We start from the raw sequence: 72,089 nt of genomic DNA, 5'->3' as shown, positions 1-72,089 counted from the left end.
CACCTCAAGAAAACCAGACTCTCCTCTACGCACAGTAGCGTTGCGACCCTCCATGATTATCTTGAACCATTGCACGTCGAACAAGTCGACAAAAAATCCTCTGTAATCGATCCTCAAAATCTCTTGCAGCGTGCCGAAGTAAGTGAGTTCCGCCACCACAGGATCTGCATCAGAGGAACGTCGTCGACTAGACTGTTCAAATTTTGCCATGATTCCACAATCTTGAGTAAAACGCTTTTTGTCGATTCGTTCCACCCTAAAATGTCGACCTTTACACCATGCTGATGTGTATGACTTATACTACAACGAACAAAGATTATGAGTGGCCGTTCAAACGTTTATAAATAAAGTCACTTGCTAGTCGTACATTGCAAACTTACCTTGGTCGCGCAACCCCGAGAGTACTCCCACTCTTCTTCAGTCACTTCGTCACCGCATTGTTGTGCGCTTTTCAATTGGTTGTGCAACCCTCTTAAGCTCATGAAGGTTGGTAGGCTCTCCAGAACCGCTGGATAGTGCATCGGTGGTCGTCTTCCCCGTCTCCACTCGATTCGTGCCCTTTGTCGCTCTTGCTTTGCATCCTCATATTGTGAAATCCACTTTTGCATCACTGGATTGTGAAGCATGCAAAATCGGTTGATTTTAGCCTCTAGATCTTCCGTCATCTTCTTCTCAACACGGAGATTGCACATGACAATCCCAGATATGCGCTCATCATCTATGGTTCGCCATAGCGTGTCCCGGGATTTATCAAATCCGTCTAGCCACTCTCCAATGTACACAAGGGACTGTGATACCAACCAACCTTCTGCCATGCTACCCTCCGGACGTGCCTTTTGACGCACATATCCCTTAAGCGTTTTCATGAAACGTTCTAAGAAGAACATCCATCTGGAATGAACTGTGCCAGCTATTTCCACCTCATCAACTATGTGAACAAGAAGATGCACCTGAATGGTTAGCATTGTAGTAGGAAAATGTTTCTCAAACATGCACACAAGCTCCGCAGCATTTAGTTTGGCGAATGGTATGGAGTCTACGTTGATCTCCTTTTGTGAGATCCATTGCACCAGCTTTGCAAGTTTGTAGATTGTGTTACGGATGTCGAGAGACAAACATCCCTCAATGGCAACCGGTAAAATAAACTGTAAAGTATGTGCAGCAATGATATTAAAGTCCACATTTTATGCAATGATATTAAAGTCCACTATGAACGTACCTGACACATTTTATGCCAATCGTGTGACTTCAAACCGGTAAGCTTTCCTTCTTTAGTAAAACACGTTTGGAGCGAGTGCATTACGCCAGTGGGGGTCCGCAAAGATCGAATGGTCTCTTTTACTTTGCGTTCTTGGGCTCCTGTGAAAATCCATGGTGCTTTAGGGAGTTTTATCGATCCATCAGACGCTGTTTGCGGCCAATATTGCTCCATACGATCCACATTTCTAAGGTCAACTCTGGCTCCCAAAGTATCTTTCTTGCCGGTCAGATGGTCCCATAGTAGATTACCCACATTCTTGAATATGTGCATTGGATCGAGCAAGTGATTGATCATGAGTCGGGGCCAGTATGGTAACTCGTACCATAGAGATAGTCTCTTCATCCCTGGAGGCAATCCGTCATCGCACATCTCCTTCTGCTCTAACCATGCTTGTGCAGACATCCTTGGTGGCTCTCTTCCCAAAAAGCCGTCGCGTAACACATGATTCTCTGGAACACCTGAGCATTCTGTTAGCCCGGGATAGTCATGCATGGTCCACATTAGAATGCCTCTGATCAAAGCATTCCGTCGTCCTGTGTGTCGGCTCATATCCACCACCTCTATGCCAATCCACAATTGTTGTAGCTCTTCCAATAGTGGACGAAGATACACATCCATATTCCCCACTTTATATCGCCCTGGCACAATCAAGCTTAGCCATAGGTGCCCCTTCTTCGTAGTCAACCACGGGGGAATGTTGTAGTTGACGATGACAACGGGCCATACACTGTAAGATGTTGATCTTTCACCAAATGGATTTACGCCATCCATAGCCAGGCCTAAGCGCAAATTTCGAGCTTCCCTGGCAAAATCCGACCATGTTCCATCTATATGTTTCCACGCTACGCAATCTGCAGGAATTCGTAGCACACCATCCGAAGATTTATTCTCCTCATGCCATGATGCTAGGGCGGCCATGGACTTACATTCGAAGAAATGCTTGATGCGAGGAAGCAGAGGGAAATGTCGCAAAACCTTTTGTGGAATTTTTGTCCCGTGGAGATCTACTCGATATCTTTCGGAATCACATTTCGGACACTTCTCCATGTCTATGTATTCCCCTCTGAAAAGAATGCAGTCATTAGGACAAGCGTGGATAGAATTGTAATCCATCCCCAAGTTTCGTAAAATCTTTCTTGCTTCATCTCAGGAATCTGGCATCACATTGTCAGCTGGTAGTATGTGCTCTTTCAGCAATCTACACAACATAAAAATATGATACAGTCGTGTAAAAATCTATCAGATCATTATACATTTAGAGTTTTATTAAAGTAAACTAATTGTAATAGATCACCTGAAAAGCGCTGTGACGCTAGTGTCACTCCATCCAAACTTTGCCTGCATGTTGAGAAGAACCAGGAGTGCTTTCAATCTAGACATACGTGCTCCATTATACAATGGCGTATCGGCTTCACTTTTCATATCATCATAGATAAGCCTTTCTGAATCCATGATCGTCTCGATCATTTCATCAATCTCGGGCTCAAACATTGCCTCGTTGGGAATGTGCTCTGCATGATCATCCCCCGAGCTGTCAGAGGCTACATCTTGTGGCCTCACATATGCTGCTTGACCAAAGCGCCTGCGAACACGTCTATTGGGTTGCAAGATTGCTGCTTGTTGGCCAACGTCAGAGTCCAACGAGTTATAATTGGCAACAACTCGATCTATAATAGATGGATCGAACTCGCCAAATTCGCGAACGTGCTGCAAAGAAACACGTCTTGTCCGTCGCACAGCATGCTTGCATTGATTACAAGGACATAAGACCCTCGTTGAGAGATAGGTGTTTCGGTTGGACGGTCCCACATCCTCGTCGCTACTCATAATGAGGATAAAAAACTTATAACCGGGACAACAAATTTAATATTCTATTGGCATTCTTCGTCTTATCTCTCTCTCTCTCTCTCTCTCTCTCTCTCTCTCTCTCTCTCTCTCTCTTTACCTCACATTCTCTAGTCATGTCCAATCCCCGCACACCTCGATCTAGAGGTGCACGGAGATCAGAACCACCGGGTTATAATCTCGTCTTTATTGGTCAATACCTATATTTGTGGGTACAAGAAATCTACACACCCACGTCTACATGATACTGCATGTAGTGGACAAAACCCCTTTGCCTCTTCTCTAGCTGTAGCACTTCACAGCATCTTAACATCTTTTCACAGTAGATCTTTTCACTGTTCGTCTAAGTCTAAACCCTAAATCGTAAGTAATTCTTGCGTGGACTCGATCTAACGTAAATAAGCGTAAATCTAACTAAAAATAAACCTAAATCTAATTTAACGTACGTCTACATCTAACCTAATCTTTAACGTCTTTTGGGATAGTTTCCTACGACGTTAAAACTCTCTTCTTCTTGTGTGTGTGTGTGTGTGTGTGTGTGTGTGTGTGTGTGTGTGGGTAAACCTAAATAAACCTAAGTCTAATCTAATATAACATAAATCTAAATCTAACGTAAATTATGTTATATTAAAAACAAAGAACTAAACTAACAGGGATTATAAGAACCTTAAAATTGATTTAACACATAATTTTTCACATAACTCGGCAAGAGTTGGCATTCTCATCACTAAAGATGTGAGAGTTAACTTCCGGCAGTGACGCTGCCTCATCTCCATCCACATCTGACGACAGCAATTGGCCCTTTAGACCGTTCTTGCTCTTGTTACTAACTTTGAAGTTGCTGTTGAATGACTAGAGGTTGTCTAGATGGTCATTGTGTTGGGGATGTAGTGACTCTTGCCGCCCTGAAGATCCACCTTCTTCCCTATCTTCTGAAGACATTTCACCAGTACTTTTGGATCGACGGAGCCCACCATGAGTGAAGGCAACAATACCCTATATTCCATTGAGGGCTTTCTTCACCCGCTTCATGCAGGCATCGCAGTCTATGGAGACCTAAATCTAATCTAATATAACGTAAATCTAAATCTAGCGTAAATAAACGTAAATCTAGTTAAAAATAAACCTAAATCTAATTTAATGTAAGTCTACATATAACCTAATGTTTAACGTCTTTTAAGATAGTTTCCTACGACGTTATAACTCTCTTCTTCTTGTGTGTGTGCGCGTGTGTGGATGTGTGTGCCAATAAAAAGAGATAAATGGTATAACCTTTCTATCACCCATGCCAAGTATGATAGATTGATTACGCCATTTCCCTCTTGAATAATAGGTCTTGAGTTCAACTCCTCGTCGGCTAGATCTTTAGGTCTTTTAATTTTAATTAGTTTCCTATGACGTTAAATTAGTTTCTCTCTCTTTCTCTCTCAATGTGTGTGCGTTTTTTTGGATCGTATGCATGTTTTCTCTCTCTTTTCCTCTCTCAATGTGTGCGTTTTTTGTTTATGCATGTTCTCTCTCTCTTTTCCTCTCTCAATGCGTGCGTTTTTTATTTATGCATGCTCTCTCTCTCTTTTTCTCTCTCAATGTGTGTGTGCATTCTTTGTTTATGTATGTGTGTGTGCGTTTTTGTTTTTGTTTGTACTCTCTCTCTCTCTCTCTCTCTCTCTCTCTCTCTCTCTCTCTCTCTCTCTCTCTCAAAAACACTATGTGTGTGTGTGTATGTGTGTGTGTGTGAGAGAGAGAGAGAGGGAGAGAGAAAGAGGGGAAGGGAACATGAGAATGAGGAGAGGGAAGGAGCATACCTGGCTCTCCTTCCTCTCCTCGTGTGTGTGTGTGTGTGTGTGTGTGTGGAGAAGAAAAAGAGAGAGAGAGAGAGAGAGAGAGAGAGAGAGAGAGAGAGAGAGTGAGGGAGAGCGTTACCTGCTCCTTGCTTGAGGGCGCCGAAAAACTCAGATCTGAGATCTGAGTTTTTGGGCGCGCTCGGTTATTTTTTTAGCGCAGCCGGCGTCGCTATGAGCGTCGCAAATTTACAAAGAAATTTGCGACGCTCATAGCGACGCTTATAGCGACGCCGGGATTATTTTTTTTGAGCGTCGCTAATATGAATAGCCTCTTGTAGTGTAATTTTGTAACTTTGGGGGGTCATATAACACTGATACACCTCCCATGCTCATCACACCAGTAAACTCCCTTTATAATACTTAAGCTAAAGGTCAATAGGGTCAAGCCCACTAGAAAGCCCTAGTACATTTCACACAATGCTGCCTAAATCGGATTAAGAACCTAAGTAACCATTAATTATTAGGAAGGCATTCCCCATGGTATTAAGAGAAGATTTCTAACACCTAACTTGGTTAAAGTAGTTTGTCGGACTGCTTGGTTTTTAAACCTAGACAAGTGATTATGACAAACATTACATTGAATTAAATGTTTGATACTAAGCAAATGCGGTGAATATTAGGCTACCAATCACAATTAAAGCTGACAATCATAGATGCAAAAAAGATAAGGGGCAATGCTAATGGACAAGAAACACCTGTTTGTGTCGATGGTCGCGCTTGATTTGAAGAGTGAGTCGAGATAAAGATTCCATGAAGGTCCAAATCCTACCAATAGCAACACGCTCCTGTACACACTAGGAAACAAAAGGAATACCTCTAGGAGGCACATTAGTGGAAAAAGGTACCAACACTTATTGAACACAACAAAAAACATAAGGAACCCTAACCTAATTATTTGCACTCCCCCTAGAGAGTTAAGGGAATAGGATATTGTAGAGGTTGGGGGGAAACCCTAAGGCTAAACCCCTATCCTCGTCGTCGAGATAAACAAAGTCATCATCCATGAGACCATATGTGCCATCCGTGTAGTCGTGTAAATTTTCTTCTTCAACATAAGTGCCCGTGTTTACTAAGAAGGTCACTAGACGCCTATAGTCATCTTGATCAAAAGGGTAGGCTTGTGCAATGGGAGAAACGCTCTCTTCTAAGTATGGATCAGACGTGGTCAAGAGATGTATCAGCCATTCTAACTCCTCAAAATTCCTCTCACATGCTAGCGTACCTATCAAATCCCATTCACATGCAAGCACTGGAAAGACCATGTGAAATATTTGTGAAAAGTAACGAGGGTACCTCTCACCCAAGGCAGGAGTGGATGACTCTAGCGTACTAGCCATATCTGTACACGCAAATAGATGATGGTTAGAGTGCAAATATTACAAGGGTCGTGTTCTTGTGCATAATTTGTTTTTATGATTTGTGTTATGGCTCTTGCTCTTTTTCTTTTTTATCTTGTTTTTGTAAGTATAAGGCTTTATATATACATTCCCTAAGATCGGAGATTAAGAGGTCAGGGAGAAAGGTTGAGAGGGAAGCAAGTGAATGATGGATGTCCACAAACACTCCCCCCTTCCTTGGGTAGATCAGACCGTTTGAAATGAGCTTGTCACCCTTTGAAACCAATTGTTCCAGTTGGTAATAGGTGAGGATTTTTGCCAGTAGTTTTCTATTACCCTAGGTGCCTCGTCAAGTTGCAAGGGTGGTAAGGTACTCTCCCAGGATCGAACTTGAAGTGGTTCATCAGGTGATTCTTGAACACTGGGAGGTGTGGATTCCTTTGTAGCTTTATGGAGGTCCACTATTGTAGGTGGAGACTGTGTAGAAGCTTTTACCTCTACAGATGCATTACATGAGGAGCTAGAAGCTTCATGGAACTCCCCCCTTCCTGAGCTAGGTGGAACAAATCGAATTTTCTTTGGTACCCAAACTAGCTCGGGAGCGGGTGTGTAGCATTCTGTGATTTTTTTCTTTCCACGATCATTGATTCGTTTTGGAGCTACGGGATTGGGCTCACATGGGTCAGGTGATAGGTAAGAGCACAATCTACGTTTTGGCACCCAGATTTGATCATTTCCTTGATAGTAGCCTTGGGCTTCCAATAGTCGTTTAGGGATCCATCGCAACATTTTCTTACTTTTCTTGGAGCGAGTGGTGCATTTCTTACAAGGCTTCTGTTTTTTAGCACTAGCTATGGTCACTAAAGAAGCTTTAGGAACCCACTTGTATGTTTTCTTCGTTACATTAGGATGAGTCTTGTCAGAAGCGATATGCATTGCTTGTAGCATATTTAAGGGTACAGGCATTTCATCCCCCTCAGGTGTTACCCAGGTCGTCCCCCTATTTCCCCAAGTGTCTATGGTTGCTGCTAGGTGGACCCAATCCACATTATCCGACTCAGTCATCCCAGGTAGGATATCCATATAAGGAGAGTTCTCCCCAATATCCGTGTCTTCGTTACACGTGTAACGATACTGTAATGGAGCTGAGTGAATTGTTGTGTCTGATCGATTATCAATAATGAATTTATTTCCTAGAGGATGCGTTCGACCACTTAAAAGATCAACTCGAATGACAGAGTCTTGGAACTGTAAGTAGACGTGGTTTTTGGACCAGTCATGCACCATTTTTGCTTCCCTCATGAATGGACGCCCTAAGATCATCTCAAATGACATAGGATGCTTGGAATAATCCATAACAATGAAAGTCTGCCTTACCTTGTGTCCCAAGACCTTGATCCTGAGATCCTTAAGCATTCCAATAGGCGTAACAATAGATCCATTAGCCATTTTTATCACTACGCTTGTGGCTTCAAGGTGAGGTCGCCCCATAGACTCCCAACAACTCTTTGTCACCATGCTGACTCCCGCACCACCGTCAAGGACTCCCTTTACAGTTAATCCTTTAGTAGTGATTGGTAGAGTAGCATTAGATTCATCACCTTCAAAGTATTGCCCCAACTTGTTAACGGGTACTTCAATTACAGATTCATGTCCCGCTAGGTCAGATGGTGGTGCTAAATGTTCCTCATCATTCATTACCGAGTCAGGTTTGTTCATATGTGCAAACTGTGGTAATCCGGCCTGTAATTCTCCATTGAGGAAGGCTCGAAGAGCTGAGACTAGCTCGGGGTCTTTATATAGTTTGGACATGATGGTGGTTCTAACTTCTGAAGACATAAAATCCATCAATTTGGCAACATTTAATGGCATCTTGTGGGACGTAGGACCCTGATAAGAGAATGGTGAAGATGGAATCTCCACTTCCTCAAGGGGGTCGGGCATTCCCTCACCAAACATTCTCTCTAGTAGGAAAGGTGTGTGTCCACTTTCAGATGTAATACCCTCACTCTCTTCCCGAATGATGCTGGGTATAGTTAACGGCCTGTAGTTCTTGTGAGGTTGAACTTGTGTGGGAAACACTGTGTCCGACATCTGGATGTGTTTGGGTTCAGGCTCTAATGTTCGTTGAGTTTCTTCCACCAAACCCCTCAGTTGTTGGACTCGTTCAATTTTCACTGTTGGGTTTGGATAGGTTCCGATCTTTCTCTTGCAATCCTCATTTTTTGTCTCTCGTGGCTTATCTTGGGGGTTCGCAACTGGGTAGTTTAACTTTGAATACTCTTTTGGTGTTCGTCGTAATTCCCTCTCGTGATCCTCTTCACTGGCTTTTTCCTTTGTAGTAACAGTTTTGGTCTCCGTGGTCTCTATCGAATCTGAGTCATCCTCAGGGTCATTCATATACACGGGATCCTCTCCTGTCCCTATGTTAGTCTTTGAACTAGGTTTTGAGCTAGAAGCATTAAGGGATTTCTTTCTTCGTGTTTTCTTCTTTCTCGCTCGGCCAATGGACGCAGCATCTCTCTCTTCGAGGATGTAATTTTGCTTTTGGAGCATCGACCGTGTGAGTGCATTCACTTGTGCTATGTTTATAGTTGGTGGTGTCCCATCAACAATCTCTATTATGTTCAATGGTGTGATTTTCGGTGCGTTTGGATTGTTAGGACACTGTGCGATCAAATGATCTATGCCACAACGATTACAAGTGAGTATTGGCATTGCCAATGCACTCCCTTGACTGGTTTGCATTAGTGCGGCATTCTTTTGTATTCTAATGGGGCACTCAGCTACTCGATGTGGTCCACCACATTCGTAGCACTGAAGAGGTGGTCTCCTGGCAAAACTATTAATGTTTTGGCCTCTTGCTGCTAGCGCAGTAGCTTGATATACCGGTTTGATTTGTCCCCAATGGTCTTCCATATAGTGCATGGGACACTCCTCAAGCATGTCGACTCCATAGGTGATACTAGAGTCTATGTCCTCTTCGCAATCTACATCAGTACTAGATGACTCGCAACCTATTTGGTTCATAGGTGTAACTCTTGGATGAGGGGGTTGCTGCCCTAGCATTGGAGGTGGCAACGGTGTGGTTTGGACCACATTTTGGGTTCTAGGGATTATGTGCTGTAATGGCAATTGTTGCTCCATGGGTGGGGTAGGCATCAATGTAGGAACTCGAGGTGAGTATGCCCAAGCTATAGGCGGTCTATTTTCCATGATGCGTTTAAGCATTAGGCAATCCTTCGCTTGATGGCCATACCTACCACACGCGTTACAAGTCCCATTAAACTTTACTCTGAAAGTAGGGCATTCACTCGTAGTATGTGGGCCCAAGCAAATTGAGCACCATTGTTGCTCCCTTCTTGGATACATATGAGTGTTTTGTGGAGCACGATTACCCCTAAGGATTTCTTGGATGGCCTTTGTGAGATCTGCCAAAGTCATCTCAAATATCGTTTGCTCTTTCACGATTGGCTTTATCTTCATTGGCTCATGCCCTGATGCTTGGGAGCTACTTGACTTTGGCTCGGCAGACACTCTTTCTCCTGCAATCATTAAATTATCCTCCAATTGGATTGCATTCATGGTGACTGCTTCCCAAGTAGTGATACCTCTAATGACTAGGCCATTATAGATACTTTCATGTCGTAGTCCCCTAATGAATCTATCGAGCAATTGGTTGTTGTTGAATCGCTCGTTTGGATTGCATCGAGAATTCAAATTCTTTAGGCGACTAATGAAGTCTCTCACGGATTCACCTTCTTCTCGTTGGGCTTTCTGGAGCTGAGAGGCTACACCCCAAAGTACTCCCTCTGGTATGTATTCTTTTAAGAACAGTCTCCTAAGAGTAGAGTAGATCGTTTTTTCTTCTACTCTTAAGGTTCTATACCAATCTCTAGCCTTTCCGCTTAGGGTCAAACTCAAAGCCTTACACTTATGTAGCTCATTGTGCTCTTCCAAGGAATCGCACACATGTTCAAAGACTTCCATATGCTTTCTAGCATCTCCGTTTCCATTGAATTTCTGTGTGAGCTTAGCTACTTGAACTGCCTTGCTCCTAGGCTCTCTATCAGGTGCACCACGCATGTTTTCCGCAATAGAGCGACCGATAGTTTGAGCAAATGCTGCCAAATCTCCTATTTGAGCAGGTATAATGGGTGTATGTGCTCCTGGAACCACATGTGAGATGGGAGTTGGCCTTGGCCTTGGCATACGCGTGGCTCTTGGGTCCCATATTTCATATGGTGGTGTACCAGACGGTGGTCCAAAGTTTACAGGCGTGGCCCTAGGCATAGGGGGTGCTTGATATGGCATGTTATTATTAAATGGCATGGCTCCACTTGTATAAGAGCTTGGATAATTCCATTGTGGATTGTAAGCTCTTGGAATAATCGGAGGTGTAGGAGCTACATGAGGCTGAGGTACGACAGGTGCACATGATTGATACATACATGTAGGTATAGTTGGGGGCACTGTGCTACTAGGCATCGGCGCAGTGTTAACAAATGAACTCCATGGTGTACTTCTTGTCATGCTCACCATTGGGATATGCATGGTAGACGTAGTGTCATTAAGAGAAAGATGAGCTAGATCTGGGAAGGTAAAGCTGCCACTTGTGGGCTCAGATTGTACTGAGGCTCCTGGCGAAACAACATATGGAGGATCAATGGGGCTCACTGAGGGGGTCTCCATTTGTGACAGGGTTGGTTGGTTGGCCTTTCCCGTATCCAAGAATCTCATTAGGCCTTTTGAAGGCATGTTGATCCCTGTGTTCTGTCTTTCTAACTCGACAATCCTATGGAGGACATCACAGACTTTCTGTTGTTGCTCATCTATGCTAGTAGCACCCGATGTGGATTGTAGAACATCTAACCAACCCACATGATCGGTGTGTCCTGTGTACCGATCAGTTAAAGCTTCTGTTTGTAGGTCATACTCCCAATTTTCGTTTAGGAATATCCCATCTAGGCCTGGCGTGCTGGAGGTTTCCCTTGAAGTGGAAGCATTATTGCTCCCCATTGCTTGCCCCTCCGTGACTGCTACCTTGGGAGCACTGGGTTGCTCGGCTGGTATGATTGTTGTCATAGGAGCCTTTGCTTTCAGGGCTCGACTTTGTTCTAGCCCTCGTAGGTTCTCAATTTCCCTCTCCCTTGTTGCTTGCATATAGCGTTCGATCTCTTGTACTTCGGCAAGACTCCTACCATCGGGTAGTAAAACCTCAGAGGGAGATAGTCCTAAAGGATCAGGAGGTGCAGTGGATGGAACATTCACATGCACACTCTCAAGAAGCATAGAGTCTATTTTAGGCATGAATGACGAATTTACTTCCCCACTCCCTTCATTTATTTCATTAACCGCATGTTCGGAGCGAGTAGCTCTACTTAGGGTCTCTTTTAAGCGGCTAAACACGTTGAACCCGGGCCGTGGGCCCATGGCATGCATGTCTTGACTTGAACTATCAGGGTTTGGTGTAGGATACCCCTTCATGACTTCGTAGTCAGAGGAAGAATCACTAGACGCGATATGAGGATCTTGGGTCGCGCTACCTTGAGTCCCGGCCGAAGGTCCAGAACCTAGGGTGGAGGAATAATGGGTGCCCGCGTAAATGGAGGCACTACCAATATGCTCGTGCTCTAACACTCGTCCAGAGCGTAGGTTCATGTGACTTCCACACTCTAAGAGCGTTGGTGAGTGCCCGTGAAAGCCGCTCACTTAGTTTTTTTTTTTTAGTTGTTTATAACCCAAGTTTTTCGTTATTTTTGGTTATTTTTTGTAACCGAGCCACAAAATATGGCGTGTAATATCTCAAGACGAGCGTTTTAGCTAAAGGAACGTGCCGTGCTCTACAGCTCTCTATTTGGCTACGTGAAGCCCTCGAAATCCTAAAAGTAGTTTTTATAGTCCTCGAAATCCTAAAAATAGTTTTTAAATATAAAAAGGTGTATAAACTATTTTTTAAAATTGAGGACTAAGGTCTGGGTTTGGGCTTGAGCTTGGGGAATGATCCCCAGCCCGAAAATAAAATTTTGAAATTTTTTAAATTTTTTAAATAAATTTTTTAAGTCGCCGCGACCGTGGCCGCGCTGCGCGCGCGCACATTCACACTTAACCTACACCTAACTTATCTACTTACAGCTAATGGAGATACTGCAACACACACTCTAACACTGTTTACACAGTACTACAGTAGCTAACAGATCTACAAAACTAACCTTACAGAACTAACATTCCATAGCTAATACCTTAATTCTAACAGTACATTGCAAAAAAATGTAACTCCTTCTTTAACAGAAAACAAAAAAGACAGTACAGTGTAACAAAAAACCTTCTCCACACAACCACACACCTTCCTTCTTCACAAATCCTTCTCCACACAACTACACACACTCATTCCCTACCTTTCCTATGATAGAAATTGCACCACAAGAAAGCGTAAAGTGCTTAACCGAGCTTAGTGTAGGGCATTTCCCCGACAACGGCGCCAAAAATGTGCGCTCCTTGCCGCATTGTCGAAGCAAAGGACTTGCCGATACACCGTGTGCGAGCCACAAATGGCTCCAAGCACACAACAAGCCTAAACTAGCAAACTCAAGAGAGCAAAGGGTGTGTCACTCACCGCTCTACGCTCGCCTTCGTGGTGGATTCCTCGCCGCGATGAAGAAGAACCTGCAGTCGTGCCACGCTCAACCGCTTCGCCGCCGTCGTGCCTTCGTAATGCTCGATCGCACACACACTCTCCCTCTCTCTCTCTCTCTCACATACACACACACACACAAGGAGGTGAAGAAGAAGAAGATGGAGATGGAGATGGAGCAAGAGCACTCTTCTATTGCACAAATGAGAGAATGAGTGAATTTTAGGTTTAGTTGGCTTTTATATGAGCTCACCCCATTCACACTTGGGCGCCCATGCTTAGCCAACTAATCCCTTGAATGTCCCAGTTAGAGTGCGCCTCTCATCGGCGATCACTCTTACCCTTTTCCTATTGGTCCGACAAGCCCGGTACCTGACTCTACCAAATACATAATACGCGTCCGTCGTAGGTGATGGGGTGTCCGTGAGCCGTGAGGGTTAACACCTATATAGAGGCACAATATGATGAATAAAAGTAAGTCTATCATTTTGCAACTATACTCTATTGTACTATGTGCCCAATATCAAGCCCTAAGCTAAATTCATCTAATCATGTGTATGCCATGAATGGCACACTAACCTATCCACCATAACCTATCAAGTGGTATCAGAGCCGACTGTTTGTGCTTAGGCTTAATTAACCTCCCTTCTCTCTCCCTAATCACTAGCATCACTAATTAAGTTTGGGTATGTTCTTGGCAATACCAATAAGCCACTACCCTTCTTGATTGGTGAGTATTTGATTAATGACGTCCTACTAATTGCGTGTATGTGTTTGCAATTTCAAATTTTTGTGCTCCTTTATGTTCAACTTCAGCCCATTTTGCATTAGCATTACTCTCAGTGTATTGTTTATTTGCTTGTGCAATTTATGTGTGTGTAAAGATCTCCTCACGTGCTTCACAACGCACTAATCCACATTCAATTTGGATAAATAGTAAGATACTTATGCCTTGATTAAAATCATCAATTTTTCAAGAGTTCTATTTCAACAACGCCAACTCAAAGGCAAATAAAGTGGCCAACAAAAGCACTGCATTTCAAAGAAGGTTTCAATAGGACTTTATCAAGCATTCTACCAAGGCTTCCTATCCTTCGTGCTCACCAAAGTCCTCAATTTTTTTTTGTAATCATCAATTTCAAATCTTTTGAGCCGCGAAATATACCAAAAGGGATGCTCCATATTATTGGAGAGTGACTTCACAAATACCTTTGTAACACCTTTTAAGGTTAGACACTGCCCAAATCACTCGGGTAAGACCTTCCTCTCACCGCACACGAGAGTCACCATCATAGGAGAAAAGGGAATCGATAAATTCAACAGCAATGGTTTTCACACGTGGTAGGAAAAACCGAAGGCTACTTGATGCGAAAACAATTATGGTTCGTCAAGCCGGTAAGTGACAATGACAGAGTAGAAATGCAACAAAGCTTAGCACAATTTGCAGCAAAAGATGAGCAAGCTCTCGGCATTCTTCTCACCTCACTTGACGACAACTTTGTGCATTATTTGGATGATTGCACCAGTGCACACAAAGCATGGTTAATCTCAGAACATCATTTTGGCGCAATTGCTAAGCATTCTAAAATTGCATTAAAGATGCAACTTTACGGCTAACTTATGGAGCTTGGAGAAGATGTGTCATCTCTCGTCAATAGGCTCAAAAGTATATGCACACAACTGACATATATAAAATGCCCTTTAGATAATGAAGACTAAATTGTTGTGCTTCTCAAAGCTTTTCTCGATGCAAATTGTGGCCAAATTGTAATAGTGCTTCAAAAGAAAGACCCAATTCCTAAAATTGAAGATGTAATAAACTCTCTTCAAGAGCGCGAAAAGAAACTCAAAGGCAATCAACAACCGACAATGGCGCTTTTGTGGTCTCATCAACCGCTACAATCGAAATCACAAAAGGAACTTAAGGTGCACACACTGTGGCAGAACACATCATATTTCAAAATATTGCTATGAAGTCAACCCTTGCCGCATTTGTGGCAAATATAACCGTGCTACAAAGTATTGCAGGTTCAAAGATAAATCTTCACACATTACCAATCACAAAGAGCATTTCAAAGATAAAGCAATAGCAAAAATCAACCTTACCATCACTGAAGATTGTGACGACGAGAACGGCAACAATGATGGCTTGGTATACGATGATATAATGTGAGCATTCTCTCTTATGGACCTTACCCTCTATTTGTGCCAAGGGAGGCTTGTGTGTGTGCCTACACCCTTTGTGTCTAGGGGAGCCAGATTTGTGTTCAAGAGGAGGCTTGTGTTTTGTGTGTCTCACCCTTGTGTGTTTTGAGGGGAGGATTGTGTGAGTGATATGCAACCAAAATCCACATAGGGGAGGATTGTTGGGATGCGGGCTTTTGTTGCATCTCTTGTGTGAACAACCTCTTCCACCTAGAAAAGTCATGTGTCAATAACTCATGTGAAGAACCTCTTACAATCCTTGTGTAAAACACAACCACTTGTATTTTTGCATAGGCAACCACATCTTGTGTTTGTTCATAGGTAGCCACATTTTATGCCCATCTGTCAAAAGGTTGTCATTTTGTATATGCCTATATAGAGGCACATTATGCTGAAGAAAAGTAAGCCTATCCTTTTGCAACTATACTCTATTGTACTATGTGCCCAATATCAAACCCTAAGCTAGCTATATCTAATCATGTGTATGCCATGAATGGCACACTAACCTATCCACCATAACCTATCATGATGATAGCACACAATAAGGGACTAGTGGGAGAGAGTGACATGCTTCATCAAGGGAGGTAATGGAGGGATGTTGGGTCATAATCAGGCTTAAAGAGCATTAGGCAAACTCGAGCAATTACCCAAGGCCCTAGGATTTACATTGGGTGAATATGCAGAGGCTAAAGAAACCAAGCCACCTTAATTTGAGTGAATATTTATTGGGTGAGTATGTGCCCACAATTTTAAAAAAATATTTATTAGGGGGGATCTCTTTGGCTTAAGAGTGAAAAGAAAGAGGAGTGTCAGAAGGCCAGCCATGGCAACAAAATGAGCACGTGCAACGTGGGGCGTAACGAACACTGAACGAGGAGCACAAGGGACGCTTGTGCAGGCAATGATCGAATGCATGGGGTAGGTCACCAATGGACATATTTGCAGATAGTCACTCATAGGTCATGGTGACGGTGTAGGGGTTAGGTCGGAGAGGGTAGGAAATACCACTTTTATGTAGGTGAGGTGCAATCCCAAGAGCAATAATTGCTATTGTGCGAGCTGGTTATCGCAAACGTATAAGGATATTGACCTAAAGGTGTTGGGTTCAAAACTTGACCCTGCCTAGCGATTTTGCTAGCCATTTCAATGAAGCAAGATGGTGTGGAGGAATCTGTATAGATTCCCAATAGTCACATGAGAGTAGAGCCAGACGTGAATATATATGCACCCTAACGACATAGGAAACCAAGGATCGCTCCCTTAATTTGAGATTTTACAATAAGAGTCGCATGAGTGTAGTTGCCAAGCTCGACCCAGTATTTGGGACCTCAAAAGAATCAGAACTCAGAGCAGAAGCGTCACTTCTATTGCGCGCGCGCACTATCCTGCGCGCATCTACCCGCTTCCTTGTGGCACAGGTATTGTTGAAGTAGACACAGGGCAACTCAAGACGATGGGGCCTGCCTTGCCATTGCTGCGTGAGGAATTCCCCTGTCTACTAGATTCTCTTGATAGCCTCACATTGCAGGAGAAGCATCCAAAAACGCACTCTCTCATCAACGATGCAGCTATCCCCACCAGAAGGTCAAGTGCCCAACAGGCCATATCAGGAGCGGTTCCATTTCCGCCCCCGCCTGGGTACAGCTTGGCCCCTTGCAACCAGGGCAATTTCCAACCCCCTCTTCACCTTCAGCTTCCCCATGGAAATGCCAATATAATGAAAAGTACACATTTGAACCCAACATATGCCCATTCAGGTACAGGAATAAGTACATATATCGTGAATGGACATGCGAGCGCAGTTTCAGGTACTGACAATGCTCAATTTGGCATGAATGAAATCCGTGCAAGCACTGTGTGTTCCGAGAGTGCATCCGGCAGAGGGGTCAACCATCTAGGCACGTATAGTGCTCCTATAGCAGCACATATGAATATTGATGCCCGGGTGATCAGTAGCCATAGCAACAATGACCTTTGTTGGAACTCAAGGAACACAAGCAACATTCGCATCAATGATGTTGGCATTAAGGCAAACAATGAGCTTGTGCAAACCGATAACATCAGCGCACATAACGTAGGTTTTAACACTCTGCATGCAGGCATGCACAGTAAGAAACCCTCTTTGGGTCTTCCACCCTCCCTGGAATTGTCAGCGGACTTCATGAAGATTGCAACTGGCGTACTCCACCTCCTTAGCTGCTGCCATGCACCCATTCCTCTTGAAGCGTTGCCTGACCAATTCCACAAGGCCTTTCACATACCTAGTGAAAGTCATCAGCCGAATTATGCATTTGCGAATGTCCTTCACTGGCTACAAGAGTTGTTCAACATTTTTAGGTATTTACCTTAAACCAATTCAAACAGTTCTTTATTTGCAAGGTAAGAAAGGCTTGATTGCCAAGACCTTATGTAGTCTTGCTCACGTCAGTTATGCTATATGTGTGAATGATGTTTATTCAAGTGCTGTTTGAATGTGTAGTTACAACAGCATAGTGTACATTATGTTGAGCCACTATGGTTATGGGTGTGCCGCTAATCACTTGAAAGGGATGAACGTGAGTCTGCAAGAAAATTTAGCATCTGCGCGAGGTGACCCACAAAGCACCATACAGATGGGTTTTAGCAAAGGCAGCCTTTCACATGCTGTTGAGGAGAAACCATATCTGCAAGGGATGTCTGCAAGCTTTGCTAGGTGAGGACTCCTTCAGTTGTCATGTAACACATCTGGCAAGTACAATTTAAATGCAGGTGTATAAAAGGCCAATGCAGGCTTGCCTGGTAATGCGGTGAATCACGATACCTTCCCGAATTGCACGGCCTTGGCTCTGAAATTTTGTTTTTATGGTTTTACTAATTCTATTCGACATGCTTACATGCAGCCGTCATGACGAGGTTAGCTTGAGCCGTCCCAATGGCACTGATTCCTCTTGCATTCCAGTAGCAAAGTTTGATGAATCCAAAGATAAATTTCCTAGCTGCCATCTTGGGAGCACCACCAGTACTTTATGCAATGCAAACCATTGTGCCGAAGAGGACATTGAAGCTCATGAGCGGGAAAGCTCCAGATTCAAAATTTATATGACTTTTCGGAGACGCAGCTCCTTTACTAGAGATGATGCTGACAAATACTTCAGGTTAGTTGATCACTCTTGAGTCTTATTTTTGCGCAATATAGACATATTCAGTGCATGGGGCCTCTTCTGTTCAGACTATTAAATGCTTACTTAAAGGTTGAAATTTGTTTTCTTGGGCTTATCGAGGATAACAGTAAAAGTCCCTTATTTGGAGCTACACAGTAATCAAATGGCATGGAGAGCTAGTTGAGGGAACATTTATTTTGACATGTGGGATGCAGTTTACGGAACACGGGGACATATGTGCGGTTGTACTAGATTCAGTATTGCATACTAATAGTCACATGTGGATGTAGGATAGCAATCCATAATATGTGCAATACCTTAGTTGATGCAACAGCATGCATTGAATATGTGTTAGCTCATTCGTAGTGCTATCAATCTGTTGTGGACCTTAAGCAAAGTACTGAACTAGGATGGACTTCTAGAAGGCATGCCGGGTTGCATATTCTCGATAGTTCAATTCTGCACTTTTGCTATTAATATACCGACCTTCAAAGCGGAGTGCACTTTATCAAAGACCTTCCCCTTACATTAACAATTTTCTCACTGCTAGTTATAGTTAATTACATCCAACTTTGTAGACTAAGACCATATATTGTTGTGTACGCTAGTGGATGGCAAGAAGGGTAGGGAATTGAGTCTGTCCTTTCGCTTAAGGAACACCCGCCTTATATTAGTGTGAATTTACAAAGACCATTTACATCAAGGTTGTCCGACCAAACACCACAGCTTACCCCTTGGGGAGAAAAGAAAATGGACATCATTTCACATTTTGGTAATGAGAAGACATCAACTCCAAATTCCAATGCCTCATGTGGGGGGAGTGATCTTACAAGGACTTGGACTCAATTTGGTGGGCTGATAACGGACACGGAGAATGTCTCGTTTGATTCCTCTAAGCTAAAACTATATGCACGTTAGTCATCCGAGATGCGCACCGTAGGGTAACAACATCTGTCAAAACATGTGTACAAACCATTTATGCAAGAGGGTTGCAAAACTTGAAAACCTAATCTAATGGACTCGTTCGGACATGTAGGTCCTGCTAACAGGCTCACAAAATTGCCGGTACTAATCCTTATAGGATTCTACACACTCCTATCTAGGAAGGAGGGGAAAACTGGCTCTCGCAGTTGATGAAGCATGTCCACTTGGCACATTGTAATGGAAGCATTAGAAAACACTTGGGACTTGGTGACAATGATCTCCGGTGGTTCTTTTGGATTGCTCCGTGGGAGTCCACCCTTGTGGCGGCAAACTGGTCAGGCCCACTTTGGAAACTCATTGTGCCTCTTGTAGATGCTCTAAAGGAACAGCCATCGGAGGTCTTGGCTTCTGGAATTTGACTATCCTTGTCCTAAGTGCCCTGAAATCCACACAAAACTGAAATGAGTTTGGTTTCGTACGAACAAGGAGAATTGGTAACCCCAAAGACCATACCTTGGGAGGGCGAAGCCTCCTAAACGAGAATTCACCTGGTTTTGGCTTCTCTTTATCCGGTTCAAAATAAATTTTACCTACGAGTTCCGTGTCCTGCAATTGGTCGGAGACAATGTCCATAGGTTGATGGGGATGGTGTGTAGGGGAATGATGATCCTGGGAAAGTATGGACTGACCTTGACAAAACCTTCACTATACTTGTCAGGAATACCCAAGTTCTTTGATGTGGGGTTGACATAGATGACAGCGGCTTGGGCTCCTCGACGTAGCTCGCTTTTTTCCTGGATGTGAGAGATGAGAGGGAGAGAGAGAATACCGCTCTCGCCTCGAATGAGGATGGGTTGCGACACATTATCATTGATGCGAAACATGAGCTTCAGCCTTCTCCCAATCGATATTGGGCTTGAACATGCGAAACCACTTAATGTCCAAAATGATATCACATCCCATAAGCTTAGAGACTACAAAACGACGAGTGAATTGGATTTGTTGAATGATTAATTTGACATCATCACATTCTTGAAAGATTTAAGCGTCCATGCCTTCAGAGAACCCCTGCATTGGGAGGGTGGGGATAGGAGAAGTCTGAAGACGTGCACGTTTCACAAGAGATTCATTGATGACATCTTGAGAACTTCCATAATGAAACAATACAATGACCCTTTGACCATTAACATGTCCGTAATATTTTATGAGTTCATCCTCTTCAAAAGTACCCTCTTGCTTAGCATCTTGCTGTACCACACTCGTAGCATTCACTTGAGGGATAGAGTCAGAAGTTGATGCAATAGTGGGTTCAATTATAGATTCTTTCTAAGGACACTCCCTTTTCATGTGACCTACTATGTGACAATAAAAAGTTAAAACACCTATGTTCCCTTGCATACAATGCTTGTTCCTCCTCACTTAATTGACCACCTAAAACTCCTTGAGCAATCTTTTCATCAAGTGCGAGTTGAGACTTAGTAGATTTTCTTTTACCCTTATCCTTACAGTTATCGCTCTTTGCTTGAGATTGACATGGAGAATTAGATCGAGAAGAAGAACTAGAAGAGCTCTTTTTATTGTTACCATTCCCGTTAGAATTCTTGTCCTCGTCTTGAGATGAGTCGTGAGAAGAAGAGTTACCATTACTTGAGGCTGTCTTGAGCTTATCTTGTTGTGCTTCATCTCTTGGAGTTGAGCCAAGCGTATAGCTTTTTGCAATGTCTTTGGATCAACGACTTCCACATCAAACTTGATGGAGTGGTCCAATCCAAAGAAAAAAACCTCCAACCTTTCCTCATCCGATTTTTGCAATTGTCCACCATACGATATCACAGGTTTACCTTGTTGAGACAAAGCACGTGTCACCGAGACGGATACCACGTGCCAACTGAAAAGAACAGACTGAACAACTTTAAGTGCTGCAAATAACAACTGAACTGAAAGAGATGCACGACACGAGACGGGGAGTGGCAAAATTCCATCCCGAGAGAGCACTGGCCCCAAACCTTGGCTTCCCTTTCGGTATTTCTTTATATTGCTTGATCTTAGTACAACGCCAGTACTCTAGACTCTGCACCTCCGTGCGGGAGCATGCCAAAGAATGAGCCCATGGCACATATTTAAAGGCCCTTGGCCTATGAAAAGCAGTTACATGAAAAGCTTCAAACTCAAAAGCATCTTCCCCAAAAGCTGTCAGAGCAAATTTCATACAACTGCCACGTCAGCACTTGCCAGTGCAATTCGCGGAAGTTTGTACAGCCTGCCACGTCATCAACATAAATCATGAGCGTCCGTGCAGCTACCACAGCAACACCTTTTTCGCAAGAGATTTTGTGTACGCGTGCGTGCGTGCGTGCGTGAGAGAGAGAGAGAGAGAGAGAGAGAGAGAGAGAGAGAGAGAGAGAGAGAGAGAGAGGTCCGGCTTTATTTTAAGGGCTTTAGGTCCCTCGGGCTTCATCGGCGGATAGGGTCCCGTAAGTTGGTGGGAACTCTTCTTTAAAAAAAATAGGCCACTTGGCAAGACTTTGCAAGTTGGTGAAACTTCTTGTGTTGCCGCTGCTTCTTAGGGTTTAGGCCCCTTGGCCAGGATCTGTAGGTTGGCTCCCGTCTTCAATGGCTTGACACGTCAGCAATTTGTGACATCCCCCCTTCTTGAAAGGAAGTAATTGTCCACGATTACCGTATATCTGCAAAACAACTCAAGTTAGCTCAAAAATTTCCGAGGGTCATTCCGAGGGACAATCTGAGGGACAATCAGTTTTCTCATTCCAAATTGGAGCTCATGATTTCTTGGGTCGTTGGCTTGTCAGAAAAATCTCATCCAATAAGGAGTCTCATTCCACATCGGAGCTCTTGATATCCTTGGTCGTTGGCTTTCCATACAAATCTCATTCAATAAGGAATATTTTTAATGGTTGGCACATTACAATGCAACACAATTGCTCACATATGCATGTTACAAGACATAGAAACATAAAGCCGCCGATGAACACTCCCTCCGCAAATAACCATCTAGGTTCGGGCCATGAGCTGTTCAACGACTCCCTCATCACTCCTCCCGCAGAACCTAAACAGGTTTGGGTTGTGAGATATAGAGGCCGTTTACAACCAAACGCCCCCCAGACCGTAGCCTGCGTTGTTTGGAGGTGCTGAGAGTAACCACTACTCAGACTTCTTAATACTCCCCTAGTAAATAACCACAAGGGTTCGGGCAATGAAAATAAGAAAGCATTCTCAAACACCATTTCTCACTATGTCACAAACTGCTGACGTGTCAAAGCCCTGAAGAATGGAGCCAACTTACAAATACCGGCTGAGGGGCCTCTAAGAAGACAAGTAACAGAAGAAGAAGTCCTACCAACTTATGGGGACTCCGTCCGATGGGGCCCCTAGTGACATAAAGGATTAAAATAAAGCAGGACTTACACACAGAATTGCGTAGCAGCTGATGACGTGGCAACTATACGGAAAATCCGGAAATTGCGCTGACATGATGACGTGGCAGACTGTACGGATTTTCGCGTTTTGCGTTGACTGTTGTATGGAATTTCGTGATTTGTGGTGACAGCTTTTTGACATTGGTTTTGGGCCTGAAGCTTACTCAGGCGGAGATTGAAGAGATGAAGCGTCGACAATTGGTTGATGATTGTTAGGTGCAGCGGAATGAATGTTTGAACTTTGCTCAAGATGAGTGCTCCGAACTCTGCTCAAGGTTCCTTTTCGTTCTTATGGAAGGTAGGGTAGAGCCTTCCGTTCTTAATGAGAGAGTGCTATGATCACAAACAAAGTGAATGGACATTGTGCATGCAAGTGTATGAGACTAAGAGATAGAGAAGAGAATACGACACCAGAGACATTGTAAAACCCTCCTCCGAAGGCCCCACTCTCGTCGGTGAGAGTGGTCTACTATTGATTGCACAAATCTCTACAATGCTTGGACTTGCCGACGACGTCGACGACAACGAGACGGGCTGAAATCTGAAAATACTAAGGGCTGAAATCTGCAAATCTTTATCCGCTGAATTCCGACTCTATGTCGGTGACGATGTCGATGACGACTATGCGACGACAACGCACTGAAAATGCAGATGCTGAAATCTGCGTTTTCCGGGCTGAAACTGTAAACCTTGCGGAAACTGACCGTGCGGCGAGGAACTGCTGCGGGAAGGTGAGATCTGCGAGGTTCGGGGGTTCTTTTGCGATGTCTAAAGGCTGAAAACTGAAAACGCTGATGGTTCTTGAGGTTCCGTCGCGGAGAATCTGCAAAATGCTAGGGTGTGATGCATATGCAAAAACACTAGGGCTGAAAAGCTGCTACCGTTGCCGGTTGTTCTTCAAATGCAGCTGATCTATGGTTCTGTTGTCGCCGGGAATCTGCAAATGCAAAACGCTGGCTGATCTGGGGTCTTGAAGCAAAAGGCTAGCCTCTCTGTTGTGTAGCAAAAACGCTAGGCCTTGCTGGGGCTTCCTGCTGAGAAGGTGCCTGTTGAGCGGTGCTTCTGCTGCCTCTTCTGCCAGAAAGTGCTAGCTCTAGTTTGCTTATATACAAACTTACTCAATTTGCCCTACCTACTTTCCAACAAAAGTCACTTAAAAATAATAAGTGAAAAATGTCAAAAATAGGGAAAATAGGTCCATGCACTATAAAAATGCTCCTGATGGGTTTTGATGGATTCTGATGGTAATGTTGATAATCATGCTGTGTCACAAGGCGGGCACCACGTGCCAATAGAAAAGAGCAGACTGAACAGACTTTTAGCACTTCAATAACAACTGAATTGAAAGCGAGAGACGACACGCGACACGGAGTGGCGGAATTCCACCCCAGAGAGTATTGGCCCCAAACCTTGGCGCCCCTTTCGGTATTTCTTTATATTGCATCATCAAAGTACAAGCCGGTACTCTAGACTCTGCACCTTCTCCCGGAAGCATGCTAGAGAATGAGCCCTAGCCTCATATTTAAAGGCCCTTGGCCTAAAAAGCAGTTTACATGAAAAGCTTTCAAACTCAAAAGCTTCTGGTCCAAAAAGCAGTTTACATGAAAAGCTTTCAAACTCAAAAGCTTCTAGCCAAAAAGCAATGCCAAAAGCTGCCAGCGTAAATCACAGAAATCCGTACAGCCTGCCACGTCATCGTGCCAGTTCAATTTTCGGAAATCAGCCACGTTGTTGCAGTTTTAGGGTTAGGGTTTTCAGAATTAAGGTTTGCAGGTTTTAGGGTTAGGGTTTTCAGAATTAGGGTTTGCAGGTTTTAGGGTTAGGGTTTTCAGAATTAGGGTTTCAACAGTTAGGCTTTCTGGCAGAAATTAGGGTTAGGGTTTTTCTGCTCTCGGGCAACCACGTCATCACTTTGTGACACTTCTTCTGTTACTTGTTCTTCTTAGGGTTTAGGCCCCTCGGCCGGCATCTGTAAGTTGGCTCCATTCTTTAGGCTTTGACACGTCAGCAGTTTGTTACATCTCCCCTTCTTGAAAGAGAGTAATCGTCCGCGATTACTGCATATCTGCAAAACAACTCAAGTTAGCTGAAAAATGTTAGGTGCAACGGAATGAATGTTGTATTTTCTCAAGATTAGTGATCTTTATTGCTCAAGGTTCCTTTTGGTTCTTTAGGGAAAGAGAGAGCTCTCGTCTTATGGAGAGTGCTATGATCACGAACAAAGTGAGTGGATTGTGCGTGCAAGTGAATGAGACTGAGAGAAGGAGAGTGTAACCGGCCTGTTCAATCCAAAAAGGGCGGTAGACTTTACTTCAAACCTTGATTTAGCTTTCACCCATTATTAGTCGTCTATTATACCTGCGCTATAGTGACACAAGAGAGGGGAATGGGATACAGATGCTAGAATGCACCTGTATGAGAAGACCGACACCAGATTGGCCCCTAACTTAGGCGCCCCTTTCGGTATTTCTTTATTGTTTAAAAGAGGGAATATACATTGTGGTTCTTTCCAAGCTGCCCCGCACAACCTTGGCTGAATTTTGACTGTTCTGGCTTGATTTCGGCAGCATAACTGTACTAGAACCCTTCACAGTCAGTATTCCCACGCATTGGCCGACTTTCCCGACGCATACGGGCGCTTTGCAAAACCTGGCGAGAATCTGCAGCACTCTGAATTCTCTGTTTTCAGCCCTGAAAATGTGCCAGATCGCCTGCACAGCGGTCCCCTTGCGTCCCCGAACCTCCTGGGGGTATTAGGGTCCGTTTAGGGCCAAAACCCTAAACCTGCAAAAATACACAGCAGGCTGTAATTTACTGTTTCGGCCTCCGTTTCGCGTGCCGGTCGCATCCGTAGCAAGTCCTCGAGCTCCCGCACCTGTAGGGCTACTTGCCCTTTGAATCGGACGAGATTTCTCGCGTGAAACCTCTCCGAATTCACCTGTACCTGCGAGGGATTAGCCGCTAGCTAATCCAGTACCTGTGCAAGAGGCTCTTGCCTCGGCAATCGCGCATGAACCCACACAACTGTACATTGGTCAAATGAAGAGCCCACTAGTGGGGCATAACATACTGCCAAAGGGGGTAGAGAGGGCAGTGCGTAGCGTGCAGGGCATCACTCCTGGCACCGCACTGTGCATAAGAGGGAAAGCAAGCACTCCATAGCTCTTAACCTGTGACAAAAGCTGAAAACTGAGCCCTCCTTCTCTAAATTCAGCGCCACTTCTTGTTGCATGAGGAAAGTGCACCTGAAGGTGCCACTTGGCACATTTACAAGCATTTTTCCGTTTCGGGGTTGCCGCCTAAAAATCTCCCAACCGGTTGTCCAGTTGACTTCACGGCAGAGTAAGAAAATGTTCTCCTTGTCATTCCGGAGGTAATGACGCAAACACATTTTCAGGTCTCAAAATAGCAGTCCCCTAAATTTTAGGACATGCTGCCATTGTATCTTTCTAGGTCATCCGACCCTCTTTGTACACTGCGGCCACATCTAGAACTGAAATGTAGCCTCTGTAGCAAAGGATTCCACTTTGGCTAGTCAATGACCCCACTTAGCTAACCATAGTCCTTGTCCAACCTTAGTGCTCTCTTGCCCTCAGGCCTGGACTCCCTCTGGACAGTTCCACACTAGCTATGCAATGCAGGGCAGTTAGATTTCTTGAGGGGTGTTTCCAAAAAGTGAAAGTAAATAGATAATAAGAAAGAAATCAACAAAAAGGATAGATAGTAGTCGCACGCTGGTGACATACCCCCCTCTTGAAATCTCAAACGTCCTCGTTTGCATCTATGTTGTACATGCTCCTAGTCAACATTGATGTATTCAACACCTGTCGACACATATACGACACATACATGCTCATTGTCAACCCTGGTGTATTCAACACCTCGTCGACACATGTATTGCCTGCGTGTGAACCCTGTCCCAATGACATAGTGGTAGCTGCGCACTCTGCCATTGCTTTGAGTCACTAACTTTCCAATGACAAAATGGTAGCTGCACATTTTGCCACTGTCTTATAGTACACGTTGGATCCCGTAACACTTTCAAGCATATCCAAACCGACAGTTTAAGAATGCAGTTACACATGTACTCACTTCTATAGCACTAACCAAACTTTTGGACATTTCATAAGAGCAATTGCCAAACTGACAATCTGTACAGCTCTAACATTCATGTAACAGGTATTTCATTTGAGCTCACTTTAAATACCATGTACATCATTTGTTTCAAAAGCCATTGTCACACTGACAATCCATGTAGCTCTGAAACTCAAGGGGTCAAGGTAGGTTGCAAACCGAAGGCTTCAAGGTAAAGTGATAACACAGTTGTGGCTCTGCAAATTCACCTTCTTCCATCCACTTAGCATCCATTGGTGGATAGTTTCTGAACTTTACCAAGTAACGCCTAGCAACCTTGCCTTTCACTTTCCTTTCTTTATGTGCCAAAATCTGTTCCGGGACCAAGATCTCGTCAAGTTCCTCGACTTCCGGCTGATCTTCAGCTTGCATATCTTCTGGCACATCACCCACATAGGGTCTGAGAAGACTCACATGAAACGCATTGTGAATCTTCCAACTGTCAGGCAATTTCAGCCTATATGCAACATCACTGATTATGTCGCACACTTGAAAAGGCCCATAGTAACGCATGCTGAGCTTTGGAAACAGTCTTTCCTTGCCCTTCATCTTCTTTAACCTTGACTTTTCAAAGCGCAAAAGCACCCAATCACCAAGTGAATATATCACTTGGTGATATATTCACTTCATCTTCTTTAACCTTGACTTTTCAAAGCGCAAAAGCACCCAATCACCAAGTGAATATATCACTTCAGGACGGTGACGATCAGCTGCTTTCTTTTGCTTTGCCTGAGTCTTCTCTAAGGCCACTTTGACCTTCTTGTACATTTCATCCATGTCCTGAACATACTTATCTGCTTCAAATATCTTGTCCTTTGTATGCAGTATGGGAGGAACTTTCTTGCCACCTTCAACTATCTCAAAAGGTGCCTTGCCAGTTGATGAATGCACTGTATTATTGTATGCATACTCCACCAATGGCAAATACTGCTCCCACTTTCCTTTATGCTCTGACACATAGCACTTTAGCAGATCTAGGACAGTAGAATTTGCCTCTTCTGACTGCCCATCTGTTTGAGGATGAAATGACGAAGAGAATTTGAGCGTGGTGCCCATATTCTCAAACAAGCCTCTCCAGAACAAACTTGTCATGCGTGGATCACGGTCGCTAACAATCGACTGTGGCATGCCATGATACTTGAAAATATTGCTCATAAACAAGCGTGCCATCTGATCTGGCTCTATCTTCTTCCTGACAGGAATAAAATGAGCCTGCTTGCTGAATCTGCAAATGATGGTCCAAATACCATCGTTTCCTGTCTGCGTTCTCGGAAGATCAAAGATAAAATCCATAGCAATACTTTCCCATGGTTTATTTGGAATAGGTAGTGGTTGCAATAACCCTGGTGCCTTTTGCCTGTCAAACTTGACCTTCTGGCAAATTAGGCATTCTCGCACAAAGGCATCCACATCTCTTCTCAATGTAGACCAGTAGAAGAATGTCTCAACCGCTTTAACTGTAGCATCGATACCACGATGCCCTGCATACGGTGGGACATGACTCTCTTCCATAACTTTGCGTCACAATGGCTTTGTGACACACAATCTGCCATGCATCATCATGAACCCATCTTTGAGAAGATAGTGTTCATGACGTTGTCCATCCATTAGCTGCTCGAAGACCCTTGCAAAATCTTCATCATTTGCACACTGTTCTCTCATATCATCAAGTTCATGATGATAAGGAATTGACACAGCTGAAATTTGTGGCTTCCTTGACAAGGCATCAGCCACAACGTTCTTCTTGCCTTCCACATGCACAATCTGAAAATGGAACATGGACAAGATATTTGCCCATCGCATATGCTTCTCAGATAACTTTGTCTGTGTTAAGAAGTATCGCAAGGTTTGATGGCCCGTTTGGACAACGAAGTCTGCACCTAGCAGGTAGTGTTTCCAACTTAAGAGCGCATGAATCACAGCCAGTAACTCTTTCTCATAGACCTGCATGGTCATCTTTGGCCTTTGCAAAATTCTGCTCTCATAGGCCACTACCCTGCCATCTTGCATTAGCACTACACCAATGCTACTACCACAGGCATCACACTGGACCACAAATGACTTCCTAAGATCTAGCAACACAATGACTGGATCTGAAGTCATCCTGTCCTTTAAGAGATTAAAAGCTGAAATCTCTTTCTGTGTCCATCTAAAGGTGATTGCCTTCTTTTGAAGAGCATGTAAAGGTGAAGCAATCTCAGCGAAATTTCGGATAAACCTTCTGTAATAGGAGCATAGTCCCAAGAAACTTCGGACATCATGCACCGTCTTCAAATTTGGCCATGACTTGATCGCTTCAACTTTTGCAGGATCCATTTTGACACCATCCTTTGAGACAATGTGTCCCAGAAAGTGAATCTCTTCCAGAAAAAACTCACTTTTCTTTGCATTGATGAGCAACCTATGATTGCGTAGCTCTTTGAACACAATGGCCAAGTGATGCCTATGCTCCTCTTCATTCTTTGAGTAGACTATCATGTCATCAAAGAATGTACCGACAAACTGCTGGTGTGGACGGAAAATTCTGTCCATCATCCTATTGAACGTAGCAGGAGCATTTGTAAGACCAAAGGGCATCACTAAAAATTCGTAAAGGCCAAACGTTGTTCTAAAAGCAGTCTTGTGCACATTCTCTGATCTAATGCGGATCTGATGGTACCCACTCTTTAGATCTATCCTGCTAAACATAGCTGCTCCTTCTAATTTGTCCATAATATCATCAATTCTAGGTATAGGGAACCTATTCTTGATGGTATTCTTGTTCAGTGCACGGTAGTCTATGCACATACGCCATGAGCCATCCTTTTTCTGCACCAACAACACTGGAGAGCAGAATGGAGATGAACTGGGCTGAATCAGCCCCTTTTCTAACAGCTCCTGTACTTGGCCCATTATCTCTTTCTGCTGAGCCGCACTAACCCTGTACGGAGGCTTATTTGGTGGGCTACTGCCTGGCACCAAATCTATTGCATGGTCCTCGGGTCTCTCTGGCGGTAATTGAGACGGTAATGAATCGGAAAAACAGTCACTATACTGTTGTAAAAACATTGACCTTTCTTTATCTAGCATAGATAAATTTGATTTATCACAATCTGACACTTCACGTGCAAAAACCAAGTACGCAGAAAGATGCTTTTTCATTACAGAAGTAATAGCAGAAGCTGATACAGTGGGAATAGACTCCCCTTTAAGCTTTACATCCAGAATGTGAGTCTTTCCCCTGCTCTGTACAATGATCTTTTTGTTGTAGGCATCCATGATTCCCTGTACACGAAACAACCAAGGAATACCTAACAACACATCACATCCGTCCAGTGGCATGATGTAAAATTCTTCAGCATCTACATAGGACTGGATATGTAGGTGCAACTTTCCAATGATGGGTGTCACAGCCTTTGTATGGCCAGGACATGCCAAACTTGCCTCTGCTGTATACCCCATCTCTTCAGGTCTGATTCCCAACTTTGAAGCCAATTCTGGGGAAATGAAGTTGGCTTTGGCCCCTGGATCAAAAAAGATAAGCACTGTTTGATCCCTGACCTTTCCCCATGCTCTGCAAAGCTCACTTGCATCTGAATTTGGCTTGTCGCCCACCATATCTGGCACTAGACCAGCCATGGGCTTCTTTCCTTTCCTGTCCTCCTTGTCTTCAGAAGCAGCTAGCCTTTTCTTTGTAGGACAATTGTAAGCAATGTGGCCAGGCTGCTCACATATAAAGCATTTGTTCTCTGTCCTCAGGATCTTCTTTTGCTCTTCTGACTTGCGAGGAAAACGTCTTTTCCATTTCTTTGCTGGTCCCTTTTCTGATTCAGCCGTAGCTTTATCTTTCCGTGCGTTGGCTGACTCCTGAGTCCCTTTAGGAGCCTCATTGGGAACGTGCTTCTTGGCTGAATTTTTCTTGCCTGATCCTGCCTTGACGCCAGTGTTAAATTCACAATCTTCTCCCTTGAGCAAACCATTGCCAGTGTTTGCTACCTCGATGAGATGCGTCAAAGTAGTGACTTTTGTCTTCGTACAATACTTTCTCAATCCTTTAGGTAGGCCACAACAGTATTTTTCAATCTGTTCTGTCAATGGCACAAACCTATAGGAAGTTACTGGAAGTAGAGCTTTCCAAAACTTCCGATTGTAATCATCCAGATTTCTGCAAGTGGCAGCATTAAGCTGGTGCCATTCTGTCATGACATCTGCTTCAAAGTCATCAGATAACCATGTTGCTGCAAAAATCTGCTTAAAGTAAATCCATGTGGACGGAGCTTGCCCTTGAAGCAATAAAGTTGTCCACCATTGTCCCGCATTCCCTGTCAAGAAAGTGACTGCCTTGCGGACCTTTGAAGCCTTTGTAAAGTTTCCCCCTGCATAGGCCTTGTCAAACTGCTGGAGGAATGAGAGAGCCTTCTTCCTGTCATCAAACCCTGTAAAGGTCGTGAAAGACACACCTTTGCCACCTTCTTTGTACGGAGTTGGCCTCTCCAGCGGCGTTAAATTGTCATATGGAAGTGACTGAAACATGGGAACACTGTTAGGGTTCATCTGTGTTCCTTGGCCGCTATTAACTTGACCTGGAAATGCCATATTTGGCTGCTGATTTGTAATTCCAGCCATACCAAAATTTGCCTGTGGCATCCCAAATTGGCCCTGAGTGCTCTGAAACCCTGGTTGCATACCCATGACACTGTACATGGGGTTGGCATTGTTGCTAAATTGGCTTTATCTGACAGAAAAATAATTCTAAATGAATTATTGGATTTATAAGTGAGAGGGTTTTCTCGCTTGGAACACCAAGAAACTAATTCTAAATGAATTATTGGAATTTTAAGTGAAAGGGTTTTTCTCACTGGAGACATCCGAGTACAGAGTATTCCTAGTGCATCATTCAAAGTAATGACGGGAGCACTGTGAACGGGAATATCTGTAAGGCCACCAAGAACGGGTGCTTCTGATGCATCACATCGGATGGGTGACAGGGAGCATCGGGAAGAAGTATCCGACCATCCGGGAACGGACATCTCTGATGCGTCATAGGATGGGTGACATAGAGCATCGTAAAGGGGATTGTACCGTAAGTTCGGTAGGAAAGGACTAGGTGATGGGTATTCCTGATGCGTCACATGGTTGGTGACGGGTGCATCAGAAAGGGGATATCCATAGTCGAGAGGAAATCCGAACTGGAAAGAGGAATACGCGTAAAGACGCAAGCACAAGAATAAAGATGGGTTCTGAGAAGCTTTTCTTAAAAATGCGGAATATTTCAACGAGTTTTTCGAGAAGAGAAAACGCTTTCCCGCGAGGAATCTATGTTTGCATTGCATTCGTGCATGTGGTTGCATCCAGGGACGCCTGGGAAGTGCTGTGAAAGCATTGTTTTTAACTTATAAGGTTTTATTGAGTTTTTTGGCAGATTCATACTATTTTTAAAATACGCCAGCCGCCCATTTAATAAGTGGGCAGCCATTTGATAAATGAGGCAACTGATCAGCCAGCGAATTCTCTCCCTATTTCGGGTAGAGCAGAAAAAAAAAAACGAATTTTTTTGAAAAAAAATAAAAACGGCCGCGATCTCTCTGCGAGGAGTTATTCGTGCCGTGGCGAAGAAGCTATAAAAGCACCGAGTTGCCAGCTCCAGCAAGAGAAGACTCTGCCGCTAGAAGACGCGAGAGATTGCGAGACTACGAAGCACGGAAGTCGCTTTTCTCGCGCAAGAGCGACAGGTACCTATTGTGGATTTGCCATACGAATTGTTGTCGTGTGTTTGCGTGTGTGTTTGCAGGTACTTCATCGCGAAGGAGAAGCGAGAAGGCTTCGGCCTACGCTTGGGAATTCCGGAAACGGAATTCGGAAATTGTCTGCGGAGTCTCAACTCCGAGTACAGACTGAAAAAGGATTGAGAGCTTGTCTCTCGGATTTCCCTTACGGGAAGGAACGACCATCGAGTCAGAGATTTAGAACGGAGGGGTTTTTCTCCGGTTCTTGTGCTTGTAAAAAGATTCTCCCTAATAAAGAATTCTCGTTAAGGGGGGGGACCAGCCCATCTTTTGGTCCCCAGTACTGTGTCGATCTTCTCACTCTCTATCTCTCTCCCTTTATCTATTTCTCTCTATATACTCTGGCTTCAGTATTAAGTGATAAATTCTATTTATCCAAGTATATTTTATATTGTTATGCGCTCTCGTTTGTGACAGGCATCATCGTTTGAGCACCCCCGAACACTGTTCTTGGCGTATAAAACTGATTTCCAGGTGCATGACCAGCCATGCTCTGGAATACCGATCCACCTCCAAAATAGCCAAGGTGTAATGAAGGTGGTGGGAAGACCTGTTGCATAGCCTCTAGGTTGCTTCCCTGCCCATTAGAACCAGCTATAGGCTGCTGAAAGGTGGCGGGCTGAACTGGTACAGCTTGAAAGACTGACATCTCAGCCACCTGTTCTTGCACCTTAGGCACAGGTTGTGGAGATTGCATGTTCTCCGTCAGGTGTACAAGTGTTTCCATTGGCTGTGCAGTATGAATCACCTGTGCTTGAGCCTTAACAGGCTTTTGAATGTGATCCAGTGACCCAACTTGCTGAGACGGAACACGAGGTTGCAGAAAGGCTAAAAACCTCGGATTCTGCATTACTTGTGTCAACATAGCCACAGCAGTAGCCATTTGGGTCCTGAATATATCATCATCTGTTTGTGGTGGTCTTGAGGACTCACCCACTTCATGTGTCTGTTGACCCTGTGAAGAGGAAACCTCTTCAGTCACATCATCTGGTCTGTCAGCCATAATTGCAATTTCTGTGTCTGGTCAATGATCCCCTGTGTCTTCAAGCCCAACCTGACCAAGGCTCACTTCTATGGGAAAAAGTGATTTAATCCCGTCGATGGAACCGTGAAACCGGCCTGTTCAATCCAAAAAGGGCGGTAGACTTTACTTCAAACCTTGATTTAGCTTTCACCCATTATTAGTCGTCTATTATACTTGCGCTATAGTGACACAAGAGAGGGGAATGGGATACAGATGCTAGAATGCACCTGTATGAGAAGACCGACACCAGATTGGCCCCTAACTTAGGCGCCCCTTTCGGTATTTCTTTATTGTTTAAAAGAGGGAATATACGTTGTGGTTCTTTCCAAGCTGCCCCGTACAACCTTGGCTGAATTTTGACTGTTCTGGCTTGATTTCGGCAGCATAACTGTACTAGAACCCTTCACAGTCAGTATTCCCACGCATTGGCCGACTTTCCCGACGCATACGGGCACTTTGCAAAACCTGGCGAGAATCTGCAGCACGCTGAATTCTCTGTTTTCAGCCCTGAAAATGTGCCAGATCGCCTGTACAGCGGTCCCCTTGCGTCCCCGAACCTCCTGGGGGTATTAGGGTCCGTTTAGGGCCAAAACCCTAAACCTGCAAAAATACACAGCAGGCTGTAATTTACTGTTTCGGCCTCCGTTTCACGTGCCGGTCGTATCCGTAGCAAGTCCTCGAGCTCCCGCACCTGTAGGGCTACTTGCCCTTTGAATCGGACGAGATTTCTGGCGTGAAACCTCTCCGAATTCACCTGTACCTGCGAGGGATTAGTCGCTAGCTAATCCAGTACCTGTGCAAGAGGCTCTTGCCTCGGCAATCGCGCATGAACCCACACAACTGTACATTGGTCAAATGAAGAGCCCACTAGTGGGGCATAACATACTGCCAAAGGGGGGAGAGAGGGCAGTGCGTAGCGTGCAGGGCATCACTCTTGGCACCGCACTGTGCATAAGAGGGAAAGCAAGCACTCCATAGCTCTTAACCTGTGACAAAAGCTGAAAACTGAGCCCTCCTCCTCTAAATTCAGCGCCACTTCTTGTTGCATGAGGAAAGTGCACCTGAAGGTGCCACTTGGCACATTTACAAGCATTTTCCCGTTTCGGGGTTGCCGCCTAAAAATCTCCCAACCGGTTGCCCAGTTGACTTCACGGCAGAGTAAGAAAATGTTCTCCTTGTCATTCCGGAGGTAATGACGCAAACACATTTTCAGGTCCCAAAATAGGAGTCCCCTAAATTTTAGGAGATGCTGCCATTGTATCTTTCTAGGTCATCCGACCCTCTTTGTACACTGCGGCCACATCCAAAACTGAAATGTAGCCTTTTTAGCAAAGGATTCCACTTTGGCTAGTCAATGACCCCACTTATCTAACCATAGTCCTTGTCCAACCTTAGTGCTCTCTTGCCCTCAGGCCTGGACTCCCTTTGGACAGTTCCACACTAGCTATGCAATGCAAGGTAGTTAGATTTCCCGAGGGGTGTTTCCAAAAAGTGAAAGTAAATAGATAATAAGAAAGAAATCAACAAAAAGGATAGATAGTAGTCACACGTTGGTGACAAAGAGAGGAGATACGACACCGAGAGGTTGTAAAACCCTCCTCCGAAGGCCCCACTCTCGTCGGCTAGAGTGGTCTACTTTGATTGCACAAAGGTGTAGAATGCGTATGCAATGGACTATGCAACTTGGTCTATGCCGACGACGACGACGACGACGACGACGACGACGATGACGATGACGATGACGATGGCTGAAATCTGAGATCTTCTAATCACTGAATTTCGGGACTGTTCGGTGGCTGAAAATGACTGTTTTGGCTGCGTTTTCTTGGCTGAAAAATGAGGTTTCTTAGGGCTGAAAACTGATGGTCTTTACGGGCTGAATCTGCTACACTTTAGGTGAATAATGCCGGTCTTAATTTGCTGCTGAAATCCAAAAACGCCAGGGGCTGAAATTGGTCCTTCTGTCGCCGGGGTTCTGCAAATGCAAAAACGCTAGGCTGATCTGCTGTGTCGTGATGACGCCGGGGCTGATCTGCTGTGCACAAATCGCCAAGGCTGATCTGATGCAAAAACGCTAGGTCTTCTGTGGAGAAAACGCCAGAGTAGTCGCGGGGGTTGGTCTTGCTGAGAAGTTGCTTGTTGAGCAAGGTGCTCCTGCTGCCTCTTCTGCCAGAAAGTGTGAACTTTGGTTTGCTTATATATTAACTTAGCAAAATTGCCCTGCCTACTTTTGTTGGAAAGTCTCTTAAAAATAATAAGTGAAAATCCCAATAAATAGGAAAATAGGCTAAATGCACTGGAAAATTCCCCTAATTGATGCCAATGGATTCTGATGGGAATTCCGATAATCATGCTGTGTGCAACCGGAGGATATGCATCTATGCTAAGTGATTGGGCATGCACGGTCTACGAATAGACTCACAAAAGTGCCAGATCACTGCTAATCTAGACTTGACTGAACTGACTGAACCCTGCTGTGGTGTAGCTTGTCCACGGACACATAGGGTTGGGATGTGCCACGTGACAAAAAATTTCCGAGAGACATTCCGAGAGACAATCAGTTTGCTCTTTTTATTAAGGAGTTAGCTTCTCCTTTCTGCTCTTTTGATCAAGGAGTTAGCTTCTCCTTTCGGTTGTTTTGATGAAGGAGTTAGCTTCTCCTTTCTGCTCTTTTGATCAAGGAGTTAGCTTCTCCTTTTTGCTCTTTTGATCAAGGAGTTAGCTTTTCCTTTCGTCCATATCGGAACTCTTGATATTCCGGCGTAGTAAAATTAGCCATCACACCCAGACCGTGCTGATCTTCCACGGGTGTCTTGATGCACTAAAATTACATACCCAGGCAATCTCATCCAATTAGGAATATTCAGTAATTGACACATCACAATGCAACACAAATGCTCACATATGCATGTTACAAGACACAACAAACAGTGCCGTTGAGCACTCCCTCGAGACAAACGGTCTGCGGTATGAAGCTACTCAACGACTACCTCGTCACTCCCCTCGCAAATAACCTAAAAAGGTTCGGGCCATGAGCTCAGAGGATTGTACAACCAAACGCTCCCCAGACCGCAGTCTGCGTCGCTTGGAGGTTCAAGCATACAACCAAACGCTCCCCAGCCATCGGCGTGCGTCGTTCGGTGGTTTTCTAGCATACAACGAAACGCTCCCCAGGCATCGGCCTGCGTCGTTCCGAGGTTCAAACAATACCAAAACAGTATTTCTCACTTCTCCACCCGGGAGTAAAAATCACCAATCAATGAAACCAGTATTGGAACCAGAGTCAAACATTTCAAATCGGCACCAAAACAGGTTCAAAACAGATACCATCCATTTCAAACAGATTCCAAACAGGATCACCAAACAAGATCAAACAGAACTCCAACTTAAAAAGCAATCTCGACATGAGTCGAGCTCGAAAAGTCGACTGACTTTCCATCTTGAAACCTGCACCAAAAATTAGGGTTAAGTTCCTTCCATGAGGTCGTAGTCGAGCACAGCATGGTCCATCAGCTCTTGGACAAACAGTGTTTCTTTAGCGGCGATGGTAGTCCCAAGAGATAGCAATCACACCGAACCTCCAAGGTCATCTGATCGTGAAGAGACATCTACTGGGAGATGTCGAGAAACTTCAAGTTATTATCTGCTAGGGTTTCCATGGCAAGCATTTCAGGATACCCCACTCTGCCAGAAGTTGCACTCCGAAGGAAGATGTCAGAAACCATATAACTTCGGGCAAAATTTTTCTTGAAAGCTTGCCAAGTACTTGGAGTATGCTGCTTGGTAGCTGTAGACATCAACATCTGCATGGCACTGCTTCTGAGGAAAAAAAAAACAGTGACTTGAAACAAATCTGGATCCTTCTCTTGCAAGTGATCTTAATTGGCTTATGCCCTGTAAGACACTGTGGTGAAGATGGGAGCGCGCCTGATGCGCGATGAAGTAAGGGTGGGAATGGCTAATAAATCCGGGTTGGAGGCCGAGGATACCTCAAATAAAATTCCAAAAGCTCTGTCTGCTCTTTTGTAGGACCGGTATGCTTTCAGAAAAGCACACGCCTGAAGCTCTGATACCACTGTCACAAGGCAGGCACCACGTGCCAATAGAAAAGAGCAGACGGAACAGACTGAACAGACTTTTAGTACTTCAATAACAACTGAACTGAAAGAGAGACGACACACGACACGGAGTGGTGGAATTCCACCCCAAACCTTGGCGCCCCTTTCGGTATTTCTTTATATTGCATCATCAAAGTACAAGCCGGTACTCTAGACTCTGCACCTTCTCCCGGAAGCATGCCAGAGAATGAGCCCTAGCCTCATATTTAAAGGCCCTTGGCCTAAAAAGCAGTTTACATGAAAAGCTTTCAAACTCAAAAGCTTCTGGTCCAAAAAGCAGTTTACATGAAAAGCTTTCAAACTCAAAAGCTTCTGGCCAAAAAGCAATGCCAAAAGCTGCCAGCGTAAATCACGGAAATCCGTACAGCCTACCACGTCATCGTGCCAATGCAATTTTCGGAAATCAGCCACGTTGTTGCAGTTTCTGGGTTAGGGTTTCCAGAATTAGGGTTTGCAGGTTTTAGGGTTAGGGTTTTCAGAATTAGGGTTTGCAGGTTTTAGGGTTAGGGTTTTAGCAGTTAGGGTTTTTGGAATTAGGGTTTCAGCAGTTAGGGTTTCTGGCAGAAATTAGGGTTAGGGTTTTCTGCTCTCTGGCAACCACGTCATCACTTTGTGACACTTCTTCTGTTGCTTGTTCTTCTTAGGGTTTAGGCCCCTCGGCCGGCATCTGTAAGTTGGCTCCATTCTTTAGGCTTTGACACGTCAGCAGTTTGTTACATGTTGTGTGCAACCGGAGGATATGCATCTAATCTAAGTGACTGGTCATGCACGCTCTGCGAACAGACTCACGAAAGTGCCAGATCACTTCCTATTCTAGACTGACTTGATTGAATTGAACCCTGATCATGCTGTAGCTTGTCCACGGACACATAGGGTTGGATGTGTCACGTATCATTCAAATCATCATGCTTATCATCATGCAAATCCTGTGTGTCATGCTTGGGAGAAGAAGAGACTGAGAGAGTCTTGTTTTCCCGAATCTGTGCAAACTGCTCCTGCACAATAGAAAAGAGTCGCAAGAACTCTTTCATGTGTTGGTCGCTTTGTTCTTGTCTTGCTTTGCTCTCGCGATCAAATGTTGCTTGTCTTTGGTTGTTCTCGTGATCCAATTTGGCTTGACTTTCGTTGGCTTCCATGTCATACTTACGCTCTATGGCTGCCACGCTTTCTTCGTAGTCACGATCTATGGCTGCCATTGTTTCTTCGTAGGCCTTTCTTTTTGCTTCTCTTTCTTCGCGTTCTAACTTTCTTTCCATAAACAACCGCTTCAACGCCTCTATAGGAGTTAGTGCAATCATCGGTGTGGATGGGGAAGAGGCAAAATCTCCTGGTGGGGGAAATTCTTCTTCGTCTCTCTCATGCTCATCACCTCCAAGTGAAGTATCTATTCCGCTTCGAGTGATGACCATCCACTGAAGTCGTGCGTTCTTGTGGTCTTGGGTTCTTAAGTTCACGAGGAACTTGGGTTCTTGTGGGTCTTGGTTCTTGAGGGTCTTGCGGTTCTTGGGGTTCTTCTTTCGCTTGCAATCTGTGTTAGAGAAGGATCTTCTCTTCACCCGAGTTCTGCTCTTTTCCGCGGGCGCACCCTTGGCGGCCTTGCGCTCACACCAAGGTTGCTTTTGCCCACCTCACGTCTATTGGCTGGCCACTAAGTGCACGGTCCGCTCTCAATGAGTGAAAAGAGGCACAAAGGGAGGCTGGACAAGCCCTTCTTTCTTGGGATTCCTGTCACTCTTCAAAAACACAATTAGGAATCGACACGCCCAAGCGAACTTAGGTTCGTGCGACCTCAACAAGCAAATTTTTTTTGTGTGGTTCTTTCCTTGAATGATACAGAACACTGCCAAAGCTCTGATACCAATGTTAGGTGCAGCGGAATGAATGTTTGAACTTTGCTCAAGATGAGTGCTCCGAACTGTGCTCAAGGTTCCTTTTCGTTTTTATGGTAGGTAGAGCCTTCCGTTCTTAATTAGAGAGTGCTATGATCACAAACAAAGTGAATGGACACTGTGCGTGCAAGTGTATGAGACTGAGAGATAGAGAAGAGAATACGACACCAGAGACGTCGTAAAACCCTCTTCCGAAGGCCCCACTCTCGTCGGCGAGAGTGGTCTACTATTGATTGCACAAATCTCTACAATGCTTGGACTTGCCGACTACGTCGACAACGACGAGACGGGCTGAAATCTGAAAACGCTAAGGGCTGAAATCTGCAAATCTTTATTTGCTGAATTCTGACTCTATGTCGGTGACGATGTCGATGACGACTATGCGACAATGATGCGCTGAAAACGCAGATGCTGAAATCTGTGTTTTCCGGGCTGAAACTGTGAACCTTGCGAAAACTGACCGTGCGGCGAGGAACTGTTGCGGGAAGGTGAGATCTGCGAGGTTCGGGGGTTCTTTTGCGATGTCTAAAGGCTGGAAACTGAAAACGCTGATGTTCTTAAGGTTCCGTCGCGGAGAATCTGCAAAACGCTAGGGTGTGATGTAGATGCAAAAACGCTAGGGCTGAAAAACTGCTGCTGTCGCCGGTTGTTCTGCAAATGCAAAACGCTAGGCTGATTTGTGGTTCTGTTGTCGCTGGGAATCTGCAAATGCAAAAACGCTGGCTGATCTGGTGTCTTGAAGCAAAACGCTAGCCTCTCTACTGTGTAGCAAAAACGCTAGGCCTTGCTGGGGATTCCTGCTGAGAAGGTGCCTGTTGAGTGGTGGTCTTGCTGCCCCTTCTGCCAGAAAGTGCTAGCTCTAGTTTGCTTATATACAAACTTACTCAATTTGCCCTACCTACTTTCCAACAAAAGTCACTTAAAAATAATAAGTGAAAAATGTCAAAAATAGGGAAAATAGGTCTATGCACTATTGAAATGCTCCTGATGGGTTCTGATGGATTTTGATGGTAATGTTGATGATCATGTTGTGTGCAACCGGAGGATATGCATCTAATCTAATTGACTGGTCATGCATGGTCTGCGAACAGACTCACAAAAGTGCCATATCACTTCCTATTCTAGACTGACTTGATTGAACTGAACCCTGATCATGTTGTAGCTTGTCCACGGACACATAGGGTTGGATGTGTCACGTGACAATGATGCAACAAAGATGATGATCAATATTATGAAGGATCCCAAATTTGCAAAATTTTTGACGCAGACATCCTTCGACGAAGTGCACTCTTAGTGGCGGAAGGCCACAGAACCACCCCTTAGACCGGCATTGAGAAAACCTCCTACTCCTTGGATGTTTATAGAGGAAGAATTAGAAGAGGTGGTCGATACACGGATTACACAGCTTTTTGACGCAACCAACAAAGCCAGCAAGCATGGCAAAAAGCAAAAGAAAGGAACCGACTTCCCGGGTTATTTGGGTCGCCAATCTGCTTTTGCCTCGGCTAGAAAGCAGAAAAAGCATGTTAGATTTGAAGGAGTACCCAATTCTTCTTCTTCTTCTTCTTCTTCTGACAGTTCTTCTAGCTCTTCTGACTCGAACGAAGAAGACAGAAAAGGGAAAAAGCGAAGCAAAAAGCAAAGCTTCAAAAAGGGCAAGAAAAAGGCAAAGAAGCCTAAGTTTCGTCCAGTTTTTGACAGTTCTACAGAGTACTCGTCTACAAATAATTCGGACTCCGATGATCACAGATTTTATGCAAAGAAGAAGAATTTCTATAAAGCCAACCAGTATGACTTTCTGGAGGATAAAAGCAAGAAAGTTCGAGAATTTAAAGAAGGTGGACAGTCAATTAAATTTGGCACTTTTTTTGGATTTCGAGATGCTTCGAGGGCTTTGGCTTTCATACATCAGTTTGAGATAGCTTTCTCTGGAGGGCATTACTCAGAGCATTCCAAGATTTGGAGGGCTACCTCTTACTTCAAGGGAGATGCTCGAACATGGTGGTCCACTCTTCTATTGAACAAGAAAGCGCCAGTTAAATGGCTGAAATTTTAAAGGCTTTTTATTTCTTCTTGGTTCACTCGGGAGTACGAACGTGACATACGAACTGCTTGGAACCATCTCCGGATGACAAAGAAAGATACCTTGGATGCATATTGCGAGAGATTTTGGAGCTCTTTTTTGCCCGGTTCTTCATTTAAGAAGATCTCATTTAAAGAACAGATTGAGCGGTTTACCTTGGTACTTCCTATGAAGATCCGAGATCACTGCTTAGAGAAAAAGTCTGATTCTATCCAAGAACTGATGATTCATGCGAAACGGGGCTTTGCCATTCACTCGGGCAATTTGACCCACATATGAGATCATGACGCAGAAAACATAACAGACTTCTAAAAATGAAAGTAGAAAGAAGAAGAGCCCCCAAGATAAGGATGCATGACCCCGGCTCACTCCGTGGGAGAGAGCCAACTACATTAAAGAAGGGAAGTGTTTTGGATGCGGGGAATAAGGACACATTACCGCGAAGTGTCCTAAAAAGGCACAAAAATATCAAGATGAAGAAAGGCCAAAGAGTTCAAAAGCAGCTGAGGATCGTGAGATGCGTGTATGCGGCATACCTGCTGAAATTCTTGATGTATGTCTCTTCATTGAGTGGTGTCTCTTCCCGTCAAAGGGTAGCACCTCTTCATCGGCTGGCACCCTTTCGAATGTCTGGACACTTTACAGGAGAACAACACCTCTTCATGAATAGGTGCCAATCCTGGCATGCAACTCTCCGAAGGGTTGCACCCCTTGCACACACCTCTTGCCTGACGTAGCATCGTGCACTCACCTCTTGCAAATGAGGAGTCGCAGCCTTTTGATTACGCAGCCAACGATTTGGGTTTTTTTAACGCTAGTGGTCAACTTATTAAGCCATTATTAAATTGGCCGGCCACTTTAAATCTGACTGGACCAATTTAACCCAAAGTGTGGAAGTTTTAAGGCGGGTACCTACTACCCCTTCACAAAAAAGATTAAAAAATGCAAACCCAGCAAATGTTACATAAGATGGAGATGCAGCACTGGTCATTTCTGTACTCTTCCCTCTCACATAGCATTAGTGCTGGCTATTTGGGTCGTCTCCCGCCCACTTTCCGCACGCGGTATATTCTCTTGCTATGGTCAATGAGCATCGGTGGACAGATTTCCCGTACATCTCGTACATAAACGAGATTCCCGAAGCAGTCTCGTCGGCGTACCCTCTCTTGGCACCCGAAATCATAATTATTCCCGATACATCGGAGTCGGAACCAGTGCCCGCATACGAACCGGAAGTGATCATAATTCCGGATTACCCAACTCCAGAACCCGCACATGTCCCAGAGAAGTTACTAGTTCCAAAACCTGTTTCGGTGCCCGCACCTGCTCCTTTTCCTGCACTACAGGCAGCAGTTTTGTCTCAGAACTATCTCTTGCATGTCACATATTGCCACGCCTCTCGATTCCAGGTTTGGGTGATGTGGCATATATTTGTTACGTGCGAACCTCTTCATTTGCCACATTTCGAGTACATTCTGGGGCGGTACCCTCACTTGGCCTATTCTCTGACGGAGTGCCGAGTCGATATAGTGAACGATTCATCTCACAGCAGCCTCTAGTTCTGGTTCACAGCGAGCTGCAGCTTTCGGATTATACACCTTTGACCCCAGATGACACACCTTCTATTGACGAGGTAGAAGATATAGAAGATTCCGACCTTGGAGTAGATTTCCTGGAGGAGTTCGACGCATCAACAATAGATTCCCCTTTTTACGGCCGCCACACTTCTCCAGCCTCTCCAAGATATTCCTCTAAGCTGTTAGAATGTCAGAGGCAGGTAGTTTTCCTGTTCCACCCGACGATCAAATAGCCATCCTCAGAGAGGAGATGTTCGTCCTCCAGGAGGCCCTTTCGACCGATCTTGCATCGATGACATCCCGTTTGGATGTCTTACATGCATTTTCTTCTTCGAGGACCGAGTCAGCTACACATTTGGTTTCCTCCGCAGCAGAGTCAATTCCTGAGCAAGTTGAGCCTCCGGAACCAGAGGTAGACAATCCAAAGTTAAAATATCTTTTTAAAATAATAAACATAGCACAGAAAAAGAAAATTGATGTAAAGTTGCTCGAGCCATACAACGGTCGCCGCGATAAGGTGTGTCTGATCATTGGCTTTTCAAGGTGGATGTTTATTTCGCAAACACAAATCTCATTGAAAGTAAAAAGGTTGCTGTGTCGAGTTCCCTGCTAAAGGATACTGCATTCCTTTGGTGGCATCGACGAGTTAAAGATGGAAAGATCACCGCTACATGGGAAAAATTCCGGCACGTCCTTTGCAAGGCTTTTGAGCCTGCAAACACAGATTTTCACGCCCAGTCTTCCCTTCGCCGCCTGAGCCAAACTGGTTCCTTGGCCGCGTATATCTCGGAGTTTCAAAAACTGACTCTTGAGATAGAGACCCTCATCCCCTCCGACAAACTATATAGTTTTGTTGACGGACTTGAGCCTTCCCTGCGAGATGATGTCCACAAATTTAACCTTGCCACACTTGATGCTGCAATCGCTTATGTCGAGTGTCTTGGCAATAATCGGCGCCTATATAGAAGTTTCCTTTCTAGCGACCGATCTTCCAATTATGCCGGCTCTTCACAACGTAATCGTCGAGGACAAGAACCGGCGTTCTTTCTCAGGATCTCAATCTTTGAGACAATACTCTGCTGGACAAAACTCTTTCCGACTACAGTCTTCGGGACAAGCAGTCACTTCCCGAGCCTCATCTTCTGCAAATACTCAGAATAGACGACACAAGCATCCCAATCATAGAAGGAATGGTCGCTGTGACTTTTGGCAAGATACTTCTTTTGGGCAGCAAGGCTCTTCATCGACTCCTTCAACCTCCCACTCCAACCGTCCTGGACTATGTACAATTTGCAATGGACCGCACAGGTGGTATGAGTGCCCCAAGAAGCCAAACCCTTCAAATCCTCGCCAGAATTTCTCATATGGAGACCACAATTCCAGAACCTGCCCACAACCAACCTCCTACTCCAGATAAAGGCAAGCAAGCAGCACGTTGTGTTTCTAAGGTTGTGAGTGCGTTAATGCTAAATGCTCGAAATCATGTCGCTGCCCAACCCCATCTGGACTTATTTCCCGATGAGCTACCAACAACTTTGCCTTCGTGGCGTTCGGTGGATCATCCCATAGATTTGATCCCCGGGCAACCTCCAACAATTCGAGCCCCTTATCGAGTTTCATACTCAGAATCTCAAGAGATACAGCGGCAGCTAGAAGATCTGCTGGATAAAGGTCATACTCGCCCAATCAAAAGTCCCTTTGGAGCTCTTGTCCTGTTGGTCAAGAAAAAGGATGGGTCTATGCATCTTTGCATCGACTATTGTGCTTTGAATAAGTTGACAGTCAAAAACAAGTTTCCCTTGCCTCGCATCAACGAGTTATTTGATCAGTCATTGGGTGCAAAGATCTACTCCAAAATTGATCTAAAGTCAGGGTATCACCAAATTCGCATTCGCATTGGTGATGATACAAGACAGCTTTTTGCATAAAGAATGGTCACTATGAATTTTTGGTCTTACCATTCAGGTTAACCAATGCCCCGACTCTTTCATGACATTGATGAACGAAATCTTCGGTCCTTTCTTAGACAAGTTTGTGATCGTATGAAGAAGGTGGAAGCATTGGAGGAGAACAAAAATGATGCCATGGAGAAGCTTGAATCCCGAATCAAAACCCTCGAGCTCGAGATGCCAAACTCAAGGAGGAGGTTATCTCTTTGAAGCATCATGCTTTGGACCATGTGGAAGGCTTAATGTGCCCACATCTTGGGTTCACAGTCCTCCCCTACGGCCACCATTTTGACATCCATCTGGACAAAGCTGGTGCATACTCTTCGCAATTGGTGGGATTTTTCAACTGGCTCCTCTAGGGCAGCAGAGCAGTGTAGATGCCTCTTTCTCCACACATGGGCATGCTCGTTAGTTTTTTTCCGTCGGGATCTAGGCCACATCACATGGCCTTATGCACCGGTGCCAGTCTTTGTGGCCAGTGCGTCTTGGCTCGGAACTTTGCCATGCCTTGTGGACCATAGTTACAGGGGACGGTCCCTAGAGACAGGGGATGCCTGTATCTGGGACATGGACGGGTGGGGACGTGCTGGGACGGGCAGCCGGGCTGCCAGCTGGGGTCGCAGCCTAAACGTCTGGGGGACGGAAAGTAACGGCCGGTCAACGCACAAGAATTTTTCAAAATTTTAAAAACTAACCCTTTCTAAGGGTCAGTTTCTGTCCAACAACCATATTTTTGAACTTTGAAGCTTTCAAGCCTCAAGGGGATGCACCCCCATGGCTATAAAAGCCACCCTTGTGGCATGTACTTTTCATTTTGTATACATCTCGATTCTCGTGCCATCAATGTTTTATTAGCTCATTTGCGTCTATATGACTCATGTTCTTTGGTCTATTTAGTGTAAATTTGTGTTCAAAGTGATGCTCTATGTGTGTGGCATGTGTGTAGGTCATAAAATGCCAAAAAACCTCTCTTTTTTTGCCGTTCCGACCCCCGTCCCTGTTCCCTAACTTTTGTCGTCTTGTCCCCGTCCTCGACCCCTACTTGCTGTTCCATGTTACTATATTGTGGACTCTCTCTCTCTCTCTCTACGTTAAAATTCTCTTCTTCTTCTTCTTCTTCTTCTCCCTCCAATTTCGGTGATTTTGCAGTTCTTGTTCGTGTGTTGCTAGTGTTCAAGCGTGTAACAATGGTATCAAAGCTCAGAACAATTCTTCTTCTAGGGAGGATCCGATAACTTTTTGTAGCACACATCGGATCTCGCTGAGAAGTTGACAGAGACGACACCCTTTGTCACGTGCGCACTTCACTTGCGTCACGTGGACATGCTTCTGCCATAGTCTAGCGTTAGTCTTAGCTTAGGACTGAGCCTGGCACCTTTGTGAGCCGTTAGCAGGACGTGCATGTCCAAGCCAGTCACACTTGCATACCCTCTCTTGCACAAGAACAATCATTTCATCATGCAGGCATTTTACCGCGTGAACCACCTCTTATAAGTCATTTTATTAAAAGTGACTTTTGAATTCTTTTTGTAAGTTTGTTGGAAAAGTAGGTAGGGCAAATTGCTAAAGAAACCCATTGGGCACTCAGTAGAAGCAGAAGCAGCAGGGACACAAGGAGGCAGGTACCTTGCAGCAGGCAACACCTCAGTAGGAGCCCTAGCGTTTTCTCAAGAAGAAGAAGACCCAGATCAGCCTGGCGTTTTCAAATTTCAGCAGACAACCTAGCATTTTCAGTTTTTAGCCTCGACGCCGTCGTCGTCGACACCATCGTCATTGTCATCGTAGATCCCTATCTTGACGACGACACCATTGTCATCGCATATCCCTATCTCGACGACGACACCTTCGTCATTGTCATCGCAGTCTCGGACTTGATGACGACACCATCATCATAGCCACCGTCGTCATCGTCGTCGACATAGACCAGCAGTACCCGTCGTCAACATCACCGTCTTCGACATAGACCCCGTCGTCGACTTCACCATCATCGACACAGAACCGTCGTCGACCTCACTGTCATCGACACAGAACCGTCGTGGACCTCACCCTCTTCGACACAGTACCGTCGTCAACTTCGTCGTCGTTGACAAAGACCCTTAGTACCTCGTCGTCGACTTCATCGTCTTCGACATAGACCTCATCGTCGACCTCCCCGTCTTCGGCATAGAACCCTCAGTACCCGTTGTCGACATCATCGTCTTCGACATAATTCCCTTCAGTACCTCAGTACCCAACATCAGTACCCACTAGCTCAGCATCTCAGCATTTAGTCATTGTAGCAGCATTTTGCAAGAATAAAGAAAGTACTTGCTCTGGCAACAGAGCAAGGGGGTCCTTGAGGGTTGGGACCCGACATCCCTGTGTCGTCTGTTTTCTCTCTCTCTCTCTCTCGTCTCTCTTTCTTTCAGTTCAGTTCAGTTCTTTCAAGTGAAGTAAAGTGTCCCTTGTGTTTTTGTGCGGAGTACTAGATCCGAGCAAATCCTTATTCTCTTCCGCTGCACCAGACACCCCTCTAATCTTTGGTCTGCAAGGTTCAGTATGGACAACACCGAGCACCTTTGAAGGTGAGATTTGGGGAGGACGTAGAGGCCATAGGTGTAAAGTCGTCCTTAGAGAGCTTGGGCTGATTCACAGCACGTTGGGTGAATGTGAACACAAATTGCATGTTGGTCTGCAACATAGTTGAGAGCGACTAATTGAGAGAAGTTGGCTTGATGATACCTTATTCCCGTAATGATGTCGATTTCCAATTCGCCAACGATTGAGTAATCTGAGTCGACTGAAGGGAAGGTGCTCTCTTTTCGTCCTTTATAGGAGGAGACGTAGGGCTGCCTTTGACTTTGAGTCAATCAAGAGTTTTATTAACCTAATTACTAACTGAAAGCAATTAATAACAACCATTAAGAGCTTGAGAGATGCTGTAATGGTAGCTATGGTTTCCAATGATTGAACGATACTTTACCATATAATAGCTGGAATTATGTGGCTGATTGTCAGCTAGGATCCATGACCCATACAAGTGGCCGAAAGTAGGTGAAGGGGTAAAGACTTCATGTGACAAAGGGTGCATACCTCGTGGGTGACAAACATGACGATCTAGAGAAGATATACAGGGGAGGAACAAATAGTTCTCTTTTCAACAAAACACATTCCTTACGTGCTTTGGAAATTGGGCATCCTCAAGCGCACACAGATAAATAAAAACATTGGCAGAGTGAGTAGCAAAGAAGAGAGACATGCGAGAACACGAGAAAGAAAGAGAGGTGTGAAGCTAGAAACTCAATAAGAAGAATATTACAAGATGACTATAGAGTGGACAGGGGAATAGTGAGCCAACTCTAGGGCAAAACCTTTGAAAATACTTAGCACAAAAAATCCACAAAACTAAGAGAAAATATAAAATGCCTGGTGTACACCGTACATGTGTCTAAAAGCCTCACTAAAAGGATAAAAGGGTAAATCTTGTGAATGAGCAGCTTTTGCATTCCTTTTTTTTTGTCTTTTCCTAGGCATTTGACAAAATCTCATCGCTCATGTGGAGAACAATTTTCTGAACCAATGGAAAACAAGAATCAACCTAAAATTCTCTCAGTTTTTTTTCGTTTTTATAGGGATTTGGTCATGTTCGCACTAAACCCGGCTTTTCTTGGAAACTGGCTTGAAATGATATGGAGGAAAATCTATTTTTAGATTTGAAGATATTCATTCACTAAAGGGCACTTTTATGTAAACCATAATGATCAAATGTGTTATTGGCAAGCCCCCCACCCCCCCCTCTCTTAAAACACACACACACACACACACACACACACACAATATTGAGCTTTAGGTATTATGGCAGCACCTTTGGTCGAGTAAAGAAGGTGGAGATACCAGTTGGATCAAAGCGCGACTTTGGTTTTGTCACATTTGTGGAAGCAGAAGCAGTGGAGAGAGTCTTGCGCAAGGGAAACCCACATCTAATTGCGAAGGATGAGATCTTGGTCAAGGCATTCGATACCCGCCCAAGGTCCGTAGATAAGCGGCTCTCTCTCTCTCTCTCTCTCTCTCTCTCTCTCTCTCTCCCCCCCCCCCCCCCCCCCCCCCCCCCCCCCCCCCCCCCCCCTTACAGCCCCTTGTATGTCTGATCTTATATTATTGTTAACATGGCTGTTTTTCTTGGTGACAGAAAACATGCAATCGGCAACCCTCAACCAAGTAACCAAAAGCATGACTCCAATTCACATAAGCTTTTATTAACACGCCAATTCCATCATAATGATCCACGTCCTTCGCCTACTTTCGAAGGTATGAACTTGTGCAGAAGAGATTTTGATCATGGGGCACATCATCCTTATAATCTTAATGCAAGTCTCCTTGCCATCGACTGTAGAATGGAGTCCTCATTTAAGATCCTGTGGACGATAATTACCAGCTTACACAATTGTGTTCTGCAATGACTACTTTTATAGATTCCAAAAGGGACACACTGAAAGCATCCATTCTCACAAGACGGATAAATGACTTCGCCAAACAAGATTGTAGGGAGTTGACAAAAAAGATGGCAATGGTATTGTCATCAGTCACTTGAGCAAAAATACTATATTTCTTTCTTGCAAAATGTAACACGTAGCAAGAAGAATTGAATTAATCAATCTTAATGCCATCTTATACCAATTGTTATTAACTTTACTAAATGGGCCGATGCTCTAATCGAACACAGTAATGAAAGATACCATGGCTGTAAAGGAAGGAGGAAACTTAAGCTAATAAGATGTAGTCTCTCTCTTCAAGGTACCCACCTTGGGATGCCTGCATCATGACAGCCCAAACTCAATGAGACTGAGAGTTGGGGCCTCCCCCCCCACCCTGCCACACACGCATGCATGTTCACGTGCATGCGTGTGGACACACACACATGATTGTCGCAGTTTCACTATGAACCCAAGGTTGTGCCAACTTAACATAAGTGAAATTGGTGTGCAGATGCTACATGCCCACAAAGAGTTAATGAAGAACATGAACCAGTGACCACGGCTTTATCATCAAGAAAAAGATGCAATGTATGCCTATGCCTTGGTAAGAGTTTGCATACGATCTACAATCGTTAGGTTGCTTTCAGTTTTATTATAGTATTAAGTCCATTATGGAAACCTCATAGAAAGCATCCATTTGCTTGTGTTCTCCATGTTCTTACACGACTAAACTAGACGGTGCAGTTGCTAGTAGTTGTGAAATCTATGCCAACTACTTTTCATTTGCAACAATCCTACTCAAGAAGTTGAAGCAACAACTGTAGTTAATTAGGATGTTGTGAGCTACTATTTTTTACTACCTTCCTAAATGTCGTATTTGTTATTTTGGATGATGCACAGAGGGTACCCAAGAAAGCTTTTATGTCTCTTGCAAACATGCCTTTTGTGCCACATGTAGAGCTCAGGTATGACAAACAACTCGGTGAACTCCTTTATATTAACATTGAATTGATTTTTTACAACAAATTTTTTGTTTATGCAGGTCATGTGGATCCCTAAATACAAATGCCCTCTTTGCTTCTTGTGGGGTATACAAACATGAAACACAACCCCAAACCAAACAAAAATTCCCAAGCAAATTGGAATTTTGAGCTTCCTTTCGAGAGTGAGAGCTTTGTGCAAATGTAGCTTTCATCTAAATCTTGATGGAACAATTTCTTCCAACTCACCAAAGAAGGATGCAAACTTGGTGCACATACATGTGGTGTCATGGCACTATAATAGTGCATCCAACATTTGCTATTTGCATCTTGCACATACATGTGTAATATACTCAAGTGAAGGTTTTAATTTTTTTAACGACTAGTGCAATGGTCATGCGATGCGTAGTCATTGGTTACCTTAGAAATAACTATGTCTCTTTCATGGTCCCAAATTTATCAACTATTTGGCTTATATACAAATATGCAAGTCTTCTTGTAACTATGTTGAATTATTTGGCTTATATGCAATTATGCAAGTCTTCTTGTAACTATGTTGAATTTGGCATAGTTGCATCAGTTATATATTATTGATAATTGGCCCACATATAACCATAGTCTAATGGAATGCTATAAAACACCGAACGCTACAACATCCCTTCTCAAAGTCATTGCTACCACATGTATCAACAACTGACTTTCCATTGCGCACACAACATAAAAAGTAGTATCAATAAATGTGCTTCATTAAATGACAAAAGTTCTTCCTTATCATACATAGTTTACACAACCAAAACATAATAATATGATGCATACGAGGTATGCTGAGAACCTAAAAGAGTACGGCCACGCAAAGGTGCACACAATTTATGTCATGTAAGGTTTGCACCAGTTATTTTGCATACCTCTATTCTGCTCATGTTTGTGGTCCTATCCTCATTAATTATATCTTGTAAATTTACATTAGAAAATGGTTGATTTATAACACCATTTGCATAGGCTACACATGTGCCTCATTAGAAATTACATGTGTAACAAAGGCAACAATGTATCATATACATCTCGTGAGCTCAGATCTATCTCCTTGGTACATGCTAACAAGGGCTAAACTAAATCTTTCCCAAAAATAGAATCTTGACTAAGTTGCTTACGTCGGTAAGCAGTTTTTCCAAATTAGGACCAGTACACAAACAAGCTAATCCCTTTGGTTGTTCACATATTGGTTGTGGGTGCTTCCACTTTTGTTATGCTATGCCATAGCTGTAGCAAGCTTGTTTGATGTAGAGAAAACTAATAGTCAACGCAGCTAAGTATCAACCCACACATGCTTTTGTGATGGTAATATTCACAGTTCCCTTCAATATTGAGCTTTCAAGCCTAGCGCACTGGTGGTGGTCACCCCTAAATTTGGTATTCTATGATGTCAGTGAACATACAAGGTATTTAAAACATGTTGACTTACATATGTATACATACTAAGGGGATTTAGAAAAATGAATTTTGTGGAAAGATAGAGCAGTGAACACAAATAAAAGTTTGGTAGAATTTCTTATGTGTTGCGCTCTTGTCCTAACTGATCAGATGTTTCATTGTTCATAATTATGCTTTAAAGCTAAAACCAAGTCTACTTTTGGCCATTATGTGTATTTAGGCACCATTATGAGCCCAATTGTAGGACATGTAATAGTGGATAGAGTAATTACATAAATGAGAACATTGAGATATTATACTTACACATAAGAAGTTTGCATAAACATTGTAATGTTTTTTGGCTAAATTGTGATCCATTTGTGTTGTATGTGTGAAAATGTAGTAGGGATAATTTTAACGCATTCAAAATATGCATACATATGACATGTATTCCAATACACATAAAAATACAATAGACTCTCCCTCAGAAGGACGTCTCCATTATGATGAAAAATCAAAGAAATGCTGATCTACCAAATTTTTTGTTAATTACCACACTCTGAGAAGAATCACAACTTCACAAATCGGCTTATCAATACTTTATTTTACCCGTTTTTCAACTGTAGTACTGGTTCCCCTCACAAAGGCATCTGATTACGCAAATCGAGAAGCCTTGCAAAGAGGGACATGTCATATTTGAAAGATAAGGACATAACCTGGGGAGAGAGAGAGAGAGAGAGAGAGAGAGAGAGAGAGAGAGAGAGAGAGAGAGAGAGAGAGAGAGAGAGAGAGAGAGAGAGAGAGAGATAGAGATTTGTGAGTCTCAACATGTTATGAGAGCTCACACACACACAATCATTAAGCTATATTATGATACATGATTCTTCCTTAGTTTCACACGCGCACGCGTCTGTGCACACACCTCTCATGCTATCCTATGCTTGAGACACATGTATATACATGCTTCTCCATCATTTTCAAGCATTTATGCTAATTCATGTCAGCATCTAATGCTACAAGTGAATAATACTCAACTTTTTTCAATGTTTACTTTGATTGTACACATGCAAGCAATGATATTGATGGTTCAGGTGATCAAAGTGAGAGAGGAACAAGGCAAGCCCATAAATGATGTTGAGCATTCCTTAGGGGTTCTTTGCAATAACGAGCTACATTATCTAGCTTTCATTTGGGTGTTAGTAGCTACCATCTCATTTTTCTGTCACTTCATATTAGTGCCCTAAATTGTTTGGACAAAGCACTGTATTTGTTACAATTGCATTGTAAGAAAAACCAAAAACTAATCATTTGCAACAATATTTTATGTTTGTTCCTCCCCGCTTCATTTGATTGCAACCTTCTATATAAGTTTTCTTGAGTAGTTGGGATAGTCTATTACGTAGAGCATTTGTATACTAAATCAACACATCAATTAAAGATGCAAAATTTTTATACAACTCACCCTAATGCACAACTTTTTTTTGCAAAACTCACAATTGTGAGTGGATAGTATTAAGCACATCAGAAATATACACCAACCTCGAGCTCAAATCGAGCCTTGAGGGTCAAAGGATTACAAGTTCTTTGCTTGACAGAGAAACCACAACTTAAACTTGCCTTGAGTCTAGAAGAGGTTATTGACAGATACAGGATACATAGCTTAGGTGCATAACTGATCCACGGTTATGTGATAGCCTACCTCTTAATGTGGAAGTCATGAGGATAATTTCCATGGAAGTATTATCATAGCTGGTTTAACAATACAAAATGAGTAGGTATTGCATACTCAATTGGCTAGCGAAAATTGAAGGCTTCAGGGACACCACCATGAAATGGGGGATTCCTCGACTCCTAGAGTCATCAATTAAATCTAAAATTTTGAATTCACTTCTTTGTCCTGACCAGTAATGGAAGCTTATAGGTCTTAGAGCATCTGGAGAGCATCATTAGGAACTTATCTGCATAGCACTACTACTTTAGCTTCCTTGATTGTATGTTACCATGGATTTGGTATTTGGGTTGATGACTCAACAAATCAATAAGGGGACACATTATGTAAGGCTCACACATGCATGCGATCACTTAAAATCCCTTCCCTTGAGTTTGTGCTCATGGTGTAAATAATACATACCAAGATAAAAAAAAGTTCACGGCGGGGAGAACGCGGTGCAATAAATTTTTCTTAATATGAGAGCTCTTCCAGGCCGTTCTAGATGCTACAAAATGCTCTTAGCTCTTTCAGAACGAGGCCATAATTGCTTGCCTTGGCACTAGCTACTCTCTCACAATGAAGCCATAACCGCTTGCTTTGGCACTAGCTACTCTCTCTCTCTCTCTCTCTCTCTCTCTCTCTCAAGATTTAGAAATTTCCTCATGTAGGAAAACAAAGTCTTTTTCATTATTCTCATACAATGCATAACATAATGAGCTTCTGCTTGAGAGGCACCGCATACCTAGCTAGGTACGATTGGGGCATGGGACCACCGGTCCCCTCACCGTGCCGGCAGTCCCCTGCCCCCAATCGTACCTAGCTAGGTATGCAGTGCCTCTCTCACATAAGCTCATGATGTTGAGGTAAGTCACAATGTGGGAATTGTTGTGAGAATCTATCCAAAACTTCTTATGTAGCTTAGCTAAAGTTTCTTTGCTATTATCATTCTTTTAACTTTTTAGAAAAAAGAAAAATCATTGATTAGGTTTGTGTTCTTAATTTTTCATGCTTTTCGCATAAATACCAGTCTCTCTATGCTTTGAGCTCAAATTTTTGAGATGATTTCAGATAGCCAAATTCACAACTTTATGTCAACACTAACTTATTTTTGTTATTCTTGCTTCTTGGAAGAATAAATAATATATCGATGACTTGCATTAAAAAGTAGATTGTATAGCTCATCCAATTACTCAACACTTACAAAGTGTCTTCATTTTTTTTCAGATATGGACACACATTCGTTTACATGAATTTCAAAAATACCGTTTTTCTAAACATTTTGAAATAAGTCACTACCCACAAACAACTTATAATTTTAAGTTATCCATATTTTCTTACAAGGATTAAACATTTGGAAATAAGTCACCACCACAAACAACTTATACTTCTAAGTTATCTCAGTTTTCTTACAAAGATTAAACCATAATCGATTAAAACCATATAATAAACTCCTACCTTGGAAATACATTTGCAAAGCTTTCCATGAGCTCATTAGTACTAGAAAATTTCTTAATGGAGTAAATAGGAATGCAGGGATAACAGAGCGATAGATGACAACTATTAGGTCTTCTCTATACTTGCATTCCATGCTTAAACAAGAAAATTGATTGGTTTTTTGTTTGCATGATAGTTTTAGGTAAGGATTTCGATCTTTGTTATCTCTAGATTCAAAAGTTGTTCAATTTATCAATGCACAAGATGTTGTTACCATATATGTGTCAAAGTCGATGATGCAGAAGTGCAGAGCAATGAAGGAAGAGAGAGAGAGAGAGAGAGAGAGAGAGAGAGAGAGAGAGTGAGTTATTGAACCAACCAACCATGGCAATAAATTGATGATTATACAATGGGGGCTAGGTACACTTACATAGTCACCTTAGAAAATTGCGCTACCCAGTGTTTGATAAATAAGTAAAATAAATATCTAAAGTCAAAATTAATATTGGGATCACATTGGGCACTTCATTTGAGATGCCATTACTTTAACGCCCTCTCTGCAGCTCTTAGTGGACATAAATAGTGAGATCAAGTCAATGAAGAAGCTACCATGACACCAAAGAAGAGGCCTACAACTCGGTACAACTCGGTTATGCTACCCTCTACTTTTCACCTTAAGAGAATGCCATCCTGAGCATCGATTCCATTTTAGAAAATTGAATTGTAGACCACACGCCGTCCAAGAATCTCCATTCGTGAATTGTGAACACATCACGTCCATTATACTCCTAGATTATGAACTCTGAAACATATCCTATCCACTACCTTTTGACTAGAAATCTGGTGTCGTGGCCACTACGGTTGCCACCATGTGTGCGATGCCAATCACCTCTATCAAATCTTTATCATCGTTATCTCTGTCTAGCTCGCCTTTGACTTTGTTCTTTGTGAGTTATTACTTTTTTCTTTGGATTCAAACTCCCAAGCCAAACAAAGCATCTTGTCACATATATAACAACGGTTGTAGGACCTCATGGGTACCGACTCAGCTAATTGAGTTTTGGTGCTACTATCCTTGTCACGTTTGCCTTTGCCTTTGTCCTCTACACCAAATTAGAGTATGTTCTAGTAGTAAAGCACTTACAAACTGTTGCTCAATATCCCAGACCACCCTAGCTCATGTGAGGAGCTGCATAGCTAATGAATAATCATGTCAATAAAAATTTCATACCGTGTAAGTAGTAAGCCCTGACCGTAGCAGCGTTAGAGTATTGAGTTGACAAGACAATGTTGCATAGCCTATTGACAAATCATCTCAATGAAAATACAATTAGAAGCCATGACCTTAGCATTGTTTGAGTATTCAGCTTAGAACACAATGCAGAGAAATGAAATATGAAAAGAGGAATGACATATTTGATGTACATACCAGGAGGGTATACTGTATTTGAAAATATAATACCATTTTTGACACATGGGGAGAGGTACAAGTGTTGCAACTAGAAAACTTACACCAAAGTACAGCTAATAGATCCAAAATGTGTTAGCGTGGGGTTAATAATTGGTCATGAACTTGCAATGACAACTACAAAAGGATAAGTATACCACTGAGACAAATGTGAGACAACTAATTGGAAAGGAAATTTCTACAGTTCTAATTAAATAGCATAGATCAACTAGGACCACAAACAAACATAAAAGAAATGCAAGAACGAAACTCGAAGTTGTTTCAATGGGCCAAAATAGAAGAAGTAAGAATTAAATTCTAGTGGAATCATTACAACTCGATATGAAGGGTAAGAGTATGTTGACTACTTACCGAGGCCTATCATGATTAGCCTTTGATTGATGAGAAAGTGGGATTATTCTGCTTAGATTGTGTAAGAAGATGCGATAACCCTGTCCTGTATAAAAGGGTTAGTATACGTAGTCGAATAAGCACCTATTTATCGTTAATGATATGCTTATAATAAACTCAAAAGGAAATAGGGTCCATTCTAGTTTGTGTGGCTTTGTGTGCTTGAGACAAATATTGAAAATAATCTCATGTGGGTGAATATTGGCGGGACAGATAGTTATACTGCCCTAAAGGTGTGGTGAATGTAATAAAGGTAGTCATGTTGAGCAAGTTTTACTAAGGAGTAGAAAAATATGAGAGAGTAGTTTAGCAAGATTTTTTTTTCATAAAGTTGCAAGTACATCAAATTTGAATCCCTACAAATGAGTTCATGACTTGTTATAACCTGAACGAATCACAAAAGATGATGTAGTATCATGATACACATTGCAGAAAGTGGTTACAGCAGAGGCTGTTAGTGGGAATATTTGTAGATATGAGCATATCAAATATTATACTAGCTGCTGCTAATCAAAATCATTGAGTACAATGCGGACAAAATTGCAAGAAGTAATGTGTTGCGTAAGTATGAAAAAAAAGGATTTTTTTTTCCGTAAAAACCATGCTAGACTACGTGTGCTACGAGAAGTGCTGACAACTTAAAGCAAACCAAAAAGACTAGTTATGAATCCTTGCATACGAGAGTGGACAGGGATGTTGCCATATCCGTAAAAATAAATTGGGCTACATTAGAGATATACAAAAGGAGGGAAGAAGGGAGCCTTGATGGGCTTATCACAAAATAAATTTTTAAAGAAAACATGTCTATTGTGTAGGGTCGGGGAAAATAGTGCTAGGAGGGTCGAGGCGAGGTTGTCTTGGTGTCAATGGAGGGTGTGCGTCCAAAGAGGTGTTCAGTGAGGCTCATTAAAAATAGATTTTAAGGCGTGGATGGAGGCTTGCACATCCAAAAGTCGAAGGCAAAGCTTTCGGAAGCGGTTTTCCAAGCAGTCGTAGTCTCGTCGAAGTTGTGTGAGCTCATTCTGCAAGGACTGGAGGACGCCGGGTGGTTCGTTGGGTGAAGACAAAGCCATAGTTGGCAGTGTAAGATGGAGAATTCTTGGAACATAGGAGAGGTGGTTGATGGTGTCGGGAAAACTTGCCGATAAGTAACCAGTGTAAGATACGTCAATGCCCTAGGATGCCCGAAAGCGGGCGTCTTCTGAGAAAGTATTGCAGCGGTCGCTACGTCAATGGTCGCTGCTGAAGAGCGTGATCAAAGGCTACTCATGATAAGGACAATCCACTCCTCTTTCAGGTGCTTCCTGGTTGAGCTGAGAGTGTTACTCCCGAAAGCTTGCTGCTCAAAGAGGCGCGAACGAGAGGATGAATCAGGGTGGACACAACTTGAAGACCAGTACTGGTTGCAGATGATGTGCGTGATTTAAAAGAAAAAGTAGGGGACTATATTTGAAAGGGAGATGAGGACGTAAGAATGGGGTTTCTTGAGTGCAGGTTATTGATAGCTGTGTAGGACGTGAGTGGGTATGCTCGCCTATGCAGAGAGTGCCCATAGGGTGAGTGAGGGAATTTGGTGTTATGTCAAAGCTTAAGTGTGAGTGGCGAGTCGCGGTTGAGTAATGTGAGGGGCAGTTGGCACGCCTTGTAGGCAGGAGCCGCCATGCACGCCAAAGGCGGTAGAGGGCAACCTGTGGTGGCTGTGGAGAGAAAGAGTTGAACTTACATGAGATACAGAGAGAGTGTTGAGTGGGTGATCTAAACGACAGCCTTTTGGGTTCAGTATGTGCATGCAAAGGTGGTAGGTAGACCACCACTTTTAGTAGGTTATTGGATGCGCTAGTTGAGTGTGACGCCACCAGTGGAGGGAGGGTTGGGCTGTGGGGTTGCATGGCGGATGAGAACCGAGAGAGATAGAAACAGGGCAAGCCAGGTAGTGTGTAGTGCCATCGTTCGGCAATGTGGACCGTAGTGTGTCTAAGGTTGGCAATCAAAAATCTGGGGTGGAAGTACTGCATGTAAAGGACTGGTGGGTGCTGCATGAAAAAGGGTTGGCAGGCGCTGCAGTGCAGGTGAGAGTGGGAAATCATCCCTGCATACGGTACACCTGAAGATGGTTGACGTTGTCGGATGACAGGCCGCCGTTACCAGTGTCGTAAGACCAAGGTTGAAGCGGTTACTGTGGGATCTATCACTCGCCTTGCGCTCATGTCCTCAATGAAGTATGTTGTTGGTGAGATTTTCCAGTGTGCTTGTCAAGTGGAGGAGGACCCTGGACAGGCTGGTCTGTGTTGCCCCTGAGTATTAAAAAAAAAACACACCTGTTTTGCAACTTGTGAAAGTTTGCTGGGGTTGGTTCCCACGACGAGCTACTCTTCTTTCAAGTTTAGTCTCATATTCAAGCTCCCTCTACAATCCCTTGATTTTCCCTATGTCATAAGGACATAATCGAGATTTTGCAAGATCTCTTTGAGGCTCCTATGATGCCAAAATTCTCTCTTCTTCGTCTTCTGACACTTTTAGTCATCTTCTCCGTCTAATCTAAAGAATTTAATGTGGTGTTCTTTTTTCCGCTCTCTACCAAGAAAGAGATCAGTATGCGTGTTCCCATGTCATCAAAGACAACTAAAGGTTTTTTTTTTCTTTTCATTGAGTATCTCCTTATAATTTAGTTTAATCCATTATATTATTATGTTTAATCAACATGATTATACTAACAATTGATATATCATGAAAACAAAGAAGGGGCTCTCTTTAATTCCAAAAATCGCAAATTATATCATGCAATGAATAATGATTACTGCAAATTGAAGCGATTAACAAAATCTACAAACATAAGAAAGCAAAATACTTAGCTGAAGCTTGTCAAAATATGTAGTCTTGGAGTGTAGTCTACGCTTTGATACCACTGCTACAAACGGAAGACGTGGCGTCCCTGCAAAATAGGCGTCCCTGCAAAATACGTAAAATAATACGCTACAGATAATAAAACGATAGATTTGCATACCTGCACAATCGTGTACGCGTAAACGCCATAGCAAATATGACATGAGAGAGGCAGAGAGCGAGACAGAGTAAGCGAGAACGTGCAGGCGCACCCCCTAAAGCAGAGTGCTACGCCGGCACGGAGAGAGAGAAGAGAGAAGAGGGAAGAAGAAAGACACAAGCACTGGGTGCCGTGCAAGAGTGACCATTTCCCTCTTGCACGTATTTGATTTATAGATTTCTTGAATAGTCAAAGTGAGTACAAACTGACCGGTCAATCATAAATGGCCAAAGCTCATAAAAGCGCACTTGAACAATAAAATGTACATAAAATATGATATCCATTTGCACTAGCTTAGCTCTGTCAAGCGTTTTCCACATGTCAGCTGCAAAAACATTAAAATATCAATTCCATAACAAATACTATCCCGTTTGATCATGGAAAGAGTCCATGGTTTTGACACCTTTGATCATGTACATGTGTACATAAAGCTTGCATTTATGCTACTGTTGAGCATGAATGCTATAGCACACTGGGGGGTTTAGCAAACTATGTTGCACGCATTTTGAGAATCCCGTCTTTTTGTAAATTTTTCATATGGACATGGAAACTGATGTCAAAGGTGTGTATATATTTCTTTTTGTGGTTTTTTTAGCTTGCTTTTGTAAGCACATGTACATGCAGAGCAAGTCACTAGCTTAGCGCCAGCTATCGGTTTACTGTAAGTGCCCATAAGTGAGTTTTTTGAAGTGAGACTTGTATATAACTAAAACTCATGTAAAAGCTTAAAGAAAGCTCATCCAAAGATCAGAAATTGGCAGGTTTGTGGTTGTTTGGGTTTCTCCATGCATTCTGATGCAGTTTTTTGCCCCCGACTTGCCTTCTCTACGTGTAGTCGTAGCGGAACAGCTCTCTGTTCGCGTCAATTTTGCATATAGAGGCGTGCAGATTAATTTTTGGTCATCTTCAGGTTTCTCTCCAGTCATTTTTCAATCTTTCTTCCAAGATTTAAAGTGCCCCAATTGGAGTTGTGCCCTTCAAGTTACGACTAGTTCTCTGCAGGGTTATGGCTATGGCAGCCTAGTGGAAAATTATGTGCATACATATTGGGAGAGCATGTATCTATGAGTTGTGGGATTGATGTTGAAGTTGTGGGTAATAAATGTTCAATTGTAAAAGGGGAGGCACTTGTCTTCATATGCATTGGCCGACGTGTGTGTTGTAAATCCGTGCTTTGACAGGGTTTTGCTCCTATGTGCTATGGTCCTTTGGGTGGGCGTATGCTGGTAAATTCCCAAGGAAGCATAGGCCTTTTGGCTAGGTCTACTAAGAGTTTTTGGGGTATACTTTTGGGTTGTTGAGGTTGAGGTTTGAATGCTCTTGGGCTATATAGCTATAGAGGTGTCCCACTTTCTCTTTTGCCCAACAACGTGATGTTGTGTTTGTGGAAGCAGCCTTTGTTATCATGTATGAGAGATAGTAATGTAAGCTCACATGAAATTTATGACACTTTGTTGCCTCTTTTCAATGGTGGAAACTTGGATGTAAATTCCAATGAGTCAAATGAACAACCTACGAGGGTTTTTAAAAATGTTATAGATCAGCCTACTACTGATGCACATGTACATGATGTACTTCACGTGGAAACAACTGAGAATGAGAAGGCTAGAGGTATGCCAAAATGGCTGGTGCATACTTTACATGATAGTAAATTGGAGGCATACTTGTTCACGTTCTTGCCATGCATTTTATGCGTCAGATTGTTATGCTTTGGCTGTTTCTAGTTTATGTGCTGAGGAGAACCTCTTTCCTTTGATGAAGCATAGAATTCAAAAAATTGGATGGCTACCATGCAATCAGAATATGATGCACTTATAGAAAATGACACATGGATTTTATGTGACTTGCCTCTTGGCAAAAAGGCCATTGGTACAAAGTGGGTTTACAAGTGAGTGTCTACAAGTGGTTTTTATTTAGTGCTCGACAGTTCATGCATATTATGGTTGAGCAAGAAGCAACCTATTTTTTCCACTTCTAGTTGTGAGGCTAAGTAAAAGGTAGTCTTTACAGCTACAATTGAGTGTGTATGCCTCAGATTCCTTATGGTGGCTCATTTGGGTATTGGATAGGATACTGCCAACATCATCTACACTAACAATCAGAGCTAATTGGCAGTTGCGAGGAACCCAATTTTTCATGCTTGCACAAAGCACATTAAGGTGCATTATCACTCTGTCATTAGGAGAGATTAGCTTGGCTTATGTGCCAACACAGTACGACCTTGCGTATCTATTCATAAAGGCATTGACTTGTGAGAAGTTTGAAGCTTTTCGCAAAGCTTTGGGCTTGCTTCCCTTTGTGGATTGATCATGTCCTCAAGGCATGGCACTCTCAAAGTCGACGATGCGGAAGCATAGAGACTAAGGGGAGAAAGCACGAGAGAGAGAGAGAGAGAGAGAGAGAGAGAGAGAGAGAGAGAGAGAGAGAGAGAGAGAGAGAGAGTCTCTTGAACCAACCAACCTTGGAAATGAATAACTGATGTGAATACAATGGGGTCTGAGGGTTGCTTATATCGCAACCTCAGTAAATTGCCCTACACAGACTTTGACAAATAAGTAAAATAAATACCTAAAATCCAAACTAGCTAATGGGATCACATTGGGCAGTTCACTTGAGATGCCAAAATTGTAACACCCTCTTTACAACTCATAGTGGGCATCACTAGTGAGACCAAGTCGACGAAGAAGCTACCATCTCGGATTTGCTAATCCTCACCTTTGTACCTTAGAAGAATGATATCTTGAGCATCGGTTGCCATATAGAAAATTGAATTGTAGACCACAATACGTCCAAGAATCCCCATTCGTGTATTGTGAACACATCACATCCAAAATACTTTCCAGAAAATGAACTTTGGAACACACCTTGTTCATAATCCAACTGACAACAATGGATTGGTGCACTTATCCATAGTGTTTTAGATACGTCTGATTGGTTTCCTGTCAGATGCATGTGCCTTGAACTCCGACCCACGGGTTCACACATCAATAACTTGAAATCCAACACAAGGATCCAAATTAATTATATTGAGCACTGCTTGCCCCTCTTTGCCACTCACAAGCCTCTCTTTGGCTGAAGCTAGTGGCGATAACTGCCCTCTAACTAGAAATATGGTGCCATGGCCACTGGGATCACCATCCTCATGTGCCATGCCAATCTCCTCTGTCAAATCTTTATAAATATAATCTGTACTCAGTTTTCCTTTGTCTTTGTCTATCTCTATGAGTTCCCGCTTTTGCCTTTGGCTTCAAACTCTCGAGCCAAACAAAGTGTCATGTCACATTTATAACAATTGTTGTCGGACCTCGTGAGTACCGAGGCAGCTAACTAAGTACTGGTACTACCATCCTTGTCAAGCATGCCTTTGCCTTTATCCTCTGGTGAACTCATTTTATTTTCTTTTGGCTTCACAATCTCAAGTCAAACGAGTCGATGGTTTCCTTGAGAACTGTGTCGGTGCATAGGCCGCTATCTAGATGGTGGTCGATATGTTGTCCATATCCATTTGTTGGTTTTGGTTGATGTTGTTGGCACTTAAGCAAGCGGGGGCCATGTTGAAGCTACAAGATCTGGATACTTTAGTTCCTTTTTTGCACTCCAAGGGCCGTACTATTACACCACCACGGGAAAAATCCTCCAATGCCCTTCACGAACCTCAAATACTCCTCCCAAAGCCAATCACACAAATTTGCACTTGTCCCCAAAAATTGGCCTCCAAAAGCCGCTCCTTCTAGGACTATCCTCAAGGATCTCTAAGACCAATGAGACGTTCTAAAATGCGGGCGAACTGTGGGCATAGATGGGTTTGTCATCAAGGGCACAAGGAGGACGTGTTTTAAAATGCAGAGCCAAGAGGGGGGAAGGCCAAGGTGGTGCCGGATTTCCAAAACGCTATCGTTGCAAGGGGGCAAGGCCAAGTGGTCTCTTAGCATGTCAAAACGCTCTCCAGAGGGATGCAAAGCATGGCGATGCAGGCGGCGTTCTAGCTGAGGTCTCTACCATCAGTGCTTCGATCACCAAGAATCCATCACCGAACGTTTTTTAACGCTAGCGCATCATTGGGTCACAGGGCACGCGGTGGCAGCAGTAGAAGAAAACACCATCGCTGAGGTCTCTACCATCGGTGCTTCGACCATTTTTGCCTAGCGTTTTTTTTACCTTGATTATTTAAGAGCAATTTGGAGAAATGACCAAGGAGAGGGCTGCCACTTGGCTTCCCTTGATTGGACAAAGACATTGGGAAAACCGTTGGTCTGGGCAGAAAGTGGGAAAAGCATTGGCAACTGCCTCCGGTAGTGCCAACAAGGTAAAAATTTGCATGAAATGAGCGGCCAAAATTTGAGCGCATGAAAGTAGCAATTTGTTGCAACAAAGCACATAATGGATCTCCTCCCCATTGACTGGAGAGAGAGAGAGAGAGAGAGAGAGAGAGAGAGAGAGAGAGAGAGAGAGAGAGAGAGAGAGAGAGAGAGAGAGAGAGAGAGAAGGTGCACACACAAGCTTTCCAGTGTTGTATTGCAGAGGTAATGACTCGTTACTTGAAGCTCTGTGCTGTAGATTTTTAAGCTCTACACTGTAGGCTTTAAAGCTCTACGATTGTTTTGCTCTGACCACCTCTTGCAACAACTGAGAGAGAGACAGAGAGCGTTTTTGGTCCACGGGCATGTCCAGGAAGGGGTGAGGAAGCTCTGCACTGTTTTTTGCAGATGCGAAGCAAGGGCCTCTCTCCCCCTCCAGACACAATCACCTTTCTGTCCATGAACATGTCCAGGAAGGGGTGCGGAATCTCTACGTTGTAATTTTCAGCAAATGCGAAGCAAGGGCCTCTCTCCAGACACAATCACCTTCTGTCCCCACGGGCAGGTGCAGGAAGGGGCCTGAAAGCCCTGAGCTGTTTTCAGCAGGTGCGAAGCAAGGGCCTCTCTCCAAACACAATGACCTACACTCACTGCAAGCTGAACTATGTGTGTGTGTGTGTGTGTGTGTGTGTGTGTGTGAGAGAGAGAGAGAGAGAGAGAGAGAGAGCAAGCTCTGCACCAAGCATGCCTTCGCAAATGTGAATCGAAGGCCTCTCTTCAGACACAATCAGCTACACGTTGGGCACCAAAATTAATGACGATATTGTCAGTAGGAGGTTGTGCTTGGCACTTCCTTGGGACAAATTCGAGAGAGAGAGAGAGAGAGAGAGAGAGAGAGAGAGAGAGAGAGAGAGAGAGAGAGAGAGAGAGAGAGAGAGAGTTTTTAGCAGATGCAAAGCGAGTGTCTATGAATGTGCACGTGTGTGTGTGCATGCGTGCGTGTGTGTGTGTGTGTGTGTGTGTGTGTGTGAGAGAGAGAGAGAGAGAGAGAGAGAGAGAGAGAGAGAGAGAGAGAGAGAGAGAGAGAGAGAGAGAGAGAGAGAGAGAGCCATTAAGCAGCTCATTTTTGAGGTTATAAATAGGACTTTGACTTCACAATTATTTTGGAAAAACTAACACATCCACTCACAATTGTGATTACTTTTATCAGCTCGTTTTTAGTGTAAATATGAAGACTGCTCCTATATCAATAGTATGACTGTAGGGGCCAACATGTAGGTGTATGTGTCTAGTTTCAACTTGTAAATAGAAAGATTTTGTCTTCACTTCTATATCGATAGCGTGGCTGTAGTGGCGAATCCATGTGTGTGTGTGTGTGTGTGTGTGTGTGTGTGAGAGAGAGAGAGAGAGAGAGAGAGAGAGAGAGAGAGAGAGAGGTGTACTAATTGCAAGGTATCTCAATTTTTAAAGCTTGTAAATAGGAAGACTCTGTCTTTGCTCCTATATCCATATCGTGACGACTAGCTAATCTTTATGCATATCAATTCGTGCTCCATATGTATGGTTAAAGAGCAAAAATACATAAATATAAAAGTTGAAAGGAAATAGTCAAAGTAGCTCAATTGTAAGTTTCTTGCAAACAAAAGGGTCATAGGCAATTCGACATTGGTCATAAAGTTGGCCTTAAGTGTCGTCATCGCATTATTTTGAGACCCTGATACCCACAAAGGAAACCATTCCCTTGCCATTTCTGTTGGTGGAAGTTATAGAACAGAAGCCCTCCTCGAATTCTACTATGCTACATATCCGCGATAACATAGTTGTACCTGTTTGGTATGTGAACGATCTGAACGTTGGATTCATGGCAGTTTCCCGTGTTCCTTGAATTAAATGGAACAAAGTAAAGGTACCAAATTGTTGTCATTTTCTTGATTTTACAAAAGAAAAACTTGTCGGAGAAAAAGCGTAAGTCCCAACACTAAAGGGGATAAAAGTGACATGGAAAAGGTGTTTTTCCTACAACATTATAAACAATGTGGAGAATCGTGCCAACTCCACACCATACCTATGTATGGTTTGTTTTTTCCCCACAATACACAAGCATTGTTTGCATGATGTGCTTTCACAACACACAAGCATTTTAATTGCACACTCAATGTATGTGATTGCATAATGTACATGTTAGCACTGCAAAGATGCATGTTGCTAGCAATGAGACATCGCCACTCTAGCTTGTAGATACCGTTGCACTCAATGTTGAAGCTCGCTTGTATTTGTCAACCTCATTCTTCTTCCTCTATCAACAAATAGGCTAGTTGTGCCTCTTCTTCTTACAATAATGACACTTGATATCCTTACCTGGGCTAGATTCACTTACTACCATCACACCCATTTCTCAAGCTTCTGCAAAGCAAAGAGTAGGGCAACTAGGCAAAACGGGAGTAGGAAAGTGCTATTGCTTATACACGCCACGTCAAAGCCCAGGTTGCACCTTGAAGGCTTATCAAGATGTCGAGATTGTTGAGAAAATTCACCTTTGCTTGTTAAGGGATGTTGGAGAAAGATATTCTTGCTATTGCTTTGGTTGATGGTGCGGTCATGAAACGAGAACAAATTCTTCATGGGTTTCTTCTATGAAATGTCATCACTTGGATATGTTGATTGCAAGATGTGAAGTGAGGGATTTTCTCCAAACGCTATCACCTATGTGTGCATCTTGAAGGCATGTGGCTCTATGTAAGAAGAGAAGTCGTGCTTGGCACTAGCTTAGTCGATATGTATGCCAAATGTGGTGCACTTTAGAAAGCACAAAAAGTGCTTAAGGAGCTTACTGTTCAAAACGACGTGCACTGATTTAGCCTACTCTAATACCAATAACTTTAGATGTAGTGGAGGTAATGGTAGGCATGATCTAGCAAAAGTGAATGTAACAGTCGACATGTTGGCACAAGTTGCAAAAGGTATGGTGATGGCAGAACAGATCCTAGTGGGAAGGTGGTGGAACAATGTAAGGAAGGTCTAGCAATTGATCCATCCAAGATTGTGTTTTGATGCAGAGGACCAATATGAAAGGTACACTTTTATTTTGTATTTTTATTTACTTTATGTGATCTCAAAAGTACTTAGGTTACATCATGTACACATTAAAGGAATGAATTCACATCATTTTTATTGAAAAGATTGCAGATGAAGGTGACGAGGACTCAATAACTTTTGTTATGCCCAACAAAGGAACACATGGATTATACACCATGACATCGCAATGCACAAAATGCATCTCTCTGCATCTTTGAATATTAGAATGTGCAAATTTTCACCTCCATATATCTTTTAATGCAAAATCTCATTTGTGATGCGAGCTCATAGAGTTTTTGGCGAAAGCTTCAAGGAGAGATACTAAGGAGCCATCATCACAAGCTCTACCATGAGGTAAAACCCATGCCACTATGACTTTTTTCCTTCTTACCATTTGCATAGTAAAGCAATCAAGGCAAACTAGTTAATGCTAGTGCATCACAGGGTCACCAGGCACGTGGGGGCAACAATAGGAGAAAACAAGTAGCGAGTTGGGAGTTCCATTGGTCACAACATTTTAAAACGCTTACGGGAGGGGGGGTTCTACAGCACCACCAAGATCACGCGTAGTAGCATTTTAGAATGCTAACGCTAGGCGACCAAGGTAACATGCAGAAGAGGATAGTTTATGATGCCAGCAAAAACAAAGTGAGGAAGGTCTTCTTTTCTTAAGGTGACGCCTTGCTCCACCAAAGTCACAAAACACCTCACTCTGATACCATGTCAGATCTTGTGTAACTAGTTCTATAGGAGGTTCACCAACGAAAGCTCGTAGAAGGCTCATATGAAAAGCATTACGGATTTTCCAAGTCTCTGGAAGATCCAATCTAAATGGTACATCATTTATCTGTTCTATAATCTTAAATGGGCCATAATATCTATTGGAAGGTTTTACAACTTCCCTTTCTGATTGGCATGTTTCTTAAGTCACACTTTATCTAACTTGAGAAGAACAAATTGTACTTTGGTGATTTGAGATCACAACGATGTCTATTAGCTACTTTCTTATGCTTTTCTTGAGATCTAAGGATAGTGCGTGTTGCCCGCCAAAGAGTCTATGCCCAATTCCGCTCTTTACTACAAAAAGAGGATTCTCTTGAGCGCCAGTCCCTCATGAGAGACTCACTGCTAAAGCTCTTCCAAACTATTGGAAGTTCTAAGCTTTCAGGGGTCCTAATGCACTCTCCTATCGAGAGTTCTAGCGTGGGTCCTGGTGCATTCCTTTACCGGGGATTCTAGCACGAGACGCTCTGGTTTGGAGAGTCTAAGTCTTCTGAATTATTAAGAATTTAACATGTGCACACACTTTAAGTATTCCTAAGTACTCTTACCGCCCCCTCCCCCAAAAAGGAAAATCGTGGGTCTATGGCCTGAGAATGTTGAAATTTGATATGTGCCACCTCACCTTTTGGCAGACTACACACATGTACAAATGTATCTATGTCCTTTCTGAGTGTAGGCCAAAAGAAGTACCTTGCTAGGGCTTAGATGGTGGAAGTAATCCCTATGTGCCCTGCATAAGGTGAAGCATTTGCTTCCTCCATGACTTTGTGCTACAAAGATTTTGTTAGGTATATTGATCGGTCATGGTACAAATATCCGTCTCTAATGCTATATGAAGAAATCAACTCATGCCAAATGGAGTTGAAGTCTTGATGTGTAAGATAGAGCATTTGGTACCACATTCTTACTTCCCAAGATTGCTTTCTGGTTTCTCAGACAACTTTCATTAAGAGAGAAACTATATGAAACTCTGATGGTTGTGAAAGTTGTTCCAAGCAGAAAATGCTTTTATACAGATTTACATTTATTGAGGCGTGAAGTTTGGATTCTTGCAAGCGTCGACTTTCTCAAGTGACAGCATGCCCCTCTTTGTTGATTATTGTTCCAATCCCTCCGCCATGTGTATCGAAATGGACCTCCAAAGGCTTTCAGAGATTTAACACAGCTAGTACTGGTCCATGTATCAAATAATACTTAAGCCTTGGAAAGGTTTGTTGTTGTCTGAATCTCCATACAAACTTGACCTTTTTGTTTGTGAGATCATGTAGGGGTGCTGCTATATTCACAAAATGGCAAATAAATCAACGGGCTACCCACTCACATTGAATGATTTTTTCCTAGGTCAAATGAATTTTGTTTTTCACAATACTTTATGTGCCACTCTATATACTTACAAACACCACATATTCATGTGGTTTAGATCCAACAAATTTTTTTTAATACGATTTATGCACCACATACTAAAAGGTATTTCTAATTCAAAGATTCCCTCAATAACAACAAAAACGATGCACTAGTCTATAACGAGCAGCAATGGTAATGACGAAGCATATAGGTTTGCAAGAGTATTAGTTGGACGTAAGAAAAACGTATACAATTTTGAGAGAGAGAGAGAGAGAGAGAGAGAGAGAGAGAGGACACTTTAAAGAGAAGAAAAAGCTAAAGGAAAAAATAAAGGAGAGAGAAACACAAATATACAATGTGAAGTTGCACACCTCTTTATAAGAACACAAAAGGTCTTTGGACTTTCCACCTTCATATGTCTTTTGACTTTCCACCTTCATCTATCTTTTCATTTCCTAAACTCACCCTTCACTTACGCACTTAATATATTTTGAAAGACTTTTTATATTTCCGAGATTGGGGAGACTTAATAAATTCCACACACACTTTTGTAGACATGGTATTAAAGAACCTTTTTTTTAGTTAAATAGTAATTCTCTAAATAGCGTTGTAGAATTTTTCTTATGTAGTATACCCATGGGACAAGTCACACACTATGTAACTTGGTATTTTCTACAAAATGATCCAAAAAGAACATTGTAATGTCCGGTTGTGGTACGGAACTAGTGTTAAGGGTTTGTTCTTATTGTAAAAGACTAACTCGGTGAGGTGGCTAACTTGGGGGTGACTTGCCCGAAATTAGATCGATACGATGGTCTTTCGATATTTCAGGAGGTAAGTCATCTGGAAGTGTCAATAAAACAATTCTTATACTGATTAAGAAAAGTTATTCGATCTTTATCTAAAGTCGACAAGATATATTTAGCACCCATCTTTCTGTCTTTGACAAAAATCAAGTAAGCATAATACACTTCTTTATTTCGAACTAACAGTGATGTGACTGACCATGGGTATAGACCAATCACTAGCACTTGTGTATACATTATACTGCTACCTTTGAAAGTAAAGGACAGTTTCTTATTTACATAATCTGCGAGACGATGAATTTTGTAATGCCAAGGTATTCCCAAAACAACATCACGGCCTTGTATTACAGCAGCTAGGAAAGACTCTTGATCACAACACTTCCCAATCTTTACATTCAAATGCCCTTGCATTGGAGCGAAATTTATAGTCAACTGTTCAAGGCTGATCCTGAACTGAGTTCCCAATCTCTCCGGAGTAAGTCCAAGAGATTGTAAGGTATCCAATGAAATGAAGTTGTCTGTGGAGCTTGGATCAAACAAGATCAATACTCTTTGCCCATTCAAGCTGCCCCACCATTTGAGTAGCTGCCTTTTCGTTTTCTCCTTCTTGGTGTTGGCTTTACATCAAGTATTGAGTTTGACACAGGAGGAGGAGAATCTTTCTTAAGTGTGGTAAATCTGGTTTCCTGTGGCCTTTATCGCCACAATAGAAACATTTGCCCTCTTCCATGTACGCCTTCAACTGAGAGGGGGGAGAAATTTGATTTTCTTTGCTCCCTCTGGCTTCTTTTCTGGGCCTTTGGACTGATCTAAAGGCCTCTTTCGTGTGGTGGTTTCTGTCTCAGTAGTGAGGGCTTTCTGCTTGGCATGGAAGGTATTAAACTTCTACTTTCGAGGAGTTCCTTTCGAATGCAAGTTATTGCCTATGAGGGCAGACTGCATCATAATTTATAGAGTGTTTCATGGGTACAACTTCATACATTTCTAGCTTGAGTCCAGCTTCAAACTTGCGCATCTTCTCTTCATCAAAAACTTTCCTAAAGGGAGTAACTTTAAGAAGGACCTCCCAGAACTCCATTTTGCACTGGTCCCCTTGGCTCTCTAAAATATTGGGGCCGTCGCAAAGCCCCTATTGGATAGAAATGGCGAGGAATGTGAATAATAAGGGCCTTGGCTCATTCGACTAGAGCAATTCTGGGATGGTAACAGTAAGTACTGGAAAACTGATGACTCTATAGAAATCCAATTTCAATTGAATGGCTTTGAGTTCTTACTAGTATACAGGGTGTTAAACGAGACTGATAAGGTGGTGATGCCAATGGCGCTTGGAGATGGCCCGGGAGTAGCCTCTTTTGGAAACCACATTCTAACGGCATTTACCATGCATTAATGCACGAGGCTAACTGGTGTAGCCCCTCAAGAAATTATGGAAGAGGCACTGGACAGGAAAACAGTGGGAGGGAGTCATGGAGAACATCTGAAGCCAAGGTGGCCTCAGTATATGAAGGTATCTCTATGGAAAGTGATGTGGGATGCTCTATCGACAGGCGTAAAGATACAAGAAAGAGGAATCGGGTCCAATTGCTGCTTGGGGTGCAGAATAGCTAGTGAAGACCTAGCCCACCTTTTCATGGGATGCCAGGCTATCAGTGGCATAGCTGGGAAAATATGCAAGTGGATTCAAAGGACATGGCAAATTAAGTTCTTCAAGACTGATTTGCTCTTTG

At 43.3% G+C, this 72,089-nt stretch overlaps 1 protein-coding gene across 1 annotated transcript; it reads left to right on the top strand.

Annotated features, from left to right (window-relative positions):
* Positions 1 to 16,399: 16,399 nt before the first annotated feature.
* Positions 16,400 to 51,035, top strand: LOC147441689 (uncharacterized). The gene is made up of 8 exons (XM_086483781.1): positions 16,400 to 17,463; positions 17,606 to 17,818; positions 18,006 to 18,260; positions 49,008 to 49,175; positions 49,335 to 49,453; positions 50,132 to 50,224; positions 50,521 to 50,585; positions 50,663 to 51,035. Exons 1-8 carry the CDS (start codon positions 16,580 to 16,582, stop codon positions 50,720 to 50,722), a joined length of 1,857 nt encoding a protein of 618 aa, XP_086339907.1. The 5' UTR covers positions 16,400 to 16,579; the 3' UTR covers positions 50,723 to 51,035.
* The last annotated feature ends 21,054 nt before the right edge of the window (positions 51,036 to 72,089 follow it).

Source organism: Adiantum capillus-veneris, chromosome 15 (assembly GCF_014529385.1).
Source record: "Adiantum capillus-veneris isolate H3 chromosome 15, ASM1452938v2, whole genome shotgun sequence".
Classification (NCBI taxonomy): Eukaryota; Viridiplantae; Streptophyta; class Polypodiopsida; order Polypodiales; family Pteridaceae; genus Adiantum; species Adiantum capillus-veneris.
Note: the sequence above shows the minus strand (reverse complement) of the source record. Positions and strands in the feature narration are given on the sequence as shown.

Bases quoted from the DNA above. Each gene is read 5' to 3' on its own strand.
- LOC147441689 (XM_086483781.1), top strand. From the start codon at position 16,580: ATGGGGCCTGCCTTGCCATTGCTGCGTGAGGAATTCCCCTGTCTACTA. The intron at 18,261-49,007 runs GTTAGTTGATCA...GTATTATGGCAG, and splicing joins GATGCTGACAAATACTTCAG to CACCTTTGGTCGAGTAAAGA. The intron at 50,586-50,662 runs GTATGACAAACA...TTGTTTATGCAG, and splicing joins GTGCCACATGTAGAGCTCAG to GTCATGTGGATCCCTAAATA.